The sequence below is a fragment of the Miscanthus floridulus genome, chromosome 6 (assembly GCF_019320115.1).
Source record: "Miscanthus floridulus cultivar M001 chromosome 6, ASM1932011v1, whole genome shotgun sequence".
In the NCBI taxonomy this organism is placed as follows: Eukaryota; Viridiplantae; Streptophyta; class Magnoliopsida; order Poales; family Poaceae; genus Miscanthus; species Miscanthus floridulus.
The window spans coordinates 74,082,157-74,153,435 of record NC_089585.1 but is presented as its reverse complement, the minus strand read 5'-3'; the positions used below and the strand labels follow the sequence as shown (position 1 = coordinate 74,153,435).

Sequence of the window (71,279 nt, the reverse complement as noted above, 5' to 3'; positions counted from 1 at the left end):
ATCTACCACATGGTCCCCACTCCTACTCTATGAGAGCCACTGTTTTCATTTATTGACAGCACACAGTGATGATTTTGCACTTCACCCCTTAGGTGACATGGAGATTGAGACGATTTCCATGGATCTACTTACCAGGGGCAAATCTAGGATATCATGTCACTATGGTCAAGGACTAAGCAACGGGTTAAAAGACGTGCTGAAAAAGTAATTTGCAGTGGATAAAAGAACTTTTAGTGAGTTTTTAGCAAGTTATCAGGGTTAGCTAACCCCAATGGATACACGTACGTTCGCCCCTGCTGCTTACTCCCTCTGTTCCTTTTTAACGGTTATTTTTAGAGGAGTTAAACATATTCAACTTTTGACTAAACATATACACGGAAATATTAATATTTATGATACACATAATTAGTAAGATAGATTGTTGAATCTATTTTCGCAATAAATTTATTTGAACATACAAGTGTTAACCTAGTTAAATTTAATAAAGTTTATCCAGGACGAATACTTCAGAAGAAACAGGTGTGTGTGTGGGGTGGTATATGTCAACTTGATTTAATAGTGGCCGCGTAGACATTTTCGCTTTTTTCATCCGGAATAGTGTTTTCTGCTCACAAATTTCTCCAGAATTCCTCCAAACCATCCAATTTTCTCCAGAACCATACCATCCGAACGGGACATAAAAAACTTCTAGAACTGAACGCCCAAAAACATCACCACGTGGCATAAAAAAGGAAAATTGTGATGTGTGGAAGAGTGGGAGTGCGCGATCCAATGACAATTGGGAATAATAAAAAAAGTTATATTATTGGCTGAATCTAGTAAAGTGGTAAACAATATTAGTTAATACACTACCCCAGATCTTCACATCACTGTCGGTTCAAAAACCCCCTTCACTGTCAGATTTTAAACCTACAGTTTGACATCACTGTCGGTTCTTATAAACCGACAATGATGTGAACCGACAGTGATGTGGTTTCTAGGAAAACCAAAAAAATTATTAAAAAATAGGGAATTTTTTTAATACCAGAAGAGCCCCAGACAGCCACACGGTCGCGCGTCGCAAGTCACAAGTCATGCGTTTTTTTGCGGACTTCACAGCCACCGGTGCTTGAACCCCTGATCTCCTGCTTCATATCTTCGGCCCCTAACCACTCTACCTACAAGCTGTTTGTGTCCAAATAAGGTTTTCATCCTAGCTATTTTATATTCATCTGATTTTAAAATGAGTATTTGAGACCCTAAACCAATTAAAATAAAAAAGTTGTCAACTACAAAGTTTTATAACTTTTCGAGATCTACAACTTTTATTTTGGTAGTTTCTCTATCCGATGTCGTTTATAAAATTTGAATTTCAAATTTGAGAAATTTAAACGTAGTTTTCCATGACAAGATGATTTCAAATCAAAAAGTTATCAGCTACAAAGTTTCATAATTTTTTGAGATCTACAACTTTTGTTTTTACTGTTTGTCTATCCGAGGTCGTTTAAAAAATTTAAATTTTAAAATTTTTAAAATTCAAACGTAGTTTTCCTTGAGAAGATGATTTTAAATCAAAAAGCTGTCAACTGAGTTTCATAACTTTTTGGGATCTACAACTTTCATTTTAGTAGTTTCTCCACCCAAGGTCGTTTATAAAATTTAAATTTCAAATTTTAGAAATTCAAAAGTAATTTTCCTTGAAAAGATGATTTCAAATCAAAAAGTTGTCAACTACAGAGTTTCATAACTTTTCGAGATCTACAACTTTTATTTTAGTCATTTGATCATTTATTCATCCAACATAGTTGTAGTAACATTATGCACAAATATTACACATCCCTCTTATTGTTTATGAAACTATAAGAGAGATATGTAAATTTTGTGAACAATGTTACTATCACTTTATCGGATGAAGAAATGACTAAAATAAAAGTTGTAGATCTTGATAAGTTCTACAACTTCTATGTTCATAACTTTTTCAGCTGAAATTATTTAGTGTTCCAAAATGACGTTTGAAGTTGCCATTTTTTGAAATTCAAAATTCAAATAGATAAAACACAATCACATGAAAAGATGGATAAAATAATAGTGGTAAGAACACAATAAATTGATAGGGCATGATTTTAGAAATTCTTAGAAAAACATCAAATTTGAAGTTAGTATGAGAGAGAAAGACTAGTTACAAGTTTTAGCTAGAGATTAAAAGGAGAAATCAGAGTTCAACAATTTAAAAATTTAATTTCAAACAGTATTTTTAAGTAGTAAATGATCTCAAATGAAATAGTTTTCAACTACAAAGTTGCATAACTTTTTGAGATCTACAGCTTTTGTTTTGGACGTTTTTTCGTCGAGGCTGTTTGAAAAATTCAAATTTTAAATTTTAGAAATCAAACGTAATTTTTGTTAGATAGATTATTTCAAACGAAAAAATTTGAACATTCAAACGATCTCAAATTAAAAACGTTTGAACAACAAAGTTGTAGATCTCGTCGAGTACTACAACTTTGATATAAAGTTCATCTTCATCATACATCATATGAGAAACTTATGAAGTTTTCTTGTAGCATATCACTGTCGGTTTAAGCCACGAACCGACAGTGATAGTATCAGTGTCGGTTCTTGGCTAAAACCGACAGTGATGACCCAATATCACTGCTGATTCTTGACTAAAACCGACAATGAATACCAGAATATTAGTGTCGGTTGATCCTATTACTGTCTATTTTAATAAAAACCCAACAGTGTGGTCTATCACTGTCGGTTTTTTAAAATCTGACAGTGATGAGACTGATAGTGATGTTCAATTCTATAGTAGTGACATCTAAGGATGTACACATATACTGATGGATGTCCTCTGTATCGTGTTAAAAGATCTACATAATCAGTGAAATATGCTGTGGATTGGTTTATTATAAAAATCGACGTACGAAATCTGATATAGAGAAAAAACAGAAAAGTCCAACCTCTTGTTGGCAGGTTGAAGAGTTTTTTAAGTAGTAGCTGTACGCCTGTACCAAGAAGCAAAGAATCATATACTTGTGCTATAGTATATACGTAACTAAATCAAAATTAATAGACAAGTTGCTCAAGGGGGGCATATGTCAACGCCGTCGTCTCAAACGTGTTATTTATTTTAGTAACTATAAACAAAAAAAAAAGATAGTAGACGTAGGCCGTAGCTGGACATATATAAAATGGTGAAGTGTTTTCCTTAACATATTTTTTAATGAACCAGCACTGGGTGTTCCAATTTTTCTATTAATAGAGAAGAGAGTGAGAAATGCTCATGGAAAGGCCATAAAAAAGAGAGGAAAATAAAAGTATGTACAAAAAAGTTACCCTCTCTCGTACAAAGACGCCAAGGGTTTTCATCCAACTAGGCCCCATATTTTTGCTTAGCTTCTTATACACTAGTACACATAATATTTCTACTAGCGGTATTTTTTATATTTTTACTGGCGTTTTTCCTGATCGTCATTGTGAAAGGCCAGCAAGAATCAGCAAACTTTATTGGCGTCACTTAAGAACTGTCACTATAGAGACTTATATTGGTGCCACTGTAAATTGATTTATAATGGCGGTTTTCGCCACTGTAAATGATTTTTCAAAAATTGCAAATCAGGCTAAAAAAAGCAAAAATATTTTTCTTGTCCGAGGAGGCCCGCAATAGCGAACCACACATGATTTTTCAGCATTTCCTGCATTTTTGCGAGAAAAAATGCGCATACGCGGTTCGCAGGAATCAAACACACAACCTTAGGCCTCGTGCGATACACACCTTACCACTACACCCCAAAGTCACCTATGACTTTTTAGTAAAATAATTCCCTTAGTATTAACTCTACCAGATTTTGAAATTGAGATTTAAAGCCCTAAATGGATTCAAATGAAAAAAAATTCAACTATAGAGTTTTAGATCTCGTCGAGATCCACAACTTTGATGTTGATCGTTTTTCCATCTGAAGTCATTTGAGAAATTCAAAAACAATATATAAATTTTAGAATCGTTAATCTTAAAACATAAAATCGGAGCCCTAAATGATTTCAAATGAAAAGGTAGTCAACTACAAAGTTGTTGATATTTTTTAATACTACAATAGATATTTTTTGAATAATACAAACTTTCATTCAGACCATTTCTCCATCTGATATTATTTAAAAATTCAAAAAAAAATTAATTTATTTGTAGTGGCGCTAGATTAAGAAAACCCATTTTTACTAGCCATTCTCTTATGGCTACCGGCATGATGCCCATAATTTCTTTTTTACTACTGCCAATAAAAAATCGCAAGCATCAGCGAAAATCGATTTTTTACTAGTGATATATTTTTGTAATAATTGAAGTTGTTGATGCTTCTTTGTGTTGGAATATTTGTTGGTTTCACTCCTAGATCTCCCAGGTCATGAGAAGAATGAGGGTCGTCCACTAGTGATGAACTATCTCAGTATGGGTCTAGCGATGAGGAATGAGTTGCGGATAGTAGACGACCCACAAATAGCTAGCGATATTCTCCCAAAACTCGTTGAGCATAGCAGCACTCAGCCATCAAGTGGTGTGCGGTCTCGTTATTGTCATGGCAAAAGGAGCTATTGGAGTCTGTCTCTCTGATCTTATCCCCAACCTTCCACGTAGACTCAAAGCTCAGAGTACCCTGCAGAAGCAGCAGCTGCCCCAACTGACAAAAGGCAACGAAACTCGCGATGGGAGAGGCCTCAAAAGAGTGCATGTGCTTGCTGTCATCATCGCTTTAGCTCTGATAAATGCAGGGAGAAGGGCTGGCTAGCGTTGGCTACGTGTTTTCCAACTTTTTGTCAAAGCCAACAATAGTGTATGCTTGCATTGTTGCTGCCCTAAGCAAAAAAAAATTACATTTTTATGGAACCCAAGGCTTTCAAAAATTCAAATTAGCGTCTTATAGACAGTTGTTGTTGAGCCTAAGATATTGCGCTCTAATATGCCGAGGTTGTCGTGTATTCCGCGGTTGTCCCCAGTTACATGACGTCACAGGCAGACACTACGGTGGGTAACCAAAAAATGGACTTTACTGGGGGCCCCAGCTAGCTGGGCAGCGGTAAACAACGACACCGTGTGTGTGTACTTGTCGACGCATGAGGACGATGACCACACTACACCGTGTTTCTGTGGCTGATCTCTTCAACCATACAAGAGCAGGCCAGGCCAGCCAATGGAAGCCGAGCATCCTTGTCGTCCAGTACGGATATTTGCTGGGAGAAGAAGGCGCACCCACCGACTTCTACTTGCACGCCGCGCTGGGCTCGGCCACTTGCAGCCAAAACAAGGGTGGCCCAAAACTGCTGCGCGCTGACGTGCGAGACTGATGACCCAGGGGAAGGGGAAGACGGGCGGGCTGACGTGCGAGACTAGGCAGGCAGGGACGCGGAGCCTTCGTCGACTCGTCGTCCTTCGGCTTCCCTTCCCCCCGCTCGCGCGGCAACGACCGGTCGCCCGGTCTCCGTCGTCGTCTTCCGCCCCCTCCGCATCCGCAACGCACAACTTGGACTCGTGCACCTCTGCTCCGCTCCGCCGTATAAGCGCCTAGCTAGCTCATGTCTTGTATATATAGGCGCCCCCGTACGCGCTGGGAGTAGCACGGATCAACCAACAACAGCGAGCTGAACCCCCAGAGGCGGCCAGAGCAACCGCACGGCGCACGCAGCTTTAATTTAGTTTCTCCTCATCGTCATCGCAACCGCAGCGCCGTCTCCAGCTCTCCTCCGTCGACGGCGGAACCGTCTCTGCAGCAGGCGCAGCGAGGGAGCCGGCGGGAGATGACTCTGAGGCTGCTCAACACAGAGCGCAACCACCTCCTGTCACCGAGGCCGCAGAGCCCGCGGGATGCCGCCCTGTCGCTGCTGAGGTCACCCAGGGTGTCCTGCAGCAGCCCCAAGCCGAAGGCCGCCAAGATGGCGCACGGCGGCCTGGAGCGCTCGCTCAGCTTCAAGAACTGGGAGGCGGATGCGGCGGCCGCGGCCGCGGCGGCCAGCCGGGGCGGCGGCATCAACGGCGCGCGCCCGGGCACCCTGGCCCTGCAGCAGCAGAGCCCCCGGCGCGTGGTGTCCGTGTCCCCGCAGGCGCAGGCCATGATCGAGTACATCTCCCCTCGCCCTCGCGTGGAGCTGGACCAGGCGGCCACCAAGCTGCAGAAGATCTACAAGGGCCTCCGCACGCGCCGCAACCTCGCCGACGGCGCCATCATCGCCGAGGAGCTGTGGTGGAAGACGGTCGACTCGGTGTACCTCAATATCGAGTCCATCTCCTTCTTCGACGAGGACAAGCAGGAGACCGCCGCGTCGCGGTGGTCCAGAGCCGGCAAGAGGATCGCCAAGGTCGGCAAGGGACTCTCCAAGGACGACAAGGCGCAGAAGCTCGCGCTCCAGCACTGGCTCGAAGCTGTAAGCACTTTTGATCTCCTTCTTCTTTCTTGGATTATTAACCCCAAATCATCTGTTTGTTTGTTTGTTCTCATCATCTCATCCTCTGTTTCTTCAGATTGACCCGCGCCACCGCTACGGCCACAACCTGCACCTCTACTACGACATCTGGTCCGCCAGCTCCAGCTGCGAGCCCTTCTTCTACTGGCTGGATGTCGGCAACGGCAGAGACCTGCATCACCAGAAGTGTCCACGAAGCAAGCTCAGCTCGCAGCTCATCATGTACCTCGGACCAGTACGTGCCCGGTGCCCCTCCTAAACACCCATCCATCCAGCCTTCTCATCCAATCTGAGTATGTATCTGACTGTATGTTGCTTCAATCTCGAGCAGAACGAGAGGGCGGCGTACGAAGTCGTCGTGGAGGAAGGCCGGCTGCTGTACAAGCAGAGCGGAGACCTGGTGAACACGAACGAGGAGTCCAAGTGGATCTTCGTGCTCAGCACCAGCAGGTCGCTGTACGTCGGGCAGAAGCGCAAGGGCAAGTTCCAGCACTCGAGCTTCCTGTCCGGGGCAGCCACCTCGGCCGCCGGCAGGCTGGTCGCCAAGGAGGGCGTCCTCGAGGCTATATGGCCCTACAGCGGCCACTACCTCCCGACCGAGGAGAACTTCAGGGAGTTCATCACCTTCCTGGAGGACAACAACGTCGACCTCGCAAATGTCAAGGTACGCAATGAATCTGTCATCAGTCTGGTCTCATTGATTGCCAAGGAGGGCTTGTTGGCTGACAAAATGTTTATCATCAGCGATGCTCGGTGGACGACGACGAGTACCCGTCGTTCAAGAAGCAGGAGGCGGCTCCAGAAGAGCAGCAGGCGGCCGCCCCAGTGGTCACCGAAGAAGCTGCTGCAGACGCTGAGGCCGTGGAGGACCAACAAGCAGTGGTGGAGCTGCCCGCGGTGGACATCGTGAAGGAGGACACGGCCACGGCCACGGCCACGGACGCCGTCGCGGACGTGGAGCCGCCGAAGATGATGATGGACAGCCGCCGGCCGTCGTTCAAGTGGTCGACGCCGACGGGCGCGCGCATCGGCTGCCTCCAGAACTACCCGGCCGATGTGCAGAGCATGGCCCTGGAGCAGGTGAACCTGTCGCCGAGGGTGGCGGCGGTGGCGCCGTCGCCGAGGCTGCCCATCCCATCGCCGCGCCCCAGCCCCAAGATCAGGCTGTCGCCCAGCCTGCACTACATGGGCTGCCCCACCCCCACGGGCGCCAGGCGCTCGTCGCCCAAGCAGCAATTCATGGGCTTCCACACGGCCGCCGTGGCGCTCACGCTCCCCAAGCACAAGGCCGAGTGATCTGCTGCGAATTCATTGACACCTCGCCGCAGCGCCGTTCTTTCAGCTCGAGGGAGGGTTAACAGTTTTGTTGGTTCGTTGCTTTGTTGTAAACAAACATGTTTTAGGTTGCGTTCTCTGATCGGGTACCATTCTTTTGTACTACTACGTTTCTTCACCATCGTCTTTTGACCTGAGGTGAGGTGCACACCCTCTGCGTGCACACTACTGTATGTACAATTCTAAGCTACAGGCTGCAAGGCCTGTGTCTGTAACCTGAACCTGCAGTTTTCTCAGAGAAATGTAGCACTGACTGCAGGATCCTTTTTGAATAAAAGAATTTGTTATGAATACGAGGATCGTGGCGTTAACTGCACAAGAATTCGTGCTTTCATTCTCCTGTACGTGTTTTCTGCTACAAATCTTTGAGCTGGATGCTTGGATTGTTACATTACATCTGAGTTTTGTGCATAAATAAAGATGAAATTACATACAGCAGTCCTAAAAGGCAAAGGTGAACAAATGTCAAATCTTGTCAAAAGCTAAAAAGGCAAAGGTGAACGAAGCAGAATTGTGTTTGGCTGGTATTAAAGCCAACTGAAGCTGTTTTATTATGAGAGAAAAATACTGTAGATTCTAGTTGGTAAGCCGGCTAATTAGTTCAAACAAACGGGGGAAATCTGCAAGGAAAAAGGACAGGCGACGAAACCGGCGTCGGATGCATGTTTCTGACCTTTTTTCGTTCTCTTCGTCTGATGTTTCGCTTCTTGGAGATGGAATTCTGCTTCGTTCTGAGTACAGCTTGCGTTTTGACCTGCGAGAGGCCACAGGTCCAACTTCTGAGGAACCGGTGCCCATAAGATATGGCTAAAAGTATAGTTAGCTAATTTATTGTGAGAAAAAAATATTGTTTATTGACTAAAAAATATAGTTTATAAGTAAGCAATCAAGGTGCAGAGCCCAAGGGAGCTATATATATATTATATCACAAGTCTCCTTTCCGTGTCTGGTGCAAGTGCAACTTGTTCTAGTTGCATCTGATCAGTCTGTTTACTAGTTGGTTTCTGGGCTAAAAAGCTCGATTGATGTTGATTTATTGTGAGAAGAAAATACTGTATCATAACTGATAGGGGCTCTTGCGTTTGTACCCTTATTTTGTATCGAAATTGTGATTTTGCCCCTATTTTTTTGACTTTGTGAATTTACCCCTACTGTGCCGTTCACGAAGCACCGGTTTGCCCCTGCTCCGTCATCCACCCCTAACGGTGTTAAACTTTGTACAAAAGGACATGAATGCCCATGCGATTTTGCCCCTATTTGTTATGCCTAATTGTGATTTTACCCTGATTTAGAATTAGACTTTTTTATTATATGCTAACAATTAATTAAATTTGGTCAAACATATTTGGCATAACTTACAATTATTTAAACTCAGATTTAATATCGATAAATATTCAAAATTTTGGGACCAAAACGTTCATAATGATGACAGATGTAACAAGCCGTGTACACGAGCCGACAGGTCGGCCCCGTGGTGGCTCCTTGCCGTCGGCGCGGGCGTGGGAGGGCGACAACTCCGGGTCGTAGGCAGCACCAGCACGAGGGAGGAGGAGCGGCGCTATCCGACAGAGATATATACCAAACTGGTAGAGTTATATACCAAGAATTCGATCTCTGCCCTTGAACCAAACTAGTAGAGTTATATACTAAGAATAAATTTGATTAGGGTCGCCTAAAATTTTTACATGCAAAATTCAGAGAAATTTGGCAAAGAACAGAGCTACTCCAATCAAACACAAGGCTCTGCTGAACTCGTTAGCTGGCTGCTCTGCTGGCCTGAAGAAACAGCGGCGCCGGCGGGAACTGCACAGCGGGCGGGGACGGAGCTCCGTGGGTGGCCGGGGATCCAAGGGAAACTGTAAACCACCAACCTGAACAGCTCCTTCTTTCATGGACACGGTAAAGGTGTTGCCACTCCCTTTTTTGCTGCAAGTGCAATTCAAAGCTGAGTCAGAACTGGAAACCAAAATGCACTTACGCACAATAATTTGTACAGCCTTGTACACCCTGTCTTATGTGAAACTATTGTAGCCTTAGCTAATTGCTTGTGAAGCATAATTATTTCAAGGTACTCTAAGCACATGACCACTTTGCACAGGCACATATAAGAGTGTGGTGAATCAATACATGAAAACCTATGAATCATGTGCCCAGAATGGTTGTAAAACAAACCTGGTTGTCAAGCTGCACATTGAGAGCATCAATACTGGTTATGGTCCCATCATTTCCAGCTTCCTGAACAACTGCTTCTAACTGCCACAAGAACCATTGATGGTATAGTTTTACATGAACATATAAGAAAGTTGACGCAGCGTACATAGCATCAGATTGAACTATACAAAGCAAGCTATCACATACCAGCCCCTTGTAGTATGCAACTTGTGGCACAGAATACTTTGTTCCGAGCTTCGATTCTTCATCGGCAATGTTATTCACTACTCCATAGTACACCATTCCATCATACTGGTTCATGCATGCTCGCAACTCAAACTGCAGGTATGCTAACTCCTTGTTGAGCTTGAGAAGTGTATCGTTGAACAGCTGATGATGAGTAGCTGCAAGCCATGGGACAGGCTTATTGTTTGACCATCCATGAAACAGTAAAGTCTGGAAGCCAAGAGCAGTGTCCACTTTTAATACTAGAGGCTACATGCATGGAAGTACTCAAATGGTGAGTTTTTACAGCAACTAGGAATAATAACAGCAGGATCAGACTTGTAAACACCACACAGCATCGCATAACGAAACTAGGATGCAACCAACCATGCTTTTATTTAGATTTCATCAGAACCCACCAATTAGATAGCTAAAGATGCATATACCACATTTTGGAGAAAACGCACTAGCGACAGAGCAGGTTGGGTTGCTATAGGAGCATTTCTCTGAGTAATTTTTGTCGCAAGTAGATATAAGTTTGATCCCACTCGGCCAAATCCTCACTTAACCAGTCTTCCATAACTTGTCCTAGATACATACATGTACATGGTTTGGCCAATCAACCGGACCTCAGCCAAAATACAGATAACTGGAACTCTTCTTCTACCTAGGCTAAAATAAAGTTGGGTTCACAGTCAGGTAAGGTTATTGTTAAAGACAGCCAGACGATGCAAGTATGCAGTGATTATGAATTTATGATAGGCTTATTGTTTGATCATACAAGAAAGAGTAAAAACTGAAAGCAAATATCAGTATCCATTGTAATGCCAGATTCTAGAGTGCACATCAGTACTAAAAAAAGCAGGAATCAAGGACAATAACAGTAGGATCGGAGTCGCAAACAACAGGCAGCATGGCATAACAAAACTAGGATACAGCATACAGCCAACCACGCTCGTATTCAAATTTCATCAAAACACCACCAGTTAGACAGATAAGATGCATACACAACATTCCAAAGGAAAAGCAGTAGCGGCACAGCAACAGTCCGGTTGATCTACTAGAGGAGCATTTCGTCGTGCAGCTGGGCTGCCGCGAGCGGAGATAATAATAAGACATATGGATGGCCGTGGCCCGTGGGCGAGCAGGCAGATGGCGTACCGGGGTTCTTGCCGGAGATGGCGGCGAAGACGGCGCGGAAGTCGCGGTCGGAGAGCGGGCCCCAGGTGAGCAGCGCCTGCAGCAGGGTGTGGTGCCGCCACGACAGCGGCGCCATGCCCTCTCGCTCGCTCAGCAACCGGCGTCGTCGGGGTCCGGCAACGGGAACGCAAATCGGGGACCTAACCTACTCCGCCGCGGGATGGGAGACGAGAGGTCGGAGTGAGGGAGGGATGAGGAGAGGGCGGCGGCGCCTGGGGTGGAGGGCGCGCCTGGAGGAGGGTGGCAGCGCCTGGGGTGGAGAGCACCTCGCGCTCGCCGGAGGAAGCCGCCTGGAGAGAAGCTCGCCGGAGGAAGCTCGCGCTCGCGTGGAGGGGAGCTCGCCGGAGGAAGCTCGCGCAACCCTAGCCGGCAACGCCGGGACGAGCGGGCGCCGGAGTGTGGCGGAGGGAGGAGGAGACGCGCCGGGGGGAGCGGGAAGGAGGGAGGATGAGCCACGCCGGGGGGAGGGGGAAGGAGGGAGGAGGAGCTGCGCCGCTGCCGGCAGCTGCGCCTCTGCCAGGCCGCGAAACCATGTGCGGGCCGCGACTTGTCGTCGGAACGGGTGAGAAAGGAGAAAGGGACGGAGGGTATCATTGTCTTTTCATACAGGTGTCTTTTCTTTTTTTTTCTTTTTTTTTGCCATTTAATCCAAGCATTTTAGACGGTGTTACAAAACAGGGGTAGACGGAAGCTTCGTTTAAAAAAAGCGAGGGTAAAATCACAAAGTTAAAAAAAGAGGGACAAAATCACAATTGAAGTACTGGACAAGGGTAAGAACGCAATTCTCCCTAACTAATAAATTCTGGCTGAAACCAACAAACAAACATGCTGAATTTTTGGAGCATGACATTTCTGAAACTAGGGGAGCTGTAGTAGACGTAGAGCTCCTGTTCCATGGTCTCATAGTGTGGTGTCTGCGGATTGGACACTTTTAGGCAATTAATTAATTAGGATATTGGATATCAGTGAAGTCAATTTTTCAACCATTGACAATCCGATTTTCATCCTCATACTACAAAACCAAATACTAAGCACTCTCTAACTATCGAAAAGTGGATGAGACATAGCCCCACAACAATTTCACGTTGGTTTTCATCCCACGTGGTATTGGTTTTGACACGTTGGCTAATGCTTTCAAAATTGAAGGCTAAAGCCTAACTGTTCATGACAGCCGGAGGTTGAAAATAGAATTATGTTACACCTGCAAACTTTTTTTTGTATTATTTCTTTACGTCCATTTAGATTTGGTCTAAGCAAACTTATTTTTTTACTTTTGACAATGAATGTCTAAAATCGTAAAAATGAATTTCTTTATACGATTTTGGTGAATACAAAACTGATGCTATTAGACTTACATTTAGAATTACTAATGATTTTTATTTATATCAATATGAATCTAATGCTACTTTGATCGACAATATAGAATCTATTCTATATAAATTACAATCATAAGTATTTTTTCATACGCGTCATTGGCAGATTGTTGTTGGTTTATGTATGATTTTGGATATTCATTATCAAAAGTAATAAAACTTCTACTACCTACAATGAATCTAAATGGACTTTAAAAATTGCATTCGACAAAATAGATGTAACACGATTCTAATATTCGATTAAGGTGAAGCATAGATTTCAACCTCTAATGATTATGACATTTCAACTTTTAACCTTCAATTTTGAAACCATTAGCTGACTGTCACAATTGCTCTACGCAAGCGACAAAATATGAGTGGAGTCCCTCAGGGGTTGTGTTTTGTCCTAAATCAATAGTTAGGGACTGTCCAATGTCTAGTTTTTTAGTTTATTGTTGAAAATCAAACTAGTTAAAAGCCCAAAAATAGAGTTTACCCTTATGATAGTTTATATATATTTATTATCTTATTTGCTAGTCTATGAGGCCTCATTTTAGACTTTGTATACAGGGCCGGCCCCTGGATCCAATCGCGCGCGGAAAGATGCGCGCGTATCTAATAACCCATCTAAAGCTGGAAATGATGTAGGGAAAAATTAAGAAGAAAGAGGGTCTGTATTATATATGTTTCCGGCAAGGAAACCTTGGACTGAGATTTGAAAAGAAATGACATTGAGTTTTGAGGATACAGTGAGCTTTGACGATGTTTCCTAACGACACTGTAAAATTTTGTTCCCGTACTACTAGGCACCTACTACTCCCAGTTTTTTCGCGTTAAGACTTAAGACCACGGTGACTCCATACTGCAAAGTCTCATTTCGTACGAGGTCGAGTCATTTTCGGTTCCAGTTTTGAACGTTTCAGAAATCACGTTTGACCACAAGGGTAATCAGTGTGTGTGTGGATACGCGTCGTCTGGTTGGCACGAGCGCCACCCGTGCCGTCGCAGGCCGGGACAATGCAAAGATGAGGAAGGAGGCTACGAGAAGCGGTCCAAGTCTTGGCAAGTCGCCTCGAGCTTTGTTGGGATTGCCTGCAACGTACGTCATCGGATACGGTCTCGACGTGTCGAGAGCAGGTAGATCGCCTGATGCACACGCGTCCGCCGCATGCGCGTTCATAAACACGTGCCCAAGACATCCCGCGCCATTTTCACTTTAATAAATAAATATATATGACTACGGACTGATTTTGGAGTATCAGGACGTTTTCAGTGTTACCCTGTTAGGGATGTACATGCTTACATGGGATGGGACTGCTGTAGAAAGTTTATGCTCTAGTTTTATGGACACTGCTAGCCGCTGCCCACGCACGCAGAAGCAAGTGCACCCGCGCACTCTTTCTCTCTCCCTTATCTTGTACCCGTGTCTCGCCCAAACCCGCGTCTCTCCCGACACCGGCATCGCCTTCAATGCCTCTGGCGTCGCCTTCCCCGCTCCCTCCTTACCACGGCCGGCTCCGGTGAGTGCCCCGCTTCCACCACCTCCCACTGCCCCGGCGCCCACCGCCCCGCCGGCGGCAGTAGGGCCCGCGGCCATGGAGCTCCGACGAAACCCTACCGTCGGCGGCGACCACCTTATTCCCCTCCCCCCCCCCGCCCCCTCCCGCATGCGGCAATGATGAACTCCGGCCATGGCGCTCTCGCTCGGACCTGGCCCTGCCGCTGCCGCCGCCGCCAGCTCCCTTAAACCGCCCGTCGACCATCTCCACCGTCTGGCCTACCTTCCTCCCCTGGCCGGCCATTCTATAGCCCACCGGAGTTAGCTTCTTCTCCATCTCCGGTGACCTCCTCCTCGCTGGAACCCTAGGCGGTGGCATCTTCATCTCCGACGCACTGATGGACGATGACGGGTGATGGACGGCGACGACGGGTGCGGGTGAGGCTAAAGCAGCGACGGGCATGGGTGTGGCCTCCGACGACGTGGGCACGGGCACTGGGCGTTGCCTCTGGCAGGCACAGGCAGGCCATCAGAGTGCGCATCGGACGACAGGCAGTGTGCGCACGCCTCCATCGGATGACAAGCAGTGTGCGCACGCCAAACGGTGACTTCCTGCACGCTCCGAAAATAGTATTTTCGTAGTTTTATATACACTAATTTTCGGTATTATTAGCGTCAGGATGTTCGGAGCCGCTCCAAAGTATCAGACACCTCCGGTCCTTCGCGCGGGAGACCGCATCATACGCGAAAGGAGCCTGCGCCGTCTGTTTTCACGCGCCCCACCGCGTGGACCCCACGCTATGTACCGCCCTACCATCACGCTTGCTCTATTTCACTTGGCCACCGTGCTCGCATGCAACGTGGATCCCAGTCACCTACCCCCACCTGTGGATGTTGCACTATAGATGCGTCTGCTAGCCTTAGCGCCTGCACAGTGACCCACGGCGACGCCCCAGCAGCTGCAGCAGGCGGCTACGATAGGTGGGTTCCGTTGCAACATGTGCAACACCGGATCTACCTTTACAACATCTAGATAAAATACTTGCCACATACATCTGAAGCACTTGCACAACACCTGGAAAAAACTTGAAAACACATGTGTAGCCATTGCAAAAACAAATGCAACGTCCATATCAAACATTTGCAACATACATGTATATGCAACATCTAGATCTACATTTGTAACATCCAGATGAAACACTTACAACATACGTTTGAAATAGATGAAACATTTGGAACATACACTTGAAACATACGTGTATAATCATTGCAATATGTGCAACATCGATATAAAATATTTGCAACATACCTCTGAAATATTTGAAACATACGCTTGCAACATGCACTTTTAGCGCAATGTCTCTTTGCAGTTTGGACGAATGGAGGCTCGTCGTTGGTGCGAAGGCCAGCGGTGACGCATGGAGCTCGATTGCCGGTGCAGCAGCCACATGAGCAACTCGTCGGCGGGGTGGCGTCACTTGAAGATCCTCCCCTAGTTTGCTTGCTATAGTATCCGTCGTGGAGGCTCACTAGCTCGGTGGAGCAGCCAGGTGAGCGGGCAGCGTGGTGGAGGCGGGCAGCACAGTGGAGCAAGCAGACGGCGCAGTAGCGAATGGGGAAGTTTCTAGGAAGCCACGTCCGTCTGTCCATCCGAACGCCTTGACCTTAGCATTACCGTTTAATTTTAGAGACAGTCATGCCAAAAGCCTAAAGAAACTCAATTATTCTCTTCTTCTCTCTTTTTAATAACACATTGTTGTATTAATCGAGTAGCGCATGAACTTGCTTCGATAGGAAGTATGTGCACTAAGGGTATGCCCTCTGTGATGGCCGGAGTACCTGACTGTATTTTGCACTTGGTGTCCAGCGATTCTGCTGGTGTGGTTGATTAATAGAATGCAAATTCCTCTAAAAAATGTTTATGTGGCAGTTTATTAGATGCAAATAAAATTCTAATAAAACTCCTACTAAAATTGGCCAGGGCCCCAGGTGCGGGCTACGACACATGGGCAAATGACCTGCCCCGCGCCACGATGTAGCCGCTGCCGGTGCCGTCGCCTCACCGTCACGTCTGCGCTTCTCTCTGCACCTCTACGCCGCTGCTGGCCTGGTTCGAGGCTGCCACTACCACGTGAAGGGTCGAGATGGCGACTAGAGGGGGGTGAATAGTCTTTTCTATGACTTAATCGTGTCGGCTAACCGATACAAATGCGGAATTAAAACTATCGGTCTAGCCAAGACTATACCCCACTATATATGTTCACTAGCACCTTGCAAAGATAATAATTATGCAACAAAGGTGCTGGGCTAGTTAGAGCTCTCCCAAACAATTCTAGGAGCAAGGTTACACAGACCTATGCCACTAGTACTTTAAGCAACAAGGGAGCTCCTACACATGCTAGTAAGCAAAAGCACAAAGCTAACTAAGCTCACTAGCAATGCTCAATAACAAGGCAACCAATGCCTAATTAGAGAGTGCAAATACTTAGCTACACAAACTAAGCAATGTGACTAACAAGGTTACTAAAACCAAATTAGCCACGCAAGGGAGCTACTTCTATGCTACACAAGCAAGAAGGTAATTAGCAAGCTACGCAAGCTATCTAATTACAAGAGCAACTACACAAGCTTAATATGTATAAAAGTAATTGCAAGCTTGTGTAATGGGGATGCAAACCAACGGGAAGAACAAGGTTGACACGATGATTTTTCTCCCGAGGTTCACGTGTTTGCCATCACGCTAGTCCCCGTTGTGTCGACCGCTCACTTGGTGGTTCGGCGGCTAATTAGCATCACCCGCTAAGCCCGCATGTCGGGCGCCGCAAGAACCTACCCCTTGAGTGAGGGTAGCTCAATGACACGCTTTACTAGAGTTGCTCTTCGCGGCTCCCGCGGGGCAAGCACAATGCCCCTCACAAGCACTTCTCCGGAGTGCCGCACAAGCTTCTTGCGCGCTTTGACGGAGACCACCACCAAGCCGTCTAGGAGGTGGCAACCTCCAAGAGTAACAAGCACCACCGGCTTGCAACTCGATCACCTAGTGCCACTCGATGCAACCTCACGATGCAATCGCACTAGAATCACTCACTCACACAATCGAATGATCACTATCAAGTATGTGTGTGATGGAGGGCTCCCAAGCACTCACAAGCATGGACACTAAGTCCCTTGAGGTGCTCCGCACCAGCCATGGCCGAGGGCCACTTCTATTTATAGCCCCAAGGGCTAAACTAGCCGTTACCCCTTCACTGGGCAACGGTCGGGCCGACCGGACGCTCCGGTCGTGTTGACCGGACGCTGGACCTCAGCATCCGGTCGCCCACAGACGACCATGTGTCCCGGTTCCAACGGTCACTTAACCTGACCGGACGCAGCAGCTTCAACTGACCGGACGCTGAACCCCCAGCGTCCAGTCGTTTCCAGTAAGCTCCCGAGCATGACCGGATGTGTCCGGTCGAACACGATCGGACGCAGCCAGCGTCTGGTCACACTCCAGCTACTGCATCACCGTACGTCAGCCTGACCGGATGTAGCCTTCCAGCGTCTGGTGTATTCAGATCCAGCGTCCAGTCAGTTGACCGACGCCGGCATCTTCACGACCAACTCGTTTTCACTTCTAACTTCTTCACCCTTGCACCAATGTGCTAACCACCAAGAATTTGCATCTGGCGCAATAGAAAATAGACATTCCATTTTCCCGAAAGCGCCGAATCCAGCCTCGCAAAGGCGGGATTCGGCGCTTTTGGGAAAATAGAATGTCTATTTTCTATTGCGCCGGATGCAAATTCTTGGTGGTTAGCACATTGGTGCAAGGGTGAAGAACGGCGGGAGGGAGAGAGGGACCCAAACCCATCTCACCCCTACAAACACCACCTCCTTTGTAAATGTGCCAACACCACCAAGTGTACACCACCATGTGTAAGTGTGTTAGCATTTTCACAATCATTTCCCAAAGGATGTTAGCCACTCAACTTGCCACGCCACTCGATCCTAGCGACAATGCAAAGTTAGATCACTCAAGTGGCACTAGATGACCGATATGCAAACAAGTTTGCCCCTCTTGATAGTACGGCCATCTATCCTAAACCCGGTCATAAACTTCTCTACACACCTATGACCGGTGAAATGAAATGCCCTAGGTTATACCTTTGCCTTGCGCATTCCATTCCATCTCCTTCAAAGTCGATGCAACACATGCACCAACACGATCAACAATGATATGATCCACTTCATATCATCACATGATCATATTGGTTCATCGATCTTGACTCTACTTGCTCTTCACCGTTGCCATCGTCCATCGGTGCCAAGTCTTGCTCAAGCTTCACCGCCACGCGGTCCATCACTCCAAAGCCTTCGACTTGCCCTTCACGCTTGCAACCGGTCCATCAAGCCAAGTCTTGTCTTGATCTTCTCCACCTTGATCACATGACTCAATGTCATGTCTCATGTGCGTTTAAGCTCCTTCATCATCACATGTGTGAGCTTTGCAACATCTCCAAGCCATTTTCACCTTCATGGCATATGTTGCTCACACACATGTACCTGTGGACTAATCACCTGTGTATCTCACATAAACACAATTAGTCCACCTAGGTTGTCACTCAATTACCAAAACCAAACAAGGACCTTTCAATCTCCCCCTTTTTGGTAATTGATGACAACTCTACAAAGATATGGAAATTAAGCTCTTTTGGATTCATGTTGCTTGCCCAAGCAATTTTACCATGTGTAAATGATTTTGGACAAGTACCACAAACCCGAAATGGTAGTATTAGCTCCCCCTACATATGTGCTAGAGTATTTAATTTGAAGCTTGCATATATGCATAGATTGAAATTGTGGGAGAGTAAATACTACAAAATGATGCTAAGGTGTATAGAATAAACCTTTGAAGTGTGATACCAATTGAAGTTGCACTTTGAAGTTCATCCTTAGCACCATGGTTAGCTAGGCAACACTTGGAAATGAAAGCACTAGATACCTCATGAGATCAATATTAAAATTAAGGTACTAGCTATATTTGAAAAACATACCAAGTGTCTAGCTATCATCCTATGCATGCTAGTTATCAAATCATCATCCAAGTTCTACAACTAGCATACACCACACAAGCATGCATATTGAATTTAAAAGCTTATGCAATGCAAACAAGCACATGAATATGCATATATCAAATGCAATCAATCAAAGTTCATGAGCTTGCTCCCCCTACTTGTGTGCTTCTCTTGTCCAAGAATTTTGATCCATCTCTTTTCTTCAATGTTGCTCCCTCTTTGTCCATGTCCATGTCCAACCTCTTTCATGTCTTATCTTCTTATCTCTCCCCCTTTGTACAATCTCTCCCCAAGCTTCATATCTTTGTACAATCTCTCCCCCTTTGTCATCAATTTCCATAAAAGGTGTGTTTCTTATTGATGCAAAGGTATGCTCTTTGGGGTAGATGGTTGAGACTTGCATTTTTGATGGACATTACTTGAATATTGGAATGACACCACAAGTAGATACCATTTAGAATTTGCAACTTGTACTGCTTGTATCTTATCATTCTTATGCATGGGTCATCCATTTTATTTCACTTAAGCTCTTGTAGGTGAGGGATGCATTCTTCATTTGATGATCACTTAAAGTTGAGGATCACTTATGGAACCATCATCTTGCATGATTGATACTATGTATAGATACCACTTGTAGGAAGTGAATATCATTTGAAAGAATCTTCTAGTATGGAACCACTTATTTGATTTATCAATAAAGACCATTTCTTGAACATTTGCTATCTTCATGAGTACCACTTATAGGATATCACTTGTGAGTTGAAACATACAAACTAGATATCCATTTGCATTGTTGTCTTGTGCTTGTACTCTTATCACTATCATGAGCTTCTTATGTGACTTGAACTAAATTGATTTGCTTAAGCTTTCAAGTCCGGTTTGAACCAATGACAAGCTTCTTCACACCTCTTGCAAGGGTTATCTTGCCAATGTTGTACTTGTCACTTGTTAGCAATCCAAATTAAGTCAAGTTCTTGGGTTTACTAGCTCATGAACAAATTCATATACTAACCACTAGATCAAGTAATTATTCAAGCAATAGTGGTAGGCCATGAATTTAAAACATTTCATTTGTTATGCATGATCCTATGAAGCATGTACTATATGCACTAACCGCATACTAGTAAGGGATGAAATGATCATGCACATTACAATGATATCTTTGCTATGTTGGAGTAGAGGATAGTCACATAGATTCCAATTCATTACTCCAATAGCAATGTGAAGTCCAATTATAAGCTTGGTGAAGACCAATAGATACCAATTTGAGTTCCATTCTTCACCCATATGAAATGAATACCACTTATGATCAAGTGCACTTTCTTGTTGTGGTTGACTTGCTTTATCTTTTGATCTTTGCTTGCATAAGAGCATCAATTTGAGAATACCACTTGAAATATCATGACTAGCTCTCTTTTGGGTGTTGCTTGCTTTTCTTGATCAACCCTTTTGATTTCTTCAACTAAGCATCTTAAATGTTCCTCGGATCACCACTTCCATGTTAGCCTTCCAAGTACCACACTTGGTTTACCTACACATAGGCGGCAAGCCCCTACACTAGGGAGAAGTGACCTCTCTCCAAGAACCATTCTTGATACTTACTTGAAATAACTTGATTGATTGATCCAAGTGATGGACTTAACTTGATGAGTAACCTTGATTCCTTATTTAAGTCCTTTTCTTTCTACTTGTTTAAGTCCTTTTCTTTCTACCAAATGATCTCCAATCACAACTAGAACTTAAACTTTATCTTCATCTTGAATTTGATCTTGATCTTCTAATTTGAGTACCAAAAGTGTGCAAAGTACACTTCTCAATCAAATGGCCTTGTACTCATATCTTGTCATGCTTCTAGATCATTTCAAAACCAAATTTAGGTACCTCAAACACTTGTAAACATATTTCTAACTTGAGGACCTTTCAATCAAAGTGACTCTAGATCAATCCAATACTTGTCACTTTTATGGCAGATTCTGTACTCTCCAAAGAACTAAGCATATTTCTCAAAGTACAAATCCAAATACCATGAAATTTGGTGGAGATGAGCTTCACTAAGTTATCTAGCAGCCATAAAAAATTTAGCTTCATTTGATCTCATATGGACTGCTAAATTTTAATTCTTCCACCACTACTACATGCTGAAAACTGCTGCACTATAGCTGACAAGAACCACTCCAAAACCGAAGCATTTCTTATCCAATTTTCATGAAATTTCTACAGCATCTTATACCATAAGTCTAGAGCATGTACACCAATTTTCATGCCAATCCAATAAGTTTTCAATACTCAAACATGGCTATGATCACAGCTAGCTCAGATTTTGAATATAGGACAGATTTCAAGCAATTGAGCTATACTTCATCAAATATGAATCAAACTTGATACTAACTTGTTTGAATACTTCCATAAGACATATATCCATTCAAATCACTTACTAAATGTCATCTCATGAATTTATCCAACACAAATCAATCCAAACTTGATTACTAAGCAATTATCCATTCAATCATCTTATAGCAAGCAACATTGCATATTTATCTAATTCAATCAGCTCATATGCACCCAAATGAAATGATCAACTAGAGATATACCTTGGTTAGCTCATGATCATCCAACTAGCAAGCTTCCACTCAATTATTTGCAAGTCATCAACTATTCCAATAAATCACCACAACTTGAAATTTACACTTGTATGTTGTAGCATATTTGGACTTCACTTAATTTGTCATGGCATTGGGATTGGATGTGCACTAAGCTTCATATCTTGATTCAACATATGATGATTACTATGAAGACAATTGAATCAAGCTTCCAATGCCAATGGTACCTACACACATTCATCCACTTTTTGATGGTACCCAAACAACTTTGGGTCCTCTCAAGTTAGGAGCAACATACTTAGGCAACGCCTTAGTATGAGTAGCGGGATGTTTTGCAATAGCGACCATAGAGATACCATCACCATCCTTTCTAAGCATATCATGATCATCAATTGAAATAGGCTTAGAAATTTTACCTAGGGGACATGAATGTGCCATGTGTCCCCTTTCCCGGCATGAGTAGCACTTTCTCTTTGATTGAGCCTTCTCTTCCTTGCTCATGTGGTGCTTCTCATTGCCTTGCCTCTTATGGATTGCTTGAGCCTTCTTCTCAAGCTTGTTAGGACACTTAGAGGCAAAGTGTCCCGTACTTCCACACTTAAAGCACTTGATGTGAGCATAGACTTTCTTCTCATTGTCATTCTTGCTCATCATCTTGGCATCTTGAGTTTGCATTGGATGCCTTGCCTTTCCACCCCTTCTTGTTTTCTTCTTCTTGATCATCAAATCATCACCATCATGTTGGTTGATCTTGATTTGCTCTTAGGGTGTCTTCTCTTGCTCAACTTGTGGCTTTGGTTGAGGCTTCACTTGTTGCTTCACCAATTGCTTGGTTGGGCACATTGAGGTAAGATGACCCCAAGTGCGGCACTTGAAGCACTTGACATGCCTTAGCCTCTCTTCTTCTTTCTTCAACTTGAGCTTTTCTTCATTGGGGCAACCATTTGCAAGATGTCCCACTTCATGGCACTTGAAGCACATGAAATGAGAGAGCTTCTCTTGTTCTTGCTTCTTCATTTCTCTTTCATATCTTCTCTTACCCCATCTTTTGCCCTTGCTCTTGCTCTTGTTGAAGCTAATGCCACTTGTGTCATTGCGGCTTTCTTTATGATTGACTTTGCTAGTCATAAAGCCGACTCCACTCTTGTCACCAAAGTTTCTTTGAGTCTTCAACATATGCTCAAAGATGACTTGAGAGTTGTAGCACCTCTCTAACTTGTTGCTCAATTTCTTCACTTCATTTTTGAGCTCATTGTTCTCCTTCAAAAGGTTAGTTTCACAAGACATAGAAGTAGAACAAGCATCTATATGTGAAGAGCATGGCATATCTAATAAATCATCACAAGAGGTGGATACATGCTTCTTGCCTACATCACAAGGGTTAGCAACAACATGTGATTGATCATTTGACCCATGTGATGAGCTCTCATTATTTTTAAGTTTCTTTGTAAATATTTTAATGAGAGAAGCTTGTTTTTCTAATAATTCATCATGAGATGCAAGTAGTGTCTCATGATTCAATTTAAGCTCATCAAGTGAAGATTTATAAGTATTAAGTAATTTCTTATGTTCTTCACAAGAGTTCTTTAGAAATGAGTTTTCATTTTCTAATTTCATTGTTTTAGCTTTCTCATTTTCTAAAGACATGGTCATGCTAGCAAGTCTACTAACAAGCTCATCATATGAATCAACATGATCAACCACATTATCATTTGATACCTTAGTGTCACCTTGTGACATGAAGCAATGTGGTGATGTAGTTGAAGAGCTTGTAGTAGCATCTTCATCATGGCTTGAGCATGAATCATCATCACCATCAAGTGTGCATGGGGTAGCAACATCACTTGCAACACTTGTGGCATCATCATCAATCTTGTCAAGTGAGCTTGTAGTGGATTGATCATCATCATCCTCACTTGACAATGAGGTGGAGCAATCTTCCACAATCACCAAATTGTGGTTATGCTCAACACACTCATGTGTCTCCTTCTTGGGCTCATCCTCCTTCTTGAATTTTCCATCATCCCATGTGGAGGAATCACCGAAGGTGTCCTTGATGGAGTCCCATATCTCACGAGCGGTCCCCTTGTAGTTTACTTGCTTCATCAAATCAAAATGTAAAGCATCCAATAGAAAACAACAAGCATGTGCATCAAGTTCATAGAGGACTCTTTGAGCTTTGGTTAGAGTTCTATGATCCAAGACATGGGAGAGACCACTAGTAACAACCCACCAAAATTTAGGTCCCTTTGCACGAAAATGATCAAGCATATGATTTTTCCAAAGTGCAAAGTTTGTGCCATCAAAAATGTGATTCTCACAATCATCTAGCCCATTAGACGCCATCCTATCGGGTCGGTGAAGACCACAAATGAGAGACCGGGCTCTGATACCACTTGAAGGGTCGAGATGGCGACTAGAGGGGGGGGGGGTGAATAGTCTTTTCTGTGACTTAATCACGTCGGCTAACCGATATAAATGCGGAATTAAAACTATCAGTCTAGCCAAGACTATACCCCACTATATATGTTCACTAGCACCTTGCAAAGATAACAATTATGCAACAAAGGTGCCGGGCTAGTTAGAGCTCTCCCAAACAATTCTAGGAGCAAGGTTACACAGACCTATGCCACTAGTACTTTAAGCAACAAGGGAGCTCCTACACATGCTAGTAAGCAAAAGCACAAAGCTAACTAAGCTCACTAGCAATGCTCAATAACAAGGCAACCAATGCCTAATTAGAGAGCGCAAATACTTAGCTACACAAACTAAGCAATGTGACTAACAAGGTTACTAAAACCAAATTAGCCATGCAAGGGAGCTACTTCTATGCTACACAAGCAAGAAGGTAATTAGCAAGCTACGCAAGCTATCTAATTACAAGAGCAACTACACAAGCTTAATATGTATAAAAGTAATTGCAAGCTTATGTAATGGGGATGCAAACCAACGGGAAGAACAAGGTTGACACGATGATTTTTCTCCTGAGGTTCACGTGTTTGCCAACACGCTAGTCCCCGTTGTGTCGACCGCTCACTTGGTGGTTCGGCGGCTAATTAGCATCACCCGCTAAGCCCGCACATCGGGTGCTGCAAGAACCTACCCCTTGAGTGAGGGTAGCTCAATGACACGCTTTACTAGAGTTGCTCTTCGTGGCTCCCGCGGGGCGAGCACAATGCCCCTCACAAGCACTTCTCCGGAGCGCCGCACAAGCTTCTTGCGCGCTTCGATGGAGACCACCACCAAGCCGTCTAGGAGGTGGCAACCTCCAAGAGTAACAAGCACCACTGGCTTGCAACTCGATCACCTAGTGCCACTCGATGCAACCTCACGATGCAATCGCACTAGAATCGCTCACTCACACAATCGAATGATCACTATCAAGTATGTGTGTGATGGAGGGCTCCCAAGCACTCACAAGCATGGACACTAAGTCCCTTGAGGTGCTCCGCACCAGCCATGGCCGAGGGCCACTTCTATTTATAGCCCCAAGGGCTAAACTAGCCGTTACCCCTTCACTGGGCAACGGTCGGGCCAATCGGACACTCTGGTCGTGTTGACCGGACGCTGGACCTCAGCGTCCGGTCACCCATAGATGACCACGTGTCCCAGTTCCAATGGTCACTTGACCTGACCGGACGCAGCAGCTTCAACTGACCGGACGCTGAACCCCCAGCGTCCGGTTGTTTCAAGTAAGCTCCCGAGCATGACCGGATGTGTTTGGTCGAACGCGATCGGACGTAGCCAGCGTCCGGTCACACTCCAGCTACTGCATCACCGTACGTCAGCCTGACCGGACGCAGCCTTCCAGCGTCCGGTGCATTCAGATCCAGCGTCTGGTCTGTTGACCGACACTGGCATCTTCGCGACCAACTCGTTTTCACTTCTAACTTCTTCACCCTTGCACCAATGTGCTAACCACCAAGAATTTGCATCTGGCGCAATAGAAAATAGACATTCCATTTTCCCAAAAGCGCCGAATCCCGCCTCACAAAGGCGGGATTCGGCGCTTTCGGGAAAATGGAATGTCTATTTTCTATTGCGCCGGATGCAAATTCTTGGTGGTTAGCACATTGGTGCAAGGGTGAAGAACGGCGGGAGGGAGAGAGGGACCCAAACCCATCTCACCCCTGCAAACACCACCTCCTTTGTAAATGTGCCAACACCACCAAGTGTACACCACCATGTGTAAGTGTGAGCATTTTCACAATCATTTCCCAAAGGATGTTAGCCACTCAACTTGCCACGCCACTCGATCCTAGCGACAATGCAAAGTTAGATCACTCGAGTGGCACTAGATGACCGATATGCAAACAAGTTTGCCCCTCTTGATAGTACGGCCATCTATCCTAAACCCGGTCATAAACTTCTCTACACACCTATGACCGGTGAAATGAAATGCCCTAGGTTATACCTTTGCCTTACGCATTCCATTCCATCTCCTTCAAACTCGATGCAACACATGCACCAACACGATCAACAATGATATGATCCACTTTATATCATCACATGATCATATTGGTTCATCGATCTTGACTCTACTTGCTCTTCACCATTGCCATCGTCCATCGACACCAAGTCTTGCTCAAGCTTCACCGCCACACGGTCCATCACTCCAAAGCCTTCGACTTGTCCTTCACGCTTGCAACCGGTCCATCAAGCCAAGTCTTGTCTTGATCTTCTCCACCTTGATCACATGACTCAATGTCATGTCTCATGTGCGTTTAAGATCCTTCATCATCACATGTGTGAGCTTTGCAACATCTCCAAGCCATTTTCACCTTCATGGCATATGTTGCTCACACACATGTACCTGTGGACTAATCACCTATGTATCTCACATAAACACAATTAGTCCACCTAGGTTGTCACTCAATTACCAAAACCAAACAAGGACCTTTCACCATGCACACTTGGCCGAGCACGCCATCACCTTGCCATTTATGGTGCTGCGCCGTGCGAGCCCTGCCGGTCATGGACACGCACGCTTGTCCATAGCGTCTACGCACGTGCCTCCATGATCACACTGACCGCGTCTCACTAAGGTGTGCCGGAGCTGAGCCCACCTATCGCGCCTCATCTCTCTCTCTCTCTACTGCCACCGTCGAGCCATGCCATCAAGTTAAGCATCGAGCGATCACCTCCATTCAATTCAGCGCATCCACGGCTTCATCATCATGTCCTCTTGCTGCCTGACCCCACCCAGCCTTGAAACATGCACGGCCAAGCTCCAATTTGGAACTTTCCCTGCCGTCGTGCCGATAAGGCCGTGCTTGGCCATGGCCGAGGCAACCCTCCATCACTTCACCCTGAGCCAATTCCTATGCACCTCTAGATCCACCTTCATCCCCTCTTTGCCCTGTGTGCCATAGCCAAACCTCTACCGCCTCTCTGTCATTGCTGACATGACCGTGCCACCATGGTGCGCTGCTGCATGGCTTGGCTATACCTGGCCAGCCCTTCTCTGTCATCCTTCATTCCAACCGTCACCTTGGCCTGGTCCACGGTAGCCTCCTAATGCTTGCGTGCAAACCAATTAGGTCTGTAGCTACCCCAGCAAGTCATGTCACCCTGCACTGTTGCTTAGCGTAGCTGCTCGGGTCGAAGATGGTGACCGACCTGTTAGGAGGGTCGGCGTAGGTCCTAGGTGGCTGGCGTGGCCGCGCTATGTCACCGCTGAAAGGTCCTTGTTTGGTTTTGTTAATTGAGTGACAACCCTAGGTGGACTAATTATGCTTATGTGAGATACATAGGTGATTAGTCCACAAGGTACATGTGTGTGAGCAACATATTCCATGGAGGTGGAAATGGCTCGGAGATGTTGCAAAGCTCACACATGTGATGATGAAGGAGCTCATTGCACATGAGACATGACATTGAATCATGTGATCTGGGTGAAGAAGATCAAGACATGACTTAGCTTGATGGACTGGTTGTAAGCGTGAAGGGCATGTTGGAGGATTTGGAGTGGTGGACCGCGTGGCGGTGAAGCTTGAGCAAGACTTGGCATCGATGGACGAATACAATGGTGAAAAGCAAGTTAAGTCAAGATCGATGAACCAATATGATCACGTGATGATATGAAGTAGATCATATCATTGTTGATCATGTTGGTGCATGTGTTGCATTGACATTGGAGGAGATGCAAAGGTATAACCTAGGGTATTTCATTTAACCGGTCATAGGTGTGCAGAGAAGTTTATGACCGGGTTTAGGATAGATGGTCGTACTATCAAGAGAGGCAAACTTGTTTGCATATCGGTCATCTAGTGCCACTTGAGTGATCTAACTTTGCATCGTCGCTAGGATCGAGTGGCGTGGCAAGTTGAGTGGCTAATCCTTTGAAAAATGATTATGAAAATGCTAACACTCATACACATGGTGGGGTACACTTGGTGGTGTTGGCACATTTACAAAGGAGAAGAAGTTGGAGTTGTTGTGGATCAACTCGACCATGAAACATAGGCGAGAAAGGGTCACTGTGAGTGACCAGATGCTGGCCTTGATAGGACCGGTGTGTCCGGTCAGTGGCTGCAGTTGAGCACATGGTCTTGGTCTTGTGAGTGGACACTTGCATGAAGAGTGACCGGACACGTAGGGCCTACGTCCGGTCAGGCTGACGTACGCTGACGTGGTGGCGTGAGGAACAGTAGTGACGCATGCCAGTCGGAGAACAACCAGACTTGGGTTCTGCATTCGATCGTGACTGAGTGGATGTGCCCGGTCACAAAATAGAGGCTCGAGGAGCTCTCTAGAAATGACCGGACTTAGGTGTTGCAGCGTCCAGTCATCCTCGCTGTGCTGCATCCGGTCGTCGTGTGACCATTGACGCGTGAAGTTACCATTGAGATCGGGTGGCTCCGGTTGAACACAAAGCGACACATGGACAGCGTAGCATGACTGGACGCTGGTAGGGTGCGTTCGATCGATCTGACCGACGTATCTGGTCATCCCAAAAAGCGCCCAGTGAAGGGGTAGTGGCTATTTTAGTCCATGGGGCTATAAATAGAAGTGTTGGTCGGCCTTTGGCCGGTGGCTGAGCACACTAGAGCCTTAGTGGCTTATGTGGTAGTGCTTGGGAGCCCTCTAACTCACTTGAGCTCGATAGTGTTCATCCGATCGAGTAAGTGAGTGATTCTAGTGTGATTGCATCGTGAGGTTACATCGAGTGGCACTAGGTGATCGAGTTATAAGCCATTGGTGCTTGTTACTCTTGGAGGTTGCCACCTCCTAGATGGCTTGGTGGTGGTCTCCGTCGAAGCCCGCAAGAAGCTTGTTCGGTTGATGAGTACAGGCCCGATCTTCCGAGAGGTAGCCGGTAAGTTCAATTTGTGGAGATCTCGACGTTGGCGATCCAGCTTCAAATCAGACACGATTCGAACCCTGCAACCGTTACACCACTGCTCCGTTGGTTATCAACCAAGCACAACTTGATTGACCTCACCAAGAAGGCTTTTCCTGCAAGCAAATCGAAGAGCACAAGCAAGAAGGTAAAACACGCAATCTGAAATTGCAAATATGAATGACACGGATATCAATAGAGGATTCAAGAACTCGGTTCCAAAGGACTAATCGACACAGTGGAGGAGATCAAGAACGGGGGCCCTGGATCACTGTAAAAGGATTTGTCACCACAGTTACAATGAACGATTCAGTTTCTCGATGGAAAACTAAACTCTAAACAAAACCCAATTGTGTAGCAGCGGTGGTGGTTGTGTTTATAGTCTAAGACTCGACCTAGGGTTGGGGACGGCCAGGGGTTGGGCGCCCACAACTTGGGCTTAAGGCCCGACACGATACATGGCCAAGTTGGCCCAAATAGGTGACGCAGCACCTTGCCGTGGTCACACAGAATGATCCATGGACCTTCTGGAGCTAGGACCAGATCCAAAACGACGGCATCGTCGTCCCCTTTCCAACGCATCCAAGAACGGCCTATTTCGATGTCGTATGAGGAAGTTATGACCGAAACAGTGACGACGTGTCTGCTGAATCCGAGGACGACGTGGCAGCTGAGTTGGAAACGAATTGCAACTTGGGGAAGACCATGGCGTCGATGTGTCCAGTGTGGCGATGTCCTCATCATCCTCCCCTTCTTGAATTGGAGTCATCCTCGACTCCATCTTGGCGATGTCCTCATCATCCCCTCCTTGTAGAATTGGAGTCGTCCTCGACTCCATCCCATCATCAGCGAACTCCTGCAAAAGGTTAGTGACAGCAGGCAATGCACCAGACATAAAAGGTTGACAAAACATAGTATAACATGGTGCATCAGGATTATCACATAACTCAGCAGTAGCAGGAGTTGTAGCAAGAAAAGCACCTCCTTTTAACTTAATCCCATTATTTTTAGCAATGTCTGTTGGAGGTTTATTTTTGATCTTATTAGCATGTTTAATAATATCCATAGGAGACAAAGGCAGCAATATAATTTTCTTGTCCTTATGTATGATAGTGTATGTATTAGTTCTACCATGGTGTAAAGCATCATTATCAAATTCCCATGGGCGACCTAACAAAATGGAACAAGCTTGCATAGGGACAACATCAAAATCAGCAGTATCATGATAAGAGCCTGTGAAAAAGCTAATGCGTGTTGATTTAGTTACCTTAGTCTTACTACTATTATTGAACCATTGAAGTTTATATGGATACGAATGTTGTCGTGTGGTCAAGCCAAGCTTGTCAACCAAATCTGAACTCACCAAGTTGTTGCAACTCCCGCTATCAATGATAGTGAGAACACGACAACCCTGCACAATGAGATACATGTGGAACAAATTGTGGCGTTGGATCTTCATCTCTTCTTCATGACCCACACGTGTACTCAACACACGCTGCATAAGAAGGCTAGGGTAGTCCACAGCAGCAGCCACAGAGTCAATGGTGATGGCCTCCTTGTCATGATCGCCCTCGGTGGGATCTGCATCAATGTTAGCAGCAAGGGCTAAATCATCATCAACATCACTAGCACTTACATATCCATCCTCGGTAGCAATGAAAGCGCGATGACTGGGGCATTCCTTCATGACATGTCCCATGCCTTTGCATCGGTGGCAAATGATTTTAGAGCTGGACAAAGAGGAGCTAGTAGAAGCACCCGGAGTGCCACCTTTCTTCAGCTGTGGAAACTGCACATTAGGCAATTTACTTACCCCGGAAGAAAATGGAGGTGTAGATGGCTATGGTGCCACAGGAAGCTTAGGCGTCTCCGGCTTGGAACGCTGCTGAAAATTCCTCCCATTGTTAGACCTGAAAGGCTGGTGTTGTTTTGTAACACCTCGGGTGTTTAAATATTAAAATCTGACATGTCATCATATGCATTGCAAAGCATTTGGCATTTGGTGAAACTTTGAGATGCATACACTAATACAAGTCTATATTTATGTGGTATGTGTTGCAATGTATTGTTTGACTCAAGTTCAATGTTTGTTTGAATTTTGAATTTTTCCAGAAAACCCCGCTTTTCAACATTTAAACCCTACCCTGAAAATCCATTTCAAAATCTAAGCATATTTTGGGGTTGGGCCCAAAAGCAAAAGTGTAGAGCTTGGCAAGTTATACAAAGTTTGTTTTTGGAGTTTTTCAAGTTGTTTAGAAAATTTTTGAGTAAATCAAAAAGGCGTAATTCGGTAAATTTCCCTATTCAAATTCAAAAGTTCATTTCAAAATCTAGACCGAATTAGGAGATGGTTATAAAAGAAAAGTTGTAGAACTTTTGATTTTGAACAACTTTTATTTTTGGAGATTTTTGAGTTGTTGCAAAAATTTGGGAGTAATTTGAGTTTCAAACTAGAGGGCAATTTTGTAAATTCGATGAACAGTACTCACCGCTCAAAGCTACACCGGCGGCGACCTTCGGTTTGCTTCCAGGCGTGGTCGTGGCCGTCTTTGGCGTCGCGCTGGCGCGGTGAAGGCCACAGCGTAGCTTCCTTGCGCTTCTGAGCTGCTCTATTTAGCCCAGGCCGTCGCCGTTGGCCCCGTTCTCTTGCTCTGTTTTCCCGACGCCACCGCCATAGCTCCGGCGAGCCCGCACCGTCTCCCTAGCGCCGTGGTCGTCTTGGTAAAGGCCGTTCTAGTTCCGTCTTTCTCTTGCGCGTCCACCCAGCCAATTGTGGTTGACTGATTTCGCCGGGAATTCGCTGACCACGCTCTTCTTCCTCGCGGCCGGCAGAGTCCCCGTCGAGCGGGCGCCGTCGTGGCCAGTACTCTACGGTGAGCTTCTGATCTCGGGAAGCATTGTTTCAGCTTCTCCGTGATGCCGTGGTGCTTAATATCTTGTTGATTGCGCGTTTTGTCCACCACAGCCACTGGAACACCGTCGTCGCCATTGCTCGCACCGCCATGATTGCTGTGAACGCCGCCCCGCTTCACCGTTGCTTCTCCGGCCTTAATTCTTGCTTGAACGTGTTCGTGGTGAGCTACTGGACCTTCCCATGCCCTCTGTTTCCCCGTTTTCGGCTTCGTTTCACCGGCGTAGCACTGCCATGCCACCGCATCCGCCATGGCCGACGTTGAGCTAGCATAGGATCGTTATCGGATCAAGTAGGGACGTCATTAGATGCGCCTAGTCTTGGTGAACGTTTTGATACCTTGGCCATCGCCATTGGACTCACCGTCGGCGAGTTATCTCCGGTCAGAGCCGTCGCTGCCGTGGTCAACGTCGGAGGTTGAAGATGACATGTGGGACCCGTTGTTAGTGACTCAGCGTTCAAATGGATTTTTCTATTTTCAGATTTGAATGAATAGTGTCTATTTTTGTTATTTTTGTGTAGATTTATTTAGAGCTCCAAAAATTATGAAAATTTTTGAGTGACTTCTTTGTGAGGTATAGTATTTAAGAAAAATATGAAATAATGTTTTTCAGTAATTTTTAAATGTGATAAAAATTGCTCAATTTATTCATAAATGGATTTCCATGATTTTTCTAGGCTTATTTATTTATCCAAAAATTATGAAATTTGTTTTGCCACTTAGTTAACATGTAATGAACATGTACTAAAATTTTGAGCTCAATCAGAATAAGTTGATTTATTTCATAATTTTGAATTAAATAATTAATTCATAAAAGCAAATAGTAACCTTTAATGATTTAGGTTTTTGTTTGGACTTTTGGATTGAGTGATGACCTCGAATCATTTGTTGTTAATGATCCTTGGTAGTTGATATATGTGTTATGAAAAAGATTTAGTTTGTTTGACTTGTAACTGTACCGCGAAGGAAAGTTGTATTCAAATGATTAATTTTGCATCCATCATCGAGCATCATATTTCGTATTCCGCATCATGTTAAACATGGCATTGTTATTACGTGTAGTGAACGAAGGTGAAAACGTGGTAGTTAATCAAGCTGTTGAAGAGGTTAATCCGTCTGTTGAGGTCGGATCGAATACTTGTGTAACATCGCAGGAATCGGACTTTTCCGTCAACGAAGGCAAGCCCCGGATACATACAACCCTACCTTGTGTTTTACAAATTAATTTCGCTTTTGCTTTCCATTACTGCAATAAGTGATTAAGAGTTAAGTAAAAGCCTAATTGGTGCATTACCACCCTTGTTATTCCATATTTACCATTTTATCAGTTTTAAACTCGTATATGCCTAGTTTTTCTTAACTATGTGTAGAACGATGAAAGTCGGGTGACTACCTGCCACCTACAAGTTTTAAATGGAACATTGGTCAATATTGTTAGCATGTGATATGGGAATGTGAAGTAATAAATCTAGACCGGGCGGACTCGGTGTGTGTGAGCCACAAGACATGGAGGTCTTATGAGCGGGTTCTTTCCGCCTGTGTCGATCAAGGCACGTCCGTTGTTGAATTGTATGAGATGAGAATTTGTAGTACTAACCACATACTCTGGTAAGCCTGAACTTGGCAATTCTATTACGAGAATGGCTACTCACGCACTGGGAGTGGAGAGATGGCAGGAATAGCGTGTACCCACATGGCCTTGGGCTGGAATGGTGGAGTACTGTGTTCTCGGGTGGCGCGGACCCGTTCTTGTTTTAGAGGATCCGAGGGTAGGTTGGTATATGGAGGTCAGGGACCTGCATATGTCGTGTGGTCTGGAATTCCCAGCTGGGTTTATAATCGGTTCGAATCGTCGTTGCTCCTCGGTTATGGAGACTCAACTCACTATTCATCATCGTAGAATTAATAACCGGAACTTGAATAAGGCTTGTGAAGGTGCTGAATATAAAGTTTCATGATCTCAGTGCGGATCGTGTCAGCTTTATATATAATTCTTGAGAAGTTTTCTATATAAAGAATGTTGTTAAAAGAGCTTTTACGCAAAAGAACTTTGATCATTGTTAAAGCTATACCTTAAATCCCTGAGCCTGCATTACTGAGTTTATCAGTTAATATTTCGGATAAGTCTTGTTGAGTACTTTTGTACTCAGGGTTCATTGACCCCTTGTTGCAGGTGAGCCTCATGAGCAGATCTGTTTTGGATCGTGCTGCATGACTATCGTTCGTTCTGACGATGAGAAGTAAATGTGTGATCCTTGGGCAGGATGTTTATTTTATGTGTTATGTATATATTAATTATGCCACTCCACTACTACTATGGTTTGTAATAATTAAAGAACTTAGTTTGTAAGGTTTGAAATAACTGGTTTGTAAACTATGTTATCGTAAGACTTCCGCTGTTTTTACTCTGGTTTTGATATTTGAATAAATGTTGTAATACTGCAATGACTCTGTAACGTGATCCTGCTCAGAAATCGTGGATGATTCGGGGTTCCCCGAGGACACCCGATAGTCTTTTTAAGTTATTGGAAACATATGCATAAATGTCAAAGGTCGTCGGACAGTGATAGGTGCATGTGGGCCCTATAACTTAGGAGGTTCTGCCACAGAATGATATCAGAGAGATCGTTACAAGGTTTTGTTGTATTGTTTTACAAAAACTTCAAAATGATTTGGATGACTAAATTTAACTTGGTCCAAATTGCTTCTGACTTATCTTATTTCTTTCTCACCATTCCCTATTTGATTAAAAAGGTTTTTGTGTGGTGGAGTAGTAATTATACTATGCCCTATATAAAAATAAATGTTGTTTATGTGCATTATAAACTTTGATGTTTTTGTTCATAAGAACGATTCATGCATCAGGAATAATTCACTTGTTACTTCCTTCACCTCTTAGTCTGGAGTTAAGTAGTGAGTCTGGTTTGAGGCTACTTTTTAGATTTTGATCAAATGATCTTACTTGGATTAAATTGGCTCCCTACAGTATGGCTCGTGCCAAGATGACGCCCCGTAAGTCCACCGGACCCAAAGGAGTTCCTCATCACCAACTTGCCCCTAGAAATGATGGTGCTAGCAGTAGCAGTACTAGGCCTGATCCCCAAGCAGAGATACTGAGGGTTTCTATGGAGTTAGCACAATCTACTAGAGATAGGGCTTTGGATGTTATACAAATAGGTGAATTACAGGGTCAATTGAGGCAGCTCACCACCGCGCATAGGAACTGCGAAAGTATGTTAGTTCGTACGGTGGAGGGAAGAAATGAAGCTTGGCACAGGGAAAATGTTGCTAGAGCTAGAACTCATGAGCTAGAATTCTATGTAGAAGATTTAGAAGAACATAATACGTATCTACATGAGGAGGTTCATAGGCTTAGCAATCTACTAAATCCGAATCATGAGCCTCAAGCGGATGCCATGGACCTCGGTGTCATCCTTGCCGATGATGATGAATCAGGAGAGGAAGAAGAAGAAGATCCTGAAGAATTAGTAATGATCGATGAAAGTGATGATGGGTATGTTTCCTGTTGCCAATCACCCTGCAGTTATACTTTTTGATTCTGGCGCATCGCATTCATTCATCAATAGAACATTTGTCGTGAAGCATGAAATTTCAATTGGGGCAACAAAGGAAAGTTTCTTTATACAGTCGCCCGGGGGACGTCTATATACTAAGGAAATGGCATACCAGGTACCCGTAAACCTGGGTAGGCATATTTTTCCCACTACCATGATTATCCTTAAGGATCAGGATATAGATGTAATTTTGGGAATGAATTGGATGTATCAGCATAAGGCTGTTATAGATGCTTTGAATAGGACCTTACGAGTGAATTTGCCTGATAGTAATTCTCAACTTCTTATCCAACTTCCAACCCTAAGAAGATCAGTGGGCAAGATTTGTGCAACTGCTGTCATAGAGATTAGAGATATTCTGGTAGTGTGTGAATTTCCGGATGTGTTTCCTGAAGATTTACCCGGTCTACCACCTAATAGGGATGTACAGTTTAATATAGAGTTACAACCTGGAACAGCTCCGATTTCTCGGAGAGCTTATAGGATGCCACCTAAGGAATTGGCCGAGTTGAAGACTCAGTTACAAGAATTGATTGAGAAAGGGTTTATCCAACCAAGTTCCTCACCTTGGGGATGTCCGGCAATTTTTGTGAAAAAGAAAGATGAGACCCTAAGGTTATGTGTTGACTATCGTCCGTTGAATGAAGTGACCATCAAGAATAGATATCCATTACCTCGGATAGATCTGCTTTTTGATCAATTGGCTGGAGCCAAAGTTTTCTCCAAGATAGACTTGAGATCAGGGTATCACCAAATCAAGATAAAGCCTGAAGATATTCCCAAAACGGCGTTTACCACAAGATATGGATTATATGAATACTTGGTAATGTCTTTTGGTTTGACAAATGCTCCAGCTCATTTCATGTATCTAATAAACTCAGTATTCATGCCTGAGCTAGACAGGTTTGTAGTGGTGTTTATTGATGACATTTTAGTATATTCCAAGAATAAGAAAGAACATACGGAACATCTCAGAATTGTTCTGACCCGTTTGAGAGAACATCAACTATATGCCAAGTTCAGCAAGTGTGATTTTTGGCTTAAGGAAGTGCAATTTCTTGGACATGTCTTGTCAGCCGAAGGAGTTGCAGTTGATCCAAGCAAAGTGAAGGATGTGCTTGATTGGAAACCGCCAACCACAGTTCATCAAGTTCGGAGTTTTCTGGGTTTGGCGGGATATTACCGCCGGTTTATTCCAGATTTCTCAAAAATATCAAAGTCCATAACTGAATTGTTGAAGAACCAAGTTAAGTTTGTCTGGTCATCAGATTGTGAGGAGGCTTTCCAGACTTTGAAGAGACTGTTAACCACTGCACCAGTATTAGCCCAACCTGACATCGAGAAGCCGTTTGATGTTTATTGTGATGCTTCAGGTATTGGTATTAGATGTGTATTGATGCAAGAAGGTCGAGTCATTGCTTATGCATCCCGACAACTTAAGCAACATGAAGAACACTATCCGACCCATGACTTGGAGTTAGCAGCTATGGTTCATGCTCTGAAGATTTGGCGGCATTACCTGTTTGGTAATACATGTCATATGTATATAGACCACAAAAGCCTAAAGTATATCTTTACTCAGTCAGAGTTGAACATGCGACAGAGAAGATGGTTAGAACTGATTAAGGATTATGACTTGGAAGTACATTATCACCCCGGTAAAGCAAATGTAGTTGTAGATGCCCTCAGTCGCAAAGGTTATTGCAATTGTCTGACAGTGAGGACAATGGATTTGAATTTATGTCAAGAAATGGAGAAGTTGAATGTAGAAGTAATTCAACAAGGAAGTTTGGCCAACATAATTATTGAAGCCACTATTCGAGATCAAGTTATTGCTGCTCAGAAGGAAAACAAGGGTATAGCCCATATTAAGGAAAGAGTCAAGAATGGAAAAGCGGAATGCTTTAGCATTGACAATGAAGATGTGTTGTGGTTCAAGGATTGCCTAGTGGTACCAAAAGTTCCTGAGTTGCGGTAGTCAATTCTAGATGAGGCACATGCTACTAGGTTATCTATCCATCCAGGAAGCAACAAGATGTACCATGATTTGAAGCAAAGATTCTGGTGGACTAAAATGAAAATAGAAATTGCTAGATATATAGCAAAGTGTGATACTTGTCAAAAGGTGAAAGCTATACATTTGAGGTCTGCTGGTGAATTACAACCATTGCCTATTCCATCTTGGAAGTGGGAGGACATAAGTATGGATTTTGTTGTTGGTCTACCCAAGACATCAAAAGGATTTGACTCAGTATGGGTTATTGTAGATCGACTCACTAAGTCAGCACATTTTCTTCCAGTTAAGACAATATATCCTACGATCCAATATGCCAAGATGTACTTAGCAAGAATCATGAGTTTGCATGGAGTACCCAAGACTATTGTGTCAGATAGAGGTACACAGTTTGTCTCCAACTTTTGGAAACAATTGCATTCTTCATTGGGTACTAAACTTCTGTATAGTATAGCTTATCATCCACAGACTGATGGACAGACGGAAATAGTCAATCAAGTACTTGAAGATATGTTAAGGTGTTGTGTCCTTAACTATTCCAATAAGTGGGATGAATGCTTACCTTTGGTTGAGTTCTCATACAACAATAGTTATCAAGAAAGTATTAGAATGGCTCCATTTGAAGCACTCTATGGTCGTAGATGCAGAACATCATTGAGTTGGTCTGAACCTGGAGAAAGAAGATTCTTTGGAGTTGACCTTGTGAAAGAAACAGAAGACAAGGTTAGGCAAATACAGAGAAATTTGAAAATAGCTCAATCCCGACAAAAGAGTTATGCGGATAGAAGACAGAGACCATTGGTATTTACCAAAGGAGATTTTGTATATCTGAAAGTATCGCCAATGAAGGGAGTTACCCGTTTTGGTGTTAAAGGAAAGTTGGCACCTCGATATATTGGACCATATCAAATTTTAGAAAGGTATGGAAAAGTGGCATATCGCTTGCAATTACCTAAACATCTTGCAGCTGTGCATGATGTGTTCCATGTTTCTCAATTGAAGAAATGTCTCCAAGTGCCTGAACAGAATGTTGAAGTTGAAGGAGTGAAACTAGAACCGGATTTAACTTATTCCGAATATCCTATCCGAGTGTTAGATCAGAAAGATCGTGTTACTCGAAGATGGACAATCAAGTTCTATAAAATACAGTGGAATCAACATTCAGAAGAGGAAGCTACATGGGAATCAGAAGACTACTTGTTAGAAAAGTTTCCAGAATTTCTAGCGTCAATATAGAATAGAATAATGTTAGTTAAGCTCGGTTGCTACAAGTTGTGTTTTGTAAAGTAACCTCGGCTGCTTTATGGACAGAGTTTGTATGTGTTCTCGCGACACATTTTCTTTTCCATTACTTACCCTATGGCTTTGAATCTCGGGGCGAGATTTCTTTTAGGGGGAAGGATTGTAACACCTCGGGTGTTTAAATATTAAAATCTGACATGTCATCATATGCATTGCAAAGCATTTGGCATTTGGTGAAACTTTGAGATGCATACACTAATACAAGTCTATATTTATATGGTATGTGTTGCAATGTATTGTTTGACTCAAGTTCAATGTTTGTTTGAATTTTGAATTTTTCCAGAAAACCCCGCTTTTCAACATTTAAACCCTACCCTGAAAATCCATTTCAAAATCTAAGCATATTTTGGGGTTGGACCCAAAAGCAAAAGTGTAGAGCTTGGCAAGTTATACAAAGTTTGTTTTTGGAGTTTTTCAAGTTGTTTAGAAAATTTTTGAGTAAATCAAAAAGGCGTAATTCGGTAAATTTCCCTATTCAAATTCAAAAGTTCATTTCAAAATCTAGACCGAATTAGGAGATGGTTATAAAAGCAAAGTTGTAGAACTTTTGATTTTGAACAACTTTTATTTTTGCAGATTTTTGAGTTGTTGCAAAAATTTGGGAGTAATTTGAGTTTCAAACTGGAGGGCAATTTTGTAAATTCGATGAACAGTACTCACCGCTCAAAGCTACACCGGCGGCGACCTTCGGTTTGCTTCCAGGCGTGGTCGTGGCTGTCTTTGGTGTCGCGCTGGCGCGGTGAAGGCCACAGCGTAGCTTCCTTGCGCTTCTGAGCTGCTCTATTTAGCCCAGGCCGTCGCCGTTGGCCCCGTTCTCTTGCTCTGTTTTCCCGACGCCACCGCCATAGCTCCGGCGAGCCCGCACCGTCTCCCTAGCGCCGTGGTCGTCTTGGTAAAGGCCGTTCCAGTTCCGTCTTTCTCTTGCGCATCCACCCAGCCAATTGTGGTCGACTGATTTCGCCGGGAACTCGCTGACCACGCTCTTCTTCCTCGCGGCCGGCAGAGTCCCCGTCGAGCGGGCGCCGTCGTGGCCAGTACTCTACGGTGAGCTTCTGATCTTGGGAAGCATTGTTTCAGCTTCTCTGTGATGCCATGGTGCTTAATATCTTGTTGATTGCTCATTTTGTCCACCACAGCCACTGGAACACCGCCATCGCCATTGCTCGCACCGCCGTGATTGCTGTGAACGCCGCCCCGCTTCACCGTTGCTTCTCCGGCCTTAATTCTTGCTTGAACGTGTTCGTGGTGAGCTACTGGACCTTCCCATGCCCTCTGTTTCCCCGTTTTCGGCTTCGTTTCGCCGACGTAGCACTGCCGTGCCACCGCATCCGCCATGGCCGACGTTGAGCTAGCATAGGACCGTTATCGGATCAAGTAGGGACGTCAATAGATGCGCCTAGTCTTGGTGAACGTTTTGATACCTTGGCCATCGCCATTGGACTCACCGTCGGCGAGTTATCTCCGGTCAGAGCCGTCGCTGCCGTGGTCAACGTCGGAGGTTGAAGATGACATGTGGGACCCGTTGTCAGTGACTCAGCGTTCAAATGGATTTTTCTATTTTCAGATTTGAATGAATAGTGTCTGTTTTTGTTATTTTTGTGTAGATTTATTTAGAGCTCCAAAAATTATGAAAATTTTTGAGTGACTTCTTTGTGAGGTATAGTATTTAAGAAAAATATGAAATAATGTTTTTCAGTAATTTTTAAATGTTATAAAAATTGCTCAATTTATTCATAAATGGATTTCCATGATTTTTCTAGGCTTATTTATTTATCCAAAAATTATGAAATTTGTTTTGCCACTTAGTTAACATGTAATGAACATGTACTAAAATTTTGAGCTCAATCAGAATAAGTTGATTTATTTCATAATTTTGAATTAAATAATTAATTCATAAAAGCAAATAGTAACCTTTAATGATTTAGGTTTTTGTTTGGACTTTTGGATTGAGTGATGACCTCGAATCATTTGTTGTTAATGATCCTTGGTAGTTGATATATGTGTTATGAAAAAGATTTAGTTTGTTTGACTTGTAACTGTACCGCGAAGGAAAGTTGTATTCAAATTATTAATTTTGCATCCATCATCGAGCATCATATTTCGTATTCCGCATCATGTTAAACATGGCATTGTTATTATGTGTAGTGAACGAAGGTGAAAACGTGGTAGTTAATCAAGCTGTTGAAGAGGTTAATCCGTCTGTTGAGGTCGGATCGAATACTTGTGTAACGTCGCAGGAATCGGACTTTTCCGTCAACGAAGGCAAGCCCCGGATGCATACAACCCTACCTTGTGTTTTACAAATTAATTTCGCTTTTGCTTTCCATTACTGCAATAAGTGATTAAGAGTTAAGTAAAAGCCTAATTGGTGCATTACCACCCTTGTTATTCCATATTTACCATTTTATCAGTTTTAAACTCGTATATGCCTAGTTTTTCTTAACTATGTGTAGAACGATGAAAGTCGGGTGACTACCTGCCACCTACAAGTTTTAAATGGAACATTGGTCAATATTGTTAGCATGTGATATGGGAATGTGAAGTAATAAATCTAGACCGGGCGGACTCGGTGTGTGTGAGCCACAAGACATGGAGGTCTTGTGAGCGGGTTCTTTCCGCCTGTGTCGATCAAGGCACGTCCGTTGTTGAATTGTATAAGATGAGAATTTGTAGTACTAACCACATACTCCGGTAAGCCTGAACTTGGCAATTCTATTACGAGAATGGCTACTCATGCACTGGGAGTGGAGAGATGGCGGGAATAGCGTGTACCCACGTGGCCTTGGGCTGGAATGGTGGAGTACTGTGTTCTCGGGTGGCGCGGACCCGTTCTTGTTTTAGAGGATCCGAGGGTAGGTTGGTATATGGAGGTCAGGGACCTGCATATGTCGTGTGGTCTGGAATTCCCAGCTGGGTTTATAATCGGTTCGAATCGTCGTTGCTCCTCGGTTATGGAGACTCAACTCACTGTTCATCATCGTAGAATTAATAACCGGAACTTGAATAAGGCTTGTGAAGGTGCTGAATATGAAGTTTCATGATCTCAGTGCGGATCGTGTCAGCATTATATATAATTCTTGAGAAGTTTTCTATATAAAGAATGTTGTTAAAAGAGCTTTTACGCAAAAGAACTTTGATCATTGTTAAAGCTATACCTTAAATCCCTGAGCCTGCATTACTGAGTTTATCAGTTAATATTTCGGATAAGTATTGTTGAGTACTTTTGTACTCAGGGTTCGTTGACCCCTTGTTGCAGGTGAGCCTCATGAGCAGATCTGTTTTGGATCGTGCTGCATGACTATCGTTCGTTCTGACGTTGAGAAGTAAATGTGTGATCCTTGGGCAGGATGTTTATTTTATGTGTTATGTATATATTAATTATGCCACTCCACTACTACTATGGTTTGTAATAATTAAAGAACTTAGTTTGTAAGGTTTGAAATAACTGGTTTGTAAACTATGTTATCGTAAGACTTCCGCTATTTTTACTCTGGTTTTGATATTTGAATAAATGTTGTAATACTGCAATGACTCTGTAACGTGATCCTGCTCGGAAATCGTGGATGATTCGGGGTTCCCCGAGGACACCCGACAGTCTTTTTATGTTATTGGAAACATATGCATAAATGTCAAAGGTCGTCGGACAGTGATAGGTGCATATGGGCCCTATAACTTAGGAGGTTCTGCCACATGTTTGCGTCCCTGTACTTCTCGTTCGGCCTTAATAGCAAGATGATACAATTGGGAAAAATTGCGCCATTCTTTGTAATCAAGTATGTTCTGTATATCATGGTTTAAACCACCAAAAAATCTAGCACTAGCATCATCATCATCTTCATTGTTAGTCACATTGCTTAGTTTGTGTAGCTAAGTAATTTGCGCTCTCTAATTTGGCTTGGGTAGCCTTGTTATTGAGCATTGCTAGTGAGCTTAGGAGCTTTGTGCTTTTGCTTACTAGCATGTGTAGGAGCTCACTCGTTGCTTAAAGTACTAGTGGCATAGGTTTGTGTGACCTTGCTTCTAAAATTGGTTAGGTGAGTTCTAGCTAGCCCAGCACCTTAGTTGCTTAATTAGGATCTTTGAAAGGTGCAAGATAACATAGATAGAGGGGTGTAGTCTTGACTAAACCGATAGTTTAATTCTGCACTTGTTTCGGTTAGCCAAAGTGATTAATTTTAGAAAGGACTATTCACCCCCCCTCTAGTCCGCCATCTCGACCTTACAAGTGGTATTAGAGCTAGGTCTCTCATTTGTAGTCTTTACCGACCCGAGAGGATGGAAAACTTTAGGCTAGATGTTGTTTGTCACACATTTTTTATGGCACACACTATGCACGGTGGAAACGTCATATGCTTGATCATTTCCGTGATTTGGGTCCCAAGGCATAGTGGATCATTGTTGTTGGTTTTTCTCATGATGCTTTGGATAAGGACAACCTAACCCAAGCACAAGAGGATTGCTTACAACTTGATACACATGATCTTTATTATCTAATGTGTGCTTTACATGATGACGTTTTTAGACGTGTGTGGGATTTGGAGAGTGCTCATGATATGTGGATGGCACTCCAAGCCTTCTACGGTGACTCCTCCACAAGTGATGATGGCAAATTCAAGAAGGAGGATGATCACAAGGTGGAGGCACATGAGTATGTTGAGCATGACCACAATTTGGTGATTGTGGAAGATTGCTCCACCTCATGGTCAAGTGATGATGATGATCGATCTACTACAAGTTCACTTGACAAGGTTGATGATGATGATTCAAGTGATGCAAATGATGATCCTACCTCATGCACACTTGATGGTGATGATGGTTCATGCTCGAGCCATGATTGCGATGCTACTACGAGCCCTTCCACTACACCACATTGTCTCATGTCACAAGGTGACACCAATGTATCAAATGCTAATGTGGTTGATCATGTTGATTCATATGATGAGCTTGTGAGTAGACTTGCTAGCATAACCATGTCTTTAGAAAATGAGAAAGCTAAAACGCTAAAATTGGAAAATGAAAACTCATTTCTAAAGAACTCATGTGAAGAACATAAGAAATTACTTGATGTTCTTAAATCTTCACATTGTGAGCTAAAATTGAATCATGAGACACTACTTGCATCTCATGAATAATTATTAGAACAACATGCTTATCTCATTAAAGTGTTTACAAAGAAACTTAAAAATAATGAGAGCTCATCACATGGATCAAATGATAAATTGCAAAATGGTGCTAACCCTTGTGATGTAGGCAAGAAGAATGTATCCACCTCTTATGATGATTTATTAGATATACCATGCTCTTCACATATAGATGCTTGTTCTACTTCTATGTCTTGTGAGACTAACCTTTTAAAGGAGAACAATGAGCTCAAAAATGAAGTGAAGAATTTAAGCAACAAGTTAGAGAGGTGCTACAACTCAAAAGTCACCTTTGAGCACATGTTGAAGACTCAAAGAAACTATGGTAACAAGTATGGCCTTGGCTTCAAGAAGAAGATGACAAGGGCAAAAGAAAGAGAGAAAGAAAGATGAAGAAGCTACAACAAAGAAAGCTGACGCATACCATGTGCTACCGGTGTCATGAAGCGGGACATCTTGCAAATGGTTACCCAAACATTGAGAAGCTCAAGAAGATGAAGGAAGAAGAGAGGCTAAATCATGTGAAATGCTTCAAGTGCCGCACTTGGGGTCATTTTACCTCAATGTGCCCAACCAAGCAATTGGTGAAGCAACAAGTGAAGCCTCAACCAATGCCACAAGTTGAGCAAGAAAAGACACCCCAAGAGCAAATCAAGATCAACCATGATGGTAGTGATTTGATGATAAGGAAGAAAACTAGAAGGGGTGGAAAAGCAAGAGAAAGAGCAATACGTCCAAGGATGAATCAAGATGCAAAGCAAATGAGCAAGAACAAAGAAGAGAAAATGGAGAAGATTGCTCACATGAGATGCTATAGTTGTGACACATTGGGCCACCTAGCTTTGGGTTGTCCAAACAAGCTTGAGAAGAAGGTTCAAGCAAACAAGGAGAAGCAAGGCAATGAGAAGCACACCATGAGCAAGGAAGAAAAGGCTCAAGCAAAGAGAAAGTGCTACTCATACCGGGAAAGGAGACACATGGCACATTCATGTCCCCTAGGTAAAAATTCTAAGCCCATTTCAATTGATGATCATGATGCGCTTAGAAAGGATGGCAATGATACCTCATTGATTGCAATTGCAAAACATCCCGCTACTCATACTAAGGCTATGCTTAAGTATGTTGCTCCTAACTTGAGAGTACCCAAACTTGTTTGGGTACCATCAAAAGGTGGATGATTGATTGTAGGTATCATCGGCATTGGAGACTTGATTCAATTGACTTCATATTGATCATCATATGTTGAGTCAAGATATGAAGCCTAGTGCACATCCAAACCCAATGCCATGATAATTGAGTGAAGTCCAAATGTGCTACATCATACAAGTGCTATAATTCAAGTTGTTGGTGATTCATTACATATATTTGATGGCTTGCAAATAATTGAGTTGAAGCTTGCTAGTTGGATGATCATGAGCTAACCAAGGTATATCTCTTGTTGATCATTTTATTTGGGTGCATATGAGTTGATTGAATTGGATAAATATACATGTTGCTTGCTATAAGATGATTGAATGGATAATTGGTTAGTAATCAAGTTTAGATTGATTTGTGTTGGATAAGTTTATAAGATGACATTTAGTAAGTGAATTGAATGGATTTATGTCTTGTGAAGGCATTCAAACAAGTTGATTTCAAGTTTGATTCACATTTGAAGAAGTATAGCTCATGTGAAGAAATCTGTCCTATAATTGAGAATCTGAACTAGCTGTGATCTTAGCCATATATGAGTGATCAAAACTTATTGGATTGGTATAAAAAATGATGTACATGCTCTAGACTTATGGTATAAGATGATGTACAAATTTCATGAGAATTGGATAAGAGATGCTTCAGTTTTGGAGTGGATCTTGTTAGCTATAGTGCAACAGTTTTTAGCATGTAGCAGTGGTGAAAAAATTGAATTCTGATAGCAATCTAGAAGTCAAATTAATCTCAATTTTTTACAGCTGCTAGATAACTTAGTCAAGCACATCTCCACCAAATTTCGTGGTATTTGGATTTGTACGTTGGGAGATATGTATTTTTCTTTGAAGAGTACAGAATCTGCTAGAAAAGTGACAATTATTGGATTTATTTGGAGTCACTTTAATTGAAAGGTTCTCAAGTTGGAAACATATTTTTACAAGTGATTGAGGCATCTAAGTTTGGTTTTGAGATGATCTAGAAGCATGACAAGCAAAGAGTACAAGGACATTTGATTGTGGAGTGTACTTTGCACATATTTGGTACTCAAATTATAAGATTAAGATCAAACTCAAGATGAAGATGAAGTTTAAGTTCTAGAGATTATTGAAGATCATTTGATAGAAAATGACTTAAATAAGTAGAAAGAAAATGACTTAAAGAGGGAATCAAGGTTACTCATTAAGTTAAGTCTATCACTTGGATCAATCAATCAAGTTATTTCAAATAAGTGTCAAGAATGGTTCTTGAAGAGAGGTCACTTCTCCCTAGTGTAAGGGCTTGCCGCCTATGTGTAGGTAAACCAAGTGTGGTACTTGGAAGGCTAACATGGAAGTGGTGATCTGAGAGACATTTGAGATTCTTAGTTGAAGCAATCAAAAGAGTTGATCAAGAAAAGTAAGCAACACCCAAAAGAGAGCTAGTCATGATATTTCAAGTGGTATTCTCACATTGATGCTCTCATGCAAGCATTGATCAAAAGATGAATTAAGCTAACCACAACAAGATAGTGCACTTGATCATATTAGTGGTTCTCAAATCATATGGGTGAAGAATGGATTTCATTATTCATGATTGGTCTTCACCAAGCTTATAATTGGACTTCACATTGCTATTGGAGTAATAAACTAGAATCTATGTGACTATCCTCTACTCCAACATAGCAAAGGTATCATTGTAATGTGCATGATCATTTCATCCCTTACTAGTATGCGATTAGTACATATAATACATGCTTCATAGGATCATGCATAACAAATGAAATATTTAAATTCATAGCCTACCACTATTGTTTGAATGATTAGTTAATCTTGTGGTTAGTATATGGGTTTATTCATGATCTAGTGTACCCAAGTACTTGATTTAACTTGGATTGCTAGCAAGTGACAAGTACAACATTGGCAAGATAACCCTTGCAAGAGGTGTGAAGAAGCTTTTCGTTGGTTCAAACCGGACTTGGAAGCTTAGACAAATCAATTTAGTTCAAGTTAACCATAGAAGCTCATGATAGTGATAAGAGTACAAGCATAAGACAACAACAAAAATGGATATATAGTTTGTTTGTTTCAAGTGGTATCTAGACTCAAGTATTTCATTAAGAATTCACAAGTGATGTCTAGATCAACTCACAAGTGATATCCTATAAGTGGTACTCATGAAGATAGCAAAGGTTCAAGAAATGGTTTTTATTGATAAATTCAACAAGTGGTTCCATACTAGAAAATTCTTTCAAGTGATATCACATCTACACATGGTATCAATCATATAAGACGATGGTTCCACAAGTGATCCTCAACTTTAAGTGATCATCAAATGAAGAATGCATCCCTCACTACAAAGCGCTCAAGTTTATCAAATGAATGACCTATGAAGTGACTTAGGGGGAGGTGTCCCACCAATTGGTATCTAGGTCAAAGATCCTATGTGTGGTATCTCAAGAAGCCCTACAAGTGGTATCTACAAGTGGTGTCATTCCAACAATCAAGTGATGCCCATAAAAATGCAAGATTCAAGCTTCAACCATCTACCCCAAATGCAAACCTTTGCATCAATAAGAAACACACCTTTTATGGAAATTGATGACAAAGGGGAATAGATTGTACAAAGATATGAAAAGCTTTGGGAGAGATTGAGACAAAGAAGTAGAGATTAGGCATGGACATGGACAAAGAGGGAGCAACAATTGAAGATGGATCAAAATTCTTGGACAAGAGAAGCACACAAGTAGGGGGAGCAAGCTCATGAACTTTGATTGGTTGCATTTGATATGTGCATAGTCATGTGCTTGCTTGCATTGCATAAGTTTTTAAATTTAATATGCATGTGTGGTGTATGCTAGTTGTAGAACTTGAATGATGTTTTGATAACTAGCATGCATAGGATGGTAGCTAGACTTGTATTTTTATATGTGGTACTAGAACCTTGCTTATAATGTTGATCGCATGGGGTTTCTCATATTTTTGTTGTCTAGCTACTCATGGTGTTAAGGATGGTGTTAAAAGTGCAACTCTGATTGGTATCACACTTTAAAGGCTTAGTCTATACACCTTAGCATCATTTGGTAGTAATTACTCTTCCACAATTCCAATCTATGCATATGTGCGAGCTTCAAACCAAACACTCTAGCACATATGTAGGGGGAGCTAATACTACCATTTTGGGTTTGTGTTACTTGTCCAAAATTATTTACACATGGTAAAATTGCTTGGGCAAGCAACATGAATCCAAAATAGCTTAATTTCCATATCTTTATAGAGTTGTCATTAATTACCAAAAAGAGGGAGATTGAAAGGTCCTTGTTTGGTTTTAGTAATTGAGTGACAACCCTAGATGGACTAATTGTGTTTATATGAGATACACAGGTGATTAGTCCACAAGGTACATGTGTGTGAGCAACATATGCCATGAAGGTGGAAATGGCTCGGAGATGTTACAAAGCTCACACATGTGATGATGAAGGAGCTCATTGCACATGAGATATGACATTGAATCATGTGATCAAGGTGGAGAAGATCAAGACATGACTTGGCTTGATGGACCGGTTACAAGTGTGAAGGGCAAGTCGGAGGCTTTGTTGTGATGGACCATGTGGCGGTGAAGCTTGAGCAAGACTTGGCACCAATGGACGAAGGCAACGGTGAAAAGCAAGTGAAGTTAATATCGATGAACCAATATGATCACGTGATGATATGAAGTGAATCATATCATTGTTGATCATGTTGGTGTATTTGTTGCATTGACATTGGAGGAGATGGAATGAAATGCGCAAGGCAAAGGTATAACCTAGGGTATTTCATTTAATCGATCATAGGTGTGTAGAGAAGTTTATGACTGGGTTTAAGATAGATGGCCATACTATCAAGAGGGGAAAGGAGAAGAAGTTGGAGTTGTTGTGGATCAACTCAGCGATGAAACAGAGGCGAGAAAGGGTCACTGTGAGTGACCAGACACTAGCCTTGGTAGGACCGGTGTGTCTGGTCAGTGGCTGTAGTTGAGCGTGTGGTCTCGGTCTTGTGACTGGACACTAGCACGAAGAGTGACCGAACGTGTAGAGCCTACATCTGGTCAGACTGACATACGCTAATGTGGTGGCATGAGGAACAGCAGTGACGCGTGGCAGTCGAAGAATGACCAGACTCGAGTTCTGCATTTGATCATGACTGAGCGGACGCGTCCGATCACAAAACAGAGGCTCAGGGAGCTCTCTGGAAACAACCAGATTTACGCATTGCAGCGTCCAGTCATCCTCGCTGTGCTACGTTCGGTCATCGTGTGATCGTTGACACGCGAAGTTACCGTTTAGATCGGGCGGCTCCGGTTGAACGCAATGCGACACGTGGACGGCATAGCGCGATCGGACGCTTGTAGGGTGCATCCGGTCGATCTGACCAGCGTATTCGGTCATCCCAAAAAATGCCCAGTGATGGGGTAACAGCTATTTTAGTCCATGGGGCTATAAATAGAAGTGTTGGTTGGCCTTTGGCCGGTGGCTGAGCACACTAGAGCCTTGGTGGCTTATGTGGTAGTGCTTGGGATCCCTCTAACTCACTTGAGTTTGATAGTGTTCATCCGATCGAGTGACTAAGTGATTCTAGTGCGATTGCATCGTGAGGTTGTATCGAGTAGCACTAGGTGATCGAGTTGCAAGCTGGTAGTGCTTGTTACTCTTGGGGGTTGCCACCTCCTAGACGGCTTGGTGGTGGTCTTTGTCAAAGCCCATAAGAAGCTTGTGCAGAGCTTTAGAGAAGAGCTTTATGAGGGGCATTGTGCTCGTCCCGTGGGAGCCACAAAGAGCAACTCTAGTTGAGCATGTCATTGAGCTATCCTCACTTTCGGGATAGGTTCTTGCGATGCCCGATGTGTGGGCTTGGCGGGTGATGCTAATTAGCCGTCGAACCACCAAGTGAGTGGTCGACACAACGGGGACGTAGCATGTTGGCAAGCACATGAACCTCAAGAGAAAAATCACCATGTCAACATTGTTCTTCCCGTTGGTTTGCAATTCCCTTACACAAGCTTGTAATTACTTTCATATACATTGTGCTTATATAGTTGCTCTTGTAATTAGTTAGCTTGTGTACCTCACTAGTTACCTTCTTGCTTGTGTAGCATAGAAGTAGCTCCCTTGCGTGACTAATTCGGTTTGAGTAACCTTGTTAGTCACATTGCTTAGTTTGTGTAGCTAAGTAATTTATGCTCTCTAATTTGGCTTAGGTAGCCTTGTTATTGAGCATTGCTAGTGAGCTTAGGAGCTTTGTGCTTTTGCTTACTAGCATGTGTAGGAGCTCCCTCATTGCTTAAAGTACTAGTGGCATAGGTTTGTATGACCTTGCTTCTAGAATTGGTTAGGTGAGCTCTAGCTAGCCCGGCACCTTAGTTGCTTAATTAGGATCTTTACAAGGTGCAAGAGAACATAGATAGAAGGGTGTAGTCTTGGCTAGACCGATAGTTTTAATTCTGCACTTGTTTCGGTTTGTCGAAGCGATTAATTTTAGAAAGGACTATTCACCCCCCTCTAGTCCGCCATCTCAACCTTACAACCGCCTGTCGCGCCGTCATGCGCTGAGTCGCCGAGGGTGCACGGGGGAATTCCAGGAAAGCTAGGGGGTTAAGTGAGAAGGTTTGAGAGAAGGGGAAATAGCGTTAGGACTTAGTTGTAATTCAGGTGAAGTGTGAGGTCTATTTTGCAAAAGCGCCAGTGCGTGCGGGATTCCCCCGCCGTGGGTCGTCTCGCGCACGGGCCACGCGGGAGATTCATTTTTCTTTTTCCTAGAAATTAGTAATGGTTTTCTAATTTAATTTTTAAGCTGATCTTTGGTAATTAATATAAAATCGTGTAGGTGTCCAAAAATTATGAAATAAATTTTGTTAGGTTCCTAAAATTATGGTCTATCTGTTGGTGTATTTAGTTCATACTTATATGCATTGATACAAGGAGCTATTAAATCATTTGAGAATGCTTAATATTATTAAGTTAATCATTGTAGGAATTTTTGTGGTAAATTGGTGATAACTTTAGTCTTGAAATTTTTATAGTAGCTTCATTGTATTATTATGTGCTCACTGTAATTTTTATAGCCTTAGAATAGACTAAGCATTAGGGTAGTTAAATGCTCTTTGTTTCAATATACATTAAATCCTTAGTAGAACTAAAGATATACCCTTAAATTGCAAAGCTACGTGTTTGTTAGTTGAACCCAACACTTTGCTTGATGAAGATGATAGTTAGCTTAGTATCTTAGTTATTAGAGCTAGCTTAGTAGCTAGGTATGCGTATTCTTATTTTAAGAGTTGTTGTTGCCTAAATGCTAAATGGTTGCATCATCATCGCATGCATGTAGAGAATGAGTTGATGGAGATAGTGACCATAGACAATCGTGAGTTCAAGAAGATCATCGAGGAATACGAGGAGGAGGTCCTTGTGAGGGAGGTCCCAGAGCCACCACCGACTGACTTGGCTAACACCACGCCTACCCAAGGCAAGTCTCGGTGCATAACCCTTATTTTTGATAATCATTATATGTATATATGTGATGTGCATTGATGTTATAGGAATTTTATGGAAACCACATGCATAGATACATCTGTCCTATGAGTCTTACTAGTGTAGATTCGAGTAGCTACAATGCTTAGGTTTTCGGTAGCATGAGTAACCTGCTGTTACTCATAATAGGTGATTATTATAATTACTCTCATGATAAAAATGATGAAAGAAAAATGGAGACCGGGCATGGATATGGTATGGGTATTGGTGGGTGTAACAAGTTGTGTCCTACGACCACGGGGCTTAGCTTGGTTACACTATTTTCTCTGTCCGTGTCAATTGAGGACCGTCCGTTGCTGTGGATGGTAGTCACGTCACAGACTTATTATCCTGAGCACATACTTGCTTATGGGAGCGGGAAGGCTCGTTGTGCTCTTGTCGTGGGTTTTGGCTCTTTTCGGACCGACTGATTGGAGGCAGAGAAAGGTGGAGGTCTAAGCACCATATTGAGACTGGGTCTCAAGTGTGGGGGCTTAGAGTCCAAGTTTGGATGAAGACCTGGACCCCATGACAGGAGTGGAATGGGTTGGTCTTATTTGTGCCTGGGGTACAAACGGGGCGTGTGTTTCGGGGTACCCAGCTGGGATACATTGGTTCACGAATCACCGTTTCCGTGAGATGGTATGACTTGGCTATGGTCTAGCACCATAGTAAGAACTGAAATATGAAAGATGGTAAAATGGTTCTTATTGCTCATCCCTTGCTTGAAAGTAGAACATGTGCTTACCTAGAATGGTTAGTGAATGAAGTAATCATGACTGCTAATTAAACTTGATCTTAAGGACGTACTTCTAGTAATGCTTTTCACAAACAAAAAGAAAATAGCAAACCCATATTGCCTGTCATACCCTTTGGAGTTGGGAAACTATTCCCACTAGTCGGGTAAGTCTTGCGAGTATATTGTGTACTTAGGATTTATTTTATCCTGTTGCAGGTGCAGCTTGAGGAGTAGCTCTTGTATGGAGAATTCTTCTGGTGGGCACAGACAGATCCTTGTATCGTTTCCGCTAGATGTTTATTTTCATTCCATTGTTTAATTATCGCACTCTGAACCCTAGTATTGTAATAAATAATTTTCAAGAACTCTTATTGTATGAAATGGACTAAGTATTATAAGCTCGTACTCATTATTGGATTCTGGAGGTAAAACATGGATTGATTCAAGTTCTCTCGTGGGGTGTGCTCGACGAAACTGTCCGATGTAGCTAACTTTCGGAGTGCTTAGTGTCTAGTGGAAGACGAGTGCCTCCAAAAGTATGTTATTTCGGGCGGTTCTGCCACACCGCATCGCTTGTTTTTCACTCACCCCACCACGTGGGGCCCCACGCCTGCACTCAGTTTCTGACGCACCCAGCAGTGGGCCCACGTCATCAGACTGTGCGTGGAGCCTGCTCACGCCCCTTCTGCTTCTCATGCTGCAGGTGGGTCCCATTGCAACATGTACAACACTGTATCTACTTTTGTAATATCTAGATGAAACAATTACAACATATGTTCGAAATAGCTGAAACACTGCAGAATATGTCTGAAACACTTGAAAAATACCTGGAAAACACTTAAAAGCTATTGCAAAACATATGCAACATCTAGATGAAACACTTGCAGCATACGTATGAAATATATGAAACACTTGAAACATACGCTTGCAACATGCATGTATATGCAACATCCTGATCTACTTTTGCAACATCCAGATAAAACACTTACAATATACGTCTGATGCATATAAAATATTTGGAACATACACTTGAAACATACGTGTATAGCCATTGCAACATGTGCAACATTCCGATCTACTTTTCCAACATCGATATAAAACACTTACAACATACCTATGAAACACCTAAAACAATTGAAACATACGTTTGCAACATGCGCTTTTAGCGCAAACATCTCCTTGCTGCTTCGGCAAATGGAGGCTCGTCGGCGCATGGAGGTCACCGGTTTGCTCGCCAGCAACGTGGAGCCGGGTGGCAGCGCATAGACCGAGGGGCGGGGGCGGCATGAGAAGCAGTGGCGTAGAGGATGGGTGGACGGCGCATGGAGGTCACTGGTGTGCTCACCGGCAACGTGGAGCTAGGCGACGACACACAGAGGGCGGGTGGAGGCAGCACAAGCGGCGGTGGCGTAGAGGGCGGGTGGGCACAGAGGGTGGGTGGAGCGTTCGAACGATCAGATGCCCTAAGCGTAACATTTCCGATTACAATTAGGGCACACATGAGAGTTGATCCAACACTCCACTATGTGTCACACCATCTGTTTCCCTCCCTCTTTGCCATCCCTGTACACCCTCTTCGCCTACTATTTATCTATATTTTTTTGCGTATCACAATACAGAAAAAATAAATGCTACGGAGAAAAAACCTAGAAAAATATGACCACCCATATCAAGTCGAGAATTTAAACTTAAACAAACATGTTCCTTGACAAATAACCTAAACAGTTGAAGTATGCTGGCCATTCACTCGGTTCTCTCCGATGAACCTTTCCAACAGATAAGATATTCCACTTACTGAAGCCACAAAGTGGATTTGCACGAGAAAAGATATATTGGTCTATGTGGGAAAAATGAAATGGATAGGAACTCTAACCCGAACTATGATATCGTCAGATCCTCGCTGTAGTGAAGGAAGATCTCAGACGTTCGAATCGAATCTAATGGATCAAAGCTTAATTATGGCGCTAATCAGGGGCGGAGACAAGGGGCGCGGGCAGGGCCCAGGCCCTCCCTATAAATGTGAATTTTCCACTAAATTTTTTGAAATTCAAATAAAATTTAAAATTTCAACACTGTTGGCCTCCCCTAACATTCAAAAAATCAATTTTCTGGCTCTCCCCCTAGCGCTAATCAACGTCAACGATGCTAACTTTTGCTTGGATGCCAAACTCATTTCTGGTGGCCATGGAATATGGATCTACAAGGAAATGTGGATTTTTCACTTCGATTGTGAATCGTCCACTACACACATCCATATCTTTCCTGTTTATATATGCCCTACTTTTAATCTGCAAAAAACAGCCTACTACAGAAAATTTGGCTCGCGGTTCATGCCTTTAGATAGATCATGAGAAGTGGAAACATAAATGTTCAACTTTTAGTATTGTGTAAGGAAGATATCCCTATCTGTAACTCAATTTTTAATTTTTGTAGTCCACACAGAGCTTGATGATTAGTCCGTTGATTATTCAGACCATTCATCAGTTCGTCCTGTACTTTACAACAATTTCAGAAGAACTTTATGAGATTAATTTTAGCACACATTATCACAAATCATGTAACACTACCCAGAAGCACAGAACCGTTAAATGTTGTACAATACGTAGTTATTATTAATAAATCCTTGACACAATCGTTGTACAGTTGTAGAGTACACAGTAAAATGTGGGGGCCATGAGGCGAGCGACTGGGATGTGCCACTGTTTAGTCATCAAAGAATTTGATAACATGCATACAATACATATGTATGTCGCACATTTGCTTGTGCGACAATGATACAATGTAAATCTCCACAAGGGATGTGATAGTCATCAAAATCGCAGTTGGGAAAGCCTTATTCTGTGGATGCTCATCACCCTAAACATACAAAGTACAACTACATTTCGCCGAACACCAATTTTGTCTAGCCATGCTTGTGACCGATACAATCTGGATGCTTGTCATTGCGCATGCATGCTGCTGGTGCAACCGTAAACAAAAATATCATATGGGTTGTGGTTTTGGCTCTAGCTAGGCTTACATTATATATGGAAAAAGAAGACACCACTAAGGGGTAATTTGTGCCGCTGCTTGTAAATCTGCCGAAGCATCAGCAGTCTGGAAGTAATCTTGCAAGGCGAGGGTCTCAATCGACTTGTTCTTCAAGCTCTTGATGGCATCTATGGAGGCACGTGCACCATCCACGGTTGTGATAATTGGCACCTTGTAGGCGAGGGCAAGCCTACGAAGCTGGAGGCCATCCTTAGAGTCAAGAGCATCACCAGAGCTTGTTATCACCATGATCTGTATCTGACCATTCTTCAGCATGTCTCTGGCATTCGGTTGCCCCTCATGTATTTTTAGGACTGGCTCCACTGGAACGCCCTCAAGCTGGAGCACTTTAGCTGTTCCAGATGTGGCAATAATGTTGAAGCCAAGCTCCCGGAATCCACGCCCAATCTCAGCAAGATGCCGTTTCGTCAAATTGTTTAGGCTAAGGAACACAGTGCCACTTACTGGGAGCCTCTGTCCAGCAGCAATCTGTGCCTTTGCAAAGGCACCAGAGAACTCATAGTCGATGCCCATCACCTCTCCAGTGCTGCGCATCTCTGGTCCAAGAAGGATGTCACACCCTTGGAATTTCTCAAAAGGAAAAACAGCCTCCTTAACAGACACATGCTTAGGAACCACTTCTTTAGTGAACCCAAGCTCTGGTAAGGTCACGCCAGACATCACCAATGATGCATATTTAGCTAGCGGATGGCCAATCGCCTTGGATACAAAAGGGACTGTGCGTGAAGCCCGAGGGTTTGCCTCAAGTAGGAACACATCACCAGATGTAGATATAGCATACTGACAGTTCATCAGTCCACACACATTCAGACGCTTTGCTAGCTTTGTGGTCCATGAACGGATAACTTCTAGGCACGGGGCTGAGACTGTTCTAGTAGGAAGAGAACATGCTGAATCACCTGAATGTATACCAGCCTGCTCGATATGCTCCATAATTCCACCAATCACAACATTCCCAGCTGTGTCAGCCAATGCATCAACATCAATTTCAACTGCATCAATTAGATATTTGTCCACTAAAACTGGCCTTTCTGGATCTACTTGCACTGCAGTTGCAAGGTACTTGATCAGTTTTTCGTCGTTGTATACAATCTCCATTGCCCGTCCACCAAGAACATATGATGGACGGACCACAACAGGGTAACCTATTTCTGAGGCAATTGCCAATGCATCAGACTCACTTCTTGCAATTCCTCCCTTTGGCTGTTCAATTCCAAGCTCCTCAAGAATTGCATTAAATCTTTTTCTGTCCTCAGCAGCATCAATGGAATCTGGTGATGTTCCCCATATCTTCACATTCCCAGTGCCTGAAGCAGACACCAATTTGTTCTCCTCTATGTACCGTTGAATAGGAAGTGCAAGCTTTAGAGGAGTTTGCCCTCCAAATTGCACAATTATACCATCTGGGCGCTCTAAATCAAGGACATTTGATACATCCTCAACTGTCAGTGGCTCAAAGTACAAACGATCACTGGTATCGTAGTCAGTTGAGACTGTCTCAGGATTCGAGTTCATCATAATAGTCTCGTATCCAGCCTGCAAAGAGATGAAAAAAAGAGCAAAACATTAGTATCAAAACAGCCATACAGAAAAATACAGGGCCATACAATTGAATGTAGTTGACTAAGAAAACTTGCAATATCTCACTAAAACAATCCAGAACTGAGGAACAAGATTACTGAAATAGGATGGAAATAAAATGGTGCAAAACAAACCTCTCGGAGTGCAAATGATGCATGGCAACAGCAGTAATCAAACTCAATGCCCTGGCCTATGCGATTTGGCCCACCACCCAATATCAGCACCTTCTTCCTATTGGTTGGAGCTGATTCACATTCGTACTCATAAGAAGAGTACATGTAGGGGGTATTGGCTTCAAACTCAGCAGCACAAGTATCAACACGTTTATATGTTGGAGCGACGCCTAAAGCCAAACGCCTTGATCTCACATCACTTTCTGATGAAGAAGTTGCAAATGCAATCTGCTTATCACTAAAGCCCCTCCTCTTCACTTGATAAAAGTCATCCTTTGACAGCTGATCTAGGCTCCTTGATACAAGGAACTGCTCGACATCCACTAGCTCCTTGAGTTCTGTAAGAAACCATTTGTCAATGAAGCTAATTTCGTGGATATCTTGGACCCTCATGCCTTTCTTGAAAGCTGCATAGATAGCATGGATACGATCTGGATTAGGTACCCGCAAGCTATATTTTATCTTTTCCCAGTCCCAGTCAAGTTCCTTGATAGGGCCACAACCCCATCCCGCAAAACCAGTCTCCAGTGAGCGGACAGCTTTCTGAAAGGACTCCTGGAAGGTACGCCCCAGTGCCATCGCCTCACCAACAGACTTCATCTGTGTGGTTAATATTGGCTCAGAGCCAGGGAATTTCTCAAAAGCAAAGCGAGGTATCTGCATAGTAAGTGCCAGGTAGATTAGAAAAGCAGATCAGATTAGATGTGTTAGAAGTTCAAGTACAAATTCCACATGATAAAAGAACACGAAGAAGATATAAATATGGGTTTGTAACAGAACAAGAAATATGTCTAGACTGGATGTAAGTGATATATGCTAGAGCATATTCGTCTAGGTGGAAATTGAATAGCAGAGTAATATGCTGTGGATAATGCAAGATGATGTCTGAGAAGATAGCAATGAAATCTAGTGCAATTCACAGGTAAAGACAATGTGACTAGTCTCAGGTATACTTTAAAGAGGGGAAGGTAGGAAATAGTTAACATACAAATCTCCAAGATATGCGCAAAACATTAGAAAAAAAAACTATTGATTGTGATGCTTATGCCCCTTCTATTGACAAATACATGAACAAGAAAATGTTACTCTCACTTGAATATGATGACAATGAAGCAAAACAGAAAAAAAAAATAGCATGCAAAACAAATTATAACTGGAAAATGCCTTCAGAAAGCTACTGCCTTTGCCCTTTATTATACATGATGATATAAACAATCACTGTTGTATAAACTAGTAGGTATATTATATACCAGAGCATATAACACAATTGATTCAGTCTACCAACACATTCAACAGTCAGACAACGCATTAAGAACAGTATAGGCAATTGGACAGACTTATCCTGTTCAATTATTTTGCTATCATACTTTTGAAATCAACCATTACCAGTAGATAGGTAACATCTGACAAAAAGTGAGAAAAGGAATACATACAGAGAAGTTAAATATGTACTACAGATGCATATTTGCAGAAAAACTTCATTCACACAACTAAGAAAGCTGAGAAACGGAGATTGAAATAATACCTTTGTGACCACATAATCAATGGAAGGCTCGAAGCTGGCAGGAGTCTTCTTGGTAATATCATTGGGAATCTGGTCTAGAGTGTAGCCTACTGAGAGCTTTGCAGCCATCTTGGCTATGGGGAACCCTGTCGCCTTTGAGGCAAGTGCAGACGACCTGGACACCCTGGGATTCATCTCGATGACCATGACCTCCCCATCTGCAGGATTGACTGCGAATTGCACATTGGAACCACCGCACTCCACACCAATCTCCCGGATGATGGCCACCGAGTAGTCCCTGAGCCTCTGGTACTCCTTGTCGGTGAGTGTCTGCGCAGGCGCCACGGTGATGGAGTCCCCCGTGTGCACGCCCATGGGATCGATGTTCTCGATGGAGCAGATGATGACGACATTGTCAGCCATGTCGCGCATGACCTCCAGCTCGTACTCCTTCCAGCCGAGCAGCGACTTCTCGACGAGCACCTGCTGAGTGTGCGACGCGGCGAGGCCCGCCCTGCAGATGTCCTCAAACTCGGCCCTGTTGTAGGCGATGCCTCCGCCCGTGCCCCCGAGAGTGAAGGCCGGGCGCACAATGAGCGGGAACTCCCCAATGTCCTCGGCGATGGCGAGGCACTCCTCAAGCGTGGTGCCGATGCCGGAGGGCGGCGTCTTGAGGCCGATGCGGTCCATGGCCTGCTTGAAGAGCTGGCGGTCCTCGGCGGCGCGGATGGCGGGAAGGGATGCCCCGATGAGGCGCACCCCGAGGCGGTCGAGCGCGCCCGAGTCGGCGAGCGAGACCGCGAGGTTGAGCGCGGTCTGGCCGCCCATGGTTGGGAGCAGCGCGTCGGGGCGCTCGACGTCGATGATGCGCTCGACGAGCGGCGGCGTCATGGGCCCGATGTAGGTGCGGTGGGCGAGGTCCGGGTCGGTCATGATGGTGGCCGGGTTGGAGTTGACGAGCACCACCTCGTAGCCCTCCTCGGCGAGCGCCTTGCACGCCTGCGTGCCGGAGTAGTCGAACTCGCACGCCTGGCCGATGACGATGGGCCCCGCGCCGAGGATCATGATCTTCTTGACGCCCGCGAGGCGCCCGGCCTTGGTCGGCGCGGCCGGGAAGCGGCGCACCGTGACGGCGGCGTCGCCATCGGTGGAGGCGCGCACGGAGAGGGCGGCGGCGGCGCGGCGGCGCGCGGGGCAGCGCGCGGAGCAGACGCGCGGGTGGGGGCCGAGGAGGCGGCGGGCCTGGGAGTGAGAGGGGCGGAGCTGGGACGGGGTGGAGAGCGAGGTGGCCATGGCGGCGCGAGAGGGGAGTGTTTGTTTGGATGGGGATGCAGTAGGGGCAGAGTGCGGAAAGGTAGGGTTTTTAGTAGCGCGGCGGATTAGACCAGGGTTTAGACAATTAGACGTACCCTTATTAGTTTATCCCCGCCAAGGCCAAATTTTCTATTTGCCGTAATAACAACAGCATATGGCTCCAAACTCGTCGATTCTCCAAATCGCAGTCTACGAGCACCAACGTATACTTTGTATATATATAATAACAAATACACTGCTAGCATCGAACTCGAATTCGGACTTGGATTCCGACCAGGAAGAACATCTTAAATTTGTCACATGCACGCGAAGCTATTTGTCGGTGCAGAAAGTGATCAACACGTAAATATTTATAGTTTTGTCATACGTTGTGATCGAAGGTAGCCTAGCACTCAATGACACAGGGTTTATACTGGTACAGGCAACGTACCCTACGTCCAGTTTGAGTCGGTCGGTGACTTTATTCCTGAGCCCAGGTGCTCGAAGTTTGTAGTGGGGTTACAAACAAGAAGGAGAAAGATGGAGGTTGTCGGTGTTTTGGGTCCAGCGGGTCCTCAACCGACTAGTGAAAGTGTACTGCGTGCTCCTAATCCCGGATGGTGATGCAAAGAGACACAATGTTTATACTGGTTCTGGCAATAGGTGCCCTACGTCCAGTCTGAGAGAGCGATCTTGTATTTCTTGCACCGAGGTGCTTGTAGTAGGGGCTTACAAGCTGAGCGAGAGAGGGAGCTAGTCCTAGGTCTCTGCGTAGAGTGGCGTGGGTTGCTTGAGATGTTGATCTCTTGCAGTGAGGGAGCATGTGTGTTACAGAGCGTTGTGCGTTGCTTGCACGTGTGAGTCCCCCCTCGAAGCGGCCCTGGTCACTCCCTTTTATAGTCGAAGGGAGGCACAGGAGCGGTACATATATTTGTTACGTGGCGTTTTGTGAGCAGAGGCTCTATGTCTGAGCCCTGTAGCTCGTCACTGTGGCGGCATGGTCGGTGGAGCGGTCTTGTCCTCGGTTCACTGGAGCGACGCGCTGGTCACGTCTGATCCTGTGCGACGTGGGAGCTCCTATGGTGGCATGCGCGTCTTCTTCTGTTGGAGGCGTGCTGGTCACTGTATGTTTGACCGGCGCGGAGAGCCAAGGCTGGGTAGATGTGATGGCGCGGGTGCGCTGATTCCGAGGCTACAGGAGCTCGGCCCTATGCACGATGTGGGAGCTCCTACAGCTTGACGCAGGGCATGGCGCGTACTGCGGACGACGTGCCGGTCCCAGAGTACTGACAACATAGAGAGCTAAGGCCCAGTTGGTGCAGAGGCTGAACCATTGTGGGGGGCTCGGCGGGCGCGAGTCCCGAGGCTACAGGAGCCTGGAAGATGATAGCCGAGGCTCGGAGGGTGCAGTTGGTCTTGTACGTCGATTCCGAGGCTACAGGGACTCGGACTTGACTTTCCACGCCGAGCTATCCTTGGAGCAGGGGTTAGGCAGCACGGGAGTCAGCCGTGGGCACAGTGCCGAGCACAGCGGCCTGTAACCCCTGCCCCGTTCTATCTCGGATGGCATGGCGTCGATGTGGTTCCCGTCTCGTCGGCCACTCCGCTGTATCGTGCCGTCGTTCGGCTGACATCGTGGGAGTGGTTGGACGTGATGTCCCGTCAGAGAAGTCGGTCAAGACGGCAGTGACGGGGTTGATGCCGAGCCGGGCTCGAGCGAGTCGGTAACTAGGTGCTTGTCCGAGGCCTCGTGGCGCGGGGCCTCGGGCGAGCCGGAGAATTGGTACCTCGTCCGAGGCCTTGTGGCGCGGGGCCTCGGGCGAGTCAGAAAACCGGTACCTCATCCGAGGCCTCATGGTTTCGTTCTGGGCCGAGCCCGTTTCGGGTGAGCCCAGATATTGTTCAAGGTGGGCCGGGTGGTCCAGCCAGGCCTCGAATAAGGTGGGGGTTTGCCGGTGGTTGTCTCTTGGCTTCGATATTTACAAGGTCTAAACGATTTTTTCGGTTCTTGCTTAGGGACCCCTTTTTATGGTACCCGACAGTAGCCCCCGAGCCTCGAGGAGAGTGCGAGCGCTCTCCCTGAGGTTTTGATGAGACTTGGCTCGCGGCAGCTCCTAGCGGGATGGTGTTTCGTACTCGAGGCTTCGGTGGATGCGCGCGAGCGCACCCGCCGGGTGTAGCCCCCGAGGCCCTAGAGGAGTGGATTTATTCCTCCAGGGGCTTTTTTCATATTGAGTGAGGAGTTTTATCGTGTTTGCTGAGCCCCTGAGTGCGAGTTCGGGTCGCTGGGTCTCGGCTTGGTTGCAGAAAGAGCCCCCGAGCCTCTGCTCGGAGCAAGAGGGTGATCAGGAGTTTCCTTGTCTTTTTTGTGCGGCCCTCACGCATCCTTTTCATTCGGAAGGAGGGGTGGAGTATGCCAGGCTACCCTCGGTGGGCGAGCAGTGACACCTCCGGTAAGCTGTTACCGGGTAAGTCTGAGTGGAGGCCCGTGCCCCATTCGATAGGGGTCGGCTAGCGGTCCAGAGACGCACTCCAAAAGTACCAGAGGGCTTCTCTAGTGGGTCCCAGGGCCGTTCGATTGGCCCTAGGGGCTTGATGCCTCCCTACGGTGGGATCCCATTCAGAGACCTCCCTGTCGGTCTCGAACACGACTTAGGGCATCCCAAGCAATTGCTTGCTTGGGCCTTGGCCATGTACGGGCTCGCCCATAGTCATCCCTGACTCTGTTTGTCCTAGGGCTGCTGTCGAGACCCTCGGGGGCCCAGCCTTCGGACCCCTAGACCGTAACGGGCTCGGTGCCCAGTTCCTTAGTCTGAAAGGAATCGGATGGGGGATATTCCCTTCCCATCGGCTGACGACGGCGGGTGCGCCTTTTGAGGCGGTTCCTCGGGGAGATGGAACGGCGCCTGCCGTCGCTATGGTCGAATGCGACACGACATCTGCGGATGGGATGTTACTGTGTGCGCGCGGTTAATAAGAAAAAGGCGGACGCGTGGGTGGTTTGGTCGGATCCAGATTAACTGTGCTAGATCTGAGGGAAACTTTCCCGGTTTCATTGTCCGCCCATTTTGCCCTCTTTCCTCCCTCATAAATACGTGATGAGCCACGCCCCACCCCTCCTTACCTTTTTCACCTGCGTTTGCCCTTTCTACCCTCGAGCGGTTGCTAAGAACAGAGGAAGAGAGCACCAAGGAGAAGAAGGGAGAAGGGGAGGAAAGGAGAGAGAGAGAGAGAGAGAGAGAGATAGCGAGAGCACGCCTTACCGCTGTAGCCACATTCTCCACCGCACGCATGGCTGGCGGCGCTGTTGCCCTCTAGGCAGATCCTTGGGATCCATCCGACGTGTCTGTGGCGACGCTGCAGTTGCTCGTCGATGACGGTCTCCTCCTTCCGATCACTGACCCCAACAGACCAGAGTGGATCGCTTCGGGGGATGAGCCAGAGCCGAGGCCACGCGATGGCTACATCGTGAGCTTCGTGGCCTTCCACGAGCGTGGCCTTGGCTTACTAGCGGACCAGTTCATGCGGGTGCTCCTGCATTACTACGGTGTGGAGCTCCACAACTTCAACCCCAACTCCATCGCGTAGGCGGCCATCTTCGTCGCCGTCTACGAGGGGTACCTAGGCATTGCCCCCCACTGGGAGTTGTGGCTCCACTTCTTTCGGGCGGGGCTCACCACCAAGCTGGCGGGCACGACAGGCACACGGAAGGCATTGAGGGCTGGCGGCTGCACTCTCCAAGTGTGCCAAGACCGGCAGCCCTTCTATATCCCGGCCCAGCTCGCGTCGTCCAACCGCCACTAGTACAATAGCTGGTTCTACCTCTACAATGATGACGGTAGGCTTCCCCCCTATACCAGGCGGGTTGTGGAGAGCCAACCGAAGAGGTGGAGGTACGGCGTCCCGTTGGCTGATCAGTCCAAGCTGCAGCCGCTCCTGAGGGCGCTGGAGAGGCTGCGCAGTCGCAGCCTTACGGCGGCCATAGTCGTGGAGGCCTTCCACCACCAGAGGGTGCTGCCGCTGATGGCTCGACGGCAACGCCTATTCAAGATGACACCAGGTGAGCTGATCGACGGCATCCGGTTGTCCGCCGTCGCCCTTTCCGATGAGGAGATTCTACGTCGGGTGAGAGAGACGGTGGAGGGGTGGCAGAGGAGCAGTGATCTAACCCTATTCCCAATGCGCCCATCGTGGGGGTACATCTCTCTAGTGAGTCACGCATCGCTGCGGCCTCCGGGGCCTCCTTGCTCCTTATGTTTTCAATCTGTTCCCTTATTTGCGTTTGCCGTTCCTGCAGGGGATGAGGGATGTGCGAGCCTCCCCACCGCCTGTTCCTGAGGATGCATTACAGCGAGCGGAGAATAGGGCGCACGCCGAGGCATATAAGGAGCAAAAGGACGCCGAGGAGGCAAGGCACAAGAGAAAGAGCCTCGAGCGCGACGAGCTAGAGAAATGTCGCCGACAACATAGGCACGATGGTCTCCCGAAGGAGCCGTCTCCGTCATCATCGTCGATGAATTCTTCGAGCGATGACGATGAGAGCAAGGCGGGGCGGGGTCCCCTAGACCATCTCCCTAACATCAGGGAGATGGCACCCAGGGCATCGGCAAGCGGCCTGGCGTCTCTAGGAGGAGGAGGAGAGGGCGCCTTGGGGCTGGTGATCGCCCACCCCGGGGCCGAGGCCGACACGCCCGAGACATGGGCATCGGGGAAGCGTGCCGTCAGCCCGATGGGCTCGACGGTGGAAGTGGAGCGGGCAACGATGGGGCAACCCAACCACCTCCGCAGAGGGCCAAGGGGGCGTTGGAGTCTTGCGAGGGCCAGCCGGTACCGGCGGACACGGGGGTCGTGCCACTACCGCCGCCATTGCCGTTGCCGAGGACGAGGGACGTGGTACAGAAGCTATTGCTTTCCCGTTTGAGGTAAGTGTTTTGTCAGTGGAGTTTGCAGCATCTTCCACTCGTTCTTTGGTCATATGTTGACCTCGTGAGTGTTTTGTCTTCAGCCGGAAGCATCAGGCGGAAGCCCCCGCCTTGGCGCCACTTAAGGCGCTCAAGGTGAGCACCAGCTCCACCGCCCGATGGGTGGTGGACGCGCAGGCCGCCATGCAGCATGGCGCGGCATCGGCCAGGGCTGACTCGAAGGGGCCGATCGCCCAAGGAGAGGCTATCGAGGCAGCCACGAAAGAGGCGGGGGAGGAGGTGCCTATGCCCCACGAGATCAGGGCCCTCGAGTTAGGTGAAGCCGAGACGTCTTCAATCACTGAGGCCACCGAGGGTGAGGCCGAGGCCCCTAGGACTTCTAAGGCCGAGGTGGCGAAGGCCAGGGCTTCTAGGGCTTTCGAAGCCGAGGTAGTGGATGTTGGGGCTCCTAGGACCACCAAGGCCGAGGTGGCGGAGGCTGGAGCTCCCGGGACCACCGAGGCCGAGGTGGCAGAGGTCAGCTTGGGCACGGTGGAGCTGGCGGCCTAGGATGCGGAGAGGGAGGCGGGGCAAGCTTCGGTACTTCCCCCGGTCCAAGACCTACCGCCATCGCAGGAGAGCGCCCGAGAGGTGGAGGTTCATTCAATCTCCTCCGACGATACTTCTCGGGGAAAGGAGGTGGCGGACACCGAGGCGGCTAGCACCGCAGAGCAGCCAGCTCTGACTTCTGGCGAGGGGAGCTCGGCCCTCGTCCGGGTACAACCCGAGCCCCTCGGGTGGGATAGCCCGCATGTCTTGTGGCGGAGCCGGGATGACCCTAAGGGGGAGCCTCTGTTCGCCCTCGAGGACGTGGATGAGGGGGGGCACTGGGGCTCCCTCGAGCAATTCCGCCGGCTAGCGGAGCGATCGCTACAGACAGCGCTGTCCGTCGTGGCTGACAACCTGCCCAGCGTTGCCCAGGTACGCGCTTTCTTTTCTTGTGCTGTATCATCTTTTTCCTAAGTTTTCTCATAGTGCTTGACGTTTGTTCTACCTATCTAGGAGCTCGAGGCCCGGTCCCTCAAGAAGTTGATGTTCCTCCAGTAGGAGAGGGACGTCTAGGACTAGCTCCGGCAGCAGAAGGACCTGCTCGCCAATGCTAATGAGCTTCTATCAGTGCGTAGCGTGGAGGTGGAGGACCTCCGCCTTCGCTGTGCTAACATGAAGGCCGAGGCGGCCATGGCTCCAGAGCAGGCCACCCCTTTGGCGGCATGGATCAAGGAGCTAGAGGAGGAGCTGACCTAGGTGGCCGGCAAGCGGGACACCTTCAGGTCCTAGGCCGAACAAGAGGCGGCCTTTGCCAAGGCCATCACCGAGCAGCTAGAGGTGGAGCAGGGCGCGCACCTGCTGACAAAAGGTGCCCTAGCGGAGGCTGTCAAGGTGGCCAAGGCCTCCCGGGTCGAGGCCTTAGCCTAGAAGGAAAAGGCCAAGGGTGAGTCCTATTGAGCCGCGCCCCTTGTTTTATTTGTTTTTCTTATGTTCGACCCCTAACTCCCTGATGTGATGTAGAGCTAGAGAGGGAGGCTTCCAGGGTGGCCGAGGCCTCTCGGGTCAAGGTCCAAAACTGGAGGGAGAAAGTCGACGGTGAGTCTCATAGGCTTGCGCCCCTGTTCGGCTTGTTTTCTTTCGTGCTTAACCCCATCCTGCTTGTCTCGGCGCAGGGTTGGAGAAGGAGGCCTCCCAGGTAGCTGAGGCCTCCGTCGCAGTGCAGGCGGTGCTCGAGGCCAAGATTTAGGAGCATAACACGCTGCGGAGCGCTGCCCGTATCGCCTGTGAGGCCCTGGAGGTCGGGGGGTCGAGTCGGGCAGCTCCCTCGGGAGCCGCTTGATCGTGTTGAGCGGCTGAGTCCATGAGCGGCTCTGGGGGGTGCTGCATACGGGCATCAAGCGTGCCCTGGCCATCGTCTCCTCGCACTATGCCGACATCAACCTCGAGGCCATCAGCGATGGTTATGTCGTGGCTGAGGATGACGAGAAGGCCGAGGAGGAGGTCATGAAGCTGGTGGAGGCGGTTGAGGCCCTTGGCACGGCACTAGCCAGGTTGTTCGAAGAGGAGGTGGTTCCTCCTACGCCGACCGCCGACGCTGGAGACCCTGAGTTTTGACCTAGGCCAAAGGGGCCATGTAAATAGATTAGGACTTACATCATTGCACCATGACGCTTCTGGCCATCGAGGCCTTTTAAAGTACTTGTGTGTATGCACTTTTTAATCATTTTTATTGTATTTTCGAGCCTCTGCCCTCTGTCTCGTCTTTGAACATATCTCTTGCAAAAAACTTCCTCAGAGCCTAAGCTGCCCTTCGGGAAAAAGGTGGTGAGGGAGTTGCCGTAGCCTAGAGGTGTAGGCCGTCTCGCGGCTCGGCCGGCCTTTTGGCCCTGAGATAGACTTTCGATCCTTAGGTTTTTTACAATCAATTTGTCAGAGTACGCGAGAGAGTTTGGCGTAGAATTTTTTTCGAAAAACGACTAAAAAATGGTGTCTGGGACTTAGGGGAGGTCCCCCTTCTAGCCCCCAAGGGAGGCTCGGTTCTGCAGGGGCAGAGCCGAGTCTCCCTTATAGCATTATCGTAACGCCGATCCCCCATCGATGGGCTCGGGGGGCTTCTCGAAAAATTAGAACAACTAAAGAACTCTTCTTTATTGTATTTTGAGAAACAATGTATACAATGCTTGGGAATTTAAGGGTAGAAGCGATGTAGCTGTTCTATGTTCCAAGTGTTGGTGAGGATTTTGCCCTTCTCGTTGGCTAGCTTGTAGGTCCCAGGCTTTAGCACTTGGGCGACGATGTATGGCCCTTCCCATGGCGGGGTCAGCTTATGGCAGCCCTTATTGCTCTACCTCAGTCTCAGCACTAGGTCGCCCACTTTCAAGTCTTGGCTTAGAATGCACCGGGCTTGATAGCATCGTAGGGCTTGCTGGTACTTGGCCGAGTGTAGTAGCACAATGTCTTGGGCTTCCTCTAGTTGGTCGAGGGCGTCCTCGCGGGCAGTGCGGTTGCTTTGCTTGTTGTAGGCCTATAGCCTCGGGGAACCATACTCCAAGTCAGTGGGGAGGATGGCCTCAGCTCCATAGACTAGGAAGAATGGTGTGAACCCCATGGCTCAGCTCGAAGTGTTCCTCAGGCTCCAGATGACCGACAGGAGTTCGGCAAGCCATTTCTTGCCAAATTTCTTCAACCGGTTGTATATTCTTGGCTTGAGACCCTGTAGGATCATGTCGTTGGCACGTTCTACTTGGTCGTTTGTCCTAGGGTGTCCTACGGTCGACCAGGCCACACAGATGTGGTGGTTATCATAGAATGTCAGGAACTTGTGGCCGGTGAATTGTGTCACATTGTCAGTGATGATGGTGTTTGGAACCCCAAACCTGTGGATGATATCAGTGAAGAACAACACCGCTGCTCAGATTTGATTCAAGTGATCGGACGAGCCTCGATCCACTTGGAGAACTTGTTAATAGCTACCAGCAAATGGGTATAGCCCCCGAGGGCCTTTTGTAGAGGCCCAACCATGTCCAGCCCCCACACGGTGAATGGCCATGTAATGGGGATGGTTTAGAGGGCTTGGGCCGGGAGGTGCGTCTGTTGTGCATAGTACTGGCATCCCTCATAGGAGCGTACCAGCTTGGTGGCGTCAGCAACCACTGTTGGCCAGTAGAACCCTTGGCGGAAGGTGTTTTCGATGAGCGTCCGAGGCGCTGCATGGTGCCCGCAGGCTCCTATGTGCAAGTCCCAAAGTAGGGCTTGGCCTGCCTCGATGGTGATGCACCATTGGAGGATGCCAGATGGGCTTCGCCTGTACAACTCGTCGTTGCTGAGGACGTAAGTTTTGGCTCATCACGCAAGCCGTCGGGCTTCAGTCCTGTCTGTAGGAAGCTCTCCTTGAACGAGGCAATCAAGGAATGGGACTCGCCAGTCTACGCCCTGGTCGGCATCGGGAGGCTCCGTGTTGATTTCCATGGCCTCAGGCTTGGCCGCGGGGGTCTCGGTGATAGAGGGGGCCTTAGGTCCTACGGTGGGCTCGACTAGTGGGCCCTCTTCCACCGCCGAGGCGTAGTCGATGGAAGGCTTGTGGAGGTCTCTAGCGAAGATGTTCGGGGGGACCGAGGCCCGTGCCAACGCCATTTTTGCTAGTTTGTCCGCGGCCTCGTTGAATTTTTGTGCAATGTGGTTGAGTTTGAGGCCGTTGAACTTGTCTTCTAGGCGACGTACCAACTTGCAGTACGCCTCCACTTTGGGGTCATGGTAGTTCGACTCCTTCATCACTTGATCGACAACAAGCTACGAATCACCCCGTATGTCGAGACGCCGTACTCCAAGTTCGATGGCGATCTGCAAGCTGTTGACGAGGGCTTCGTACTCGGCTGCGTTGTTGGAGCCGGCGAAGTGGAGTCGGATCATATAGCGCATGTGCAATCTGAGGGGTAAGATGAAGAGCAGACCCATGCCTGCCCCAGTCTTCATCAGGGACCTGTCAAAGTACATGGTCCAGCATTCCGCCTAGATCTGAGCAGGTGGTAGTTGGATGTCGGTCCACTCAGCCACAAAATCAGCTAAGACCTGGGATTTAATTGCTTTCTGAGGCGCAAAAGACAGGGCTTCCCCCATGAGTTCAACGGCCCACTTGGCTATTCTACCCGAGGCCTCCCGGTTCTGGATTATCTCTCCCAGAGGGAAAGACAACACCGCGGTCACTGGGTGGGACTCGAAGTAGTGACGCAGCTTGCGTCGATCCTAGACTATGGCGTAGATCAGCTTCTGGATGTGGGGGTAGCATGTCTTAGTCTTGGAGAGCACCTCACTAATGAAGTAAATAGGTCGTTGGACGGGTAGAGCATGCCCCTCTTCCTGCCTCTCGGCCACTACGGCCGCGCTGACCACTTGGGTCGTTGCGGCGATGTAGAATAAGAGGGCCTCACCCTTGGTTGGCGGCACTAGGATGGGAGGATTGGTGAGCAGTGCCTTGATCTTGGTGAGGGCTTCTTCGGCCTTGGGGGTCCAAGAAAAGCATTTGGATTTTCTCAAGAGGCGGTACAGAGGCAAGCCTTTTTTGCCAAGGCGTGAGATGAAGTGGCTTAGGGCCGCAAGGCATCCCATAACCCTCTGCACTCCCTTAAGGTCTCGAATTGGTCCCATGTTGGTCATGGCCAAGACCTTCTCTGGGTTGGCCTCGATGCCACGCTCCGAGACTATGAATCCCAAGAGCATGCCTCGGGGGACCCTAAAGACACACTTCTTGGGGTTGAGCTTGATGCCCTTCTCTTTGAGGCATTTGAAGGCTATCTCCAAGTCATCAATGAGATCACTAGCCTTCCTGGACTTGACCACGATGTCATCCACGTAGGCCTCGACGGTTCACCCAATGTGCTCGCCAAAGACCTAGGTCATGCACCACTGGTATGTGGCCCCTACATTTCTGAGGCCGAATGGCATAGTCACATAGCAGTACATGCCGAATGGGGTGATGAAAGAAGTCAGGAGCTGGTCGGATTCTTTCATCTTGATTTGATGGTAACCGGAATACGCATCAAGGAAAGATAGGGTTTCGCATCCCACAGTGGAATCAATGATTTGGTCGATTCGAGGTAATGGAATGGGACTTTTGGATATGCTTTATTCAAATCGGTGTAGTCTACACACATCCTCCACTTCCCATTTTTCTTCTTAACTAATACAAGATTAGCTAACCACTCTAGATGGGACACTTCCTTGATGAATCCGGCCGCCAAAAGCTTCTGCACCTCCTTGCCGATGGCCCTGCGCTTTTCCTCGTCGAATCGGCGTAGGCGCTGCTTCACCAGTCTAGAGCCAGCCCAAATGTCCAAGGCATGCTCAGCGACCTCCCTCGGTATGCTCGGCATGTCTGAGGGACTCCACATGAATACATCGGCATTCGCACAAAGAAAGTCGACGAGCACGGCTTCCTATTTGCTATTGAGGGTGGCGCTGATCCTCAGCACTCGATCGTTGGAGCAGGTCGGGTCAACCGGAACGAGCTTGATGGCCTCTGTGGGCTCGAAAGTCCTGGCACGATGCTTGGAGTCAGGTGCCTCGCTACCAAGTCGGTCCCCTTGAACCCAACCACCTCAAAGGTGAGGACCTCCTTGCAGTAGTTGGAGGGAGTGCCGAAGCAGAT

The 71,279-nt window shown here is 45.8% G+C and overlaps 4 protein-coding genes across 4 annotated transcripts; 2 read left to right on the top strand and 2 right to left on the bottom strand.

Annotated features, from left to right (window-relative positions):
• The first annotated feature begins 5,357 nt into the window (after window positions 1-5,357).
• Window positions 5,358-8,060, top strand: LOC136456147 (IQ domain-containing protein IQM1-like). The gene is made up of 4 exons (XM_066455925.1): window positions 5,358-6,393; window positions 6,491-6,667; window positions 6,764-7,096; window positions 7,177-8,060. The coding sequence occupies exons 1-4, from the start codon at window positions 5,770-5,772 to the stop codon at window positions 7,726-7,728; spliced, it is 1,686 nt and encodes a 561-aa protein (XP_066312022.1). The 5' UTR covers window positions 5,358-5,769; the 3' UTR covers window positions 7,729-8,060.
• Window positions 8,061-9,428: 1,368 nt separating this feature from the next.
• Window positions 9,429-13,209, bottom strand: LOC136456148 (uncharacterized). The gene is made up of 4 exons (XM_066455926.1): window positions 11,305-13,209; window positions 10,126-10,322; window positions 9,940-10,020; window positions 9,429-9,693 (listed from the first exon to the last, which is right to left on the bottom strand). Exons 1-4 carry the CDS (start codon window positions 11,417-11,419, stop codon window positions 9,523-9,525), a joined length of 564 nt encoding a protein of 187 aa, XP_066312023.1. The 5' UTR covers window positions 11,420-13,209; the 3' UTR covers window positions 9,429-9,522.
• A 41,973-nt stretch (window positions 13,210-55,182) lies between these two features.
• On the bottom strand, window positions 55,183-60,219 carry LOC136458385 (carbamoyl phosphate synthase arginine-specific large chain, chloroplastic). The gene is made up of 3 exons (XM_066458325.1): window positions 58,914-60,219; window positions 57,350-58,045; window positions 55,183-57,170 (listed from the first exon to the last, which is right to left on the bottom strand). Exons 1-3 carry the CDS (start codon window positions 60,183-60,185, stop codon window positions 55,629-55,631), a joined length of 3,510 nt encoding a protein of 1,169 aa, XP_066314422.1. The 5' UTR covers window positions 60,186-60,219; the 3' UTR covers window positions 55,183-55,628.
• A 3,488-nt stretch (window positions 60,220-63,707) lies between these two features.
• On the top strand, window positions 63,708-65,656 carry LOC136460705 (uncharacterized). The gene is made up of 4 exons (XM_066460304.1): window positions 63,708-63,769; window positions 64,046-64,310; window positions 64,483-65,012; window positions 65,191-65,656. Exons 1-4 carry the CDS (start codon window positions 63,708-63,710, stop codon window positions 65,654-65,656), a joined length of 1,323 nt encoding a protein of 440 aa, XP_066316401.1.
• Window positions 65,657-71,279: the final 5,623 nt, after the last annotated feature.

Coding starts and splice junctions, on each gene's coding strand:
- LOC136456147 (XM_066455925.1), top strand. CDS start 5,770: ATGACTCTGAGGCTGCTCAACACAGAGCGCAACCACCTCCTGTCACCG. Junction 6,668..6,763: donor TCATCATGTACCTCGGACCA/GTACGTGCCCGG, acceptor AATCTCGAGCAG/AACGAGAGGGCGGCGTACGA. Junction 7,097..7,176: donor TCGACCTCGCAAATGTCAAG/GTACGCAATGAA, acceptor GTTTATCATCAG/CGATGCTCGGTGGACGACGA.
- LOC136458385 (XM_066458325.1), bottom strand. CDS start 60,185: ATGGCCACCTCGCTCTCCACCCCGTCCCAGCTCCGCCCCTCTCACTCC. Junction 58,046..58,913: donor TTGATTATGTGGTCACAAAG/GTATTATTTCAA, acceptor CTTACTATGCAG/ATACCTCGCTTTGCTTTTGA. Junction 57,171..57,349: donor CATCATTTGCACTCCGAGAG/GTTTGTTTTGCA, acceptor ATCTCTTTGCAG/GCTGGATACGAGACTATTAT.
- LOC136456148 (XM_066455926.1), bottom strand. CDS start 11,419: ATGGCGCCGCTGTCGTGGCGGCACCACACCCTGCTGCAGGCGCTGCTC. Junction 10,323..11,304: donor CATCTCCGGCAAGAACCCCG/GTACGCCATCTG, acceptor CATGGCTTGCAG/CTACTCATCATCAGCTGTTC. Junction 10,021..10,125: donor TTGCATACTACAAGGGGCTG/GTATGTGATAGC, acceptor TTCTTGTGGCAG/TTAGAAGCAGTTGTTCAGGA.
- LOC136460705 (XM_066460304.1), top strand. CDS start 63,708: ATGCGGGTGCTCCTGCATTACTACGGTGTGGAGCTCCACAACTTCAAC. Junction 63,770..64,045: donor TTCAACCCCAACTCCATCGC/GTAGGCGGCCAT, acceptor CCCCTATACCAG/GCGGGTTGTGGAGAGCCAAC. Junction 65,013..65,190: donor AGTCTTGCGAGGGCCAGCCG/GTACCGGCGGAC, acceptor TTTTGTCTTCAG/CCGGAAGCATCAGGCGGAAG.